Source organism: Oncorhynchus gorbuscha, linkage group LG11 (assembly GCF_021184085.1).
Source record: "Oncorhynchus gorbuscha isolate QuinsamMale2020 ecotype Even-year linkage group LG11, OgorEven_v1.0, whole genome shotgun sequence".
Lineage (NCBI taxonomy): Eukaryota > Metazoa > Chordata > Actinopteri > Salmoniformes > Salmonidae > Oncorhynchus > Oncorhynchus gorbuscha.
In genome coordinates, this window is record NC_060183.1 from 29,310,819 (window position 1) to 29,373,642 (window position 62,824).

A 62,824-nucleotide genomic window follows, 5' to 3' on the forward strand; every position below is an offset into this window, starting at 1 on the left:
AGCAAGAATCTTATTGACTAAAATTATTAAAATGATACAGTACTGCTGAAGTAGGCTAGCTGGCAGTGGCTGCGTTGTTGACTTTGTAGGCTAGCTGGCAGTGGCTGCGTTGTTGACACTACACTAATCAAGTCGTTCCGTTGAGTGTAATAGTTTCTACAGTGCTGCTATTCGGGGGCTAGCTGGCTAGCTAGCAGTGTTGATTACGTTACGTTGCGTTAAAAGAACGACAATAGCTGGCTAGCTAACCTAGAAAATCGCTCTAGACTACACAATTATCTTTGATACACAGACGGCTATGTAGCTAGCTATGTAGCTAGCTACGATCAAACAAATCAAACCGTTGTGCTGTAAAGAAATGAAATGAAAAATGTGATACTACCTGTGGAGCAGATCAGTGTTCAACACCATAGTTCCCTCCAAGCTCATCACTCAGCTAAAGAACCTGGGACTGAACACTTCCTCAGGTGGTGAGGGTAGGCAACAACACATGTGCCACGCTGAACCTCAACACGGGGATCCCTCAGGGGTGCGTGCTAAGTCCCCTCCTGTGCTCCTTGTTCACTCATGACTGCACGGCCAGGCAAGACTCCAGCACCATCATTAAGTTTGCCGATGACACAACAGTGGTAGGCCTGATCACTGACAACAATGAGACAGCCTGTAGGGAGGAGGTCAGAGACCTGACCATGTGGTGCAAGGACAACAACCTCTCAACAAGCTGCATTCCAGGTTACTACCTCGTGAAGCTGCTTGAGAGAATGCCAAGAGTTTGCAAATCTGTCATCAGGGCAAAGGGTTGCTACTTTGAAGAATCTAAAGTATTAAATATATTTACATATGTTTAACACTTTGTTGGTTACTACATGATTCCATATGTGTTATTTCATAGTTTTGATGTCTTCACTATTATTCTACAATGTAGATAATAGTACTAATAAAGAAAAACCCTTGAATGAGTAGGCGTGTCCAAACTTTTGACTGGTACTGTAAATACATGATATATTACTAGTGGTCGTGACTTTCCTTTCATTGATCTGATGACTGTTATTATCGAATCAACTAGCTATGTTTAATTGTTACCTGATTTAAATTAATCATGTAACAATTAACTCATTAGGACTTTGGGGCACCACGAGCAGTTGTTCAAAGAGTTAACATCTCCTGAATTAAACTCTGAAGGTCTTTATCTTTCACATCCATAAAAGTCAATGTATTAATCATAAATTCTTATATCATCATTCTAAACAGTCGTAACCACCCGCATCTGCAAAAACTCTAGCCTTATGATTCAGTACTACACAAATTGGTTTAGTTATTTACTAGCTAACTAAATGATAGAGGATAACATACAAACTTAATACATTAGGAAAAGGTCCCTAGTGGACTGACGTTGTGGCTTTTTACAAAAGAGATGGAATAGGAAGCAGAGAGAGAGAGAAATAGAGACACTTATCATTGATACTTATTAGAAACTATTCTCAAAGTAATCATATACTTCACACACAAACCGCCGCCTGTTTAGAGTAAGAAATCATGAATGCATTGTGGCAGACCAGGGGGTTTGGTCAAGACGTTTACATAGATCAGACACGGACAGAGTAGGATTAGCTCCGTTTCAAGGGTGTTTATTTAAATAATAAGTCAAAGAGAAAAGGATAGGTCCATGAGACCCTCTCCGGGATACCGTCTTCTGGGTCTTGCTGTATCCTGGCGGGATCAAAACTGCACTCACTCCTGTTACCTCTGTAACCGCCTCCAACTATACAGCAGTCCTTTCTCCTCTCTACCTGTGTGCTGCCCTTTTGGCAGCTTTATGGGCCTTGCACAGCTGGTGAGCAATCAGCCCTTGATTACTCATCAACTCCGAATTAACCCCAATTAGTCCTGGCCGGAGAACCGGTCGAGACCTGGCACGGCCAGCAGATGGAGTCATCGCCTCGCGATGTATACACCGTCTGTCACCTCGATATGTCTCCCCCTGGTGGCTAACCTGCTGAACGCCACAGTATTTATATGTCAATGACTTGGTCCACTGCTGGGCCTTTTCACGGCACGCTTGTAAGGCTCTGATTGTCCAAAAGGGGTCTCCCCTTTCCCGTCTTCTACTGTTGTTCACTCTGGACGATGCTCCTTTGAAGATAGGCTAGCCAGCAGTGTTGATGCTTCCCATTGGGCGATGAGAGTACCGTACTACAGTGATTTGAGAAGAGTAGTAGAGTGGTCCCACTTAAATTCACTTTTCTAGATACTTAGGACAGCTAATCAGCTGTACCAGTGATTGTCTGAATGGTGAGCTTCTCACCTCTTCCTCGTGTTGATTTTCAGAGTTCATGCACTTTGGTAGAACGGGACGGTTCCATTGGGCTGATACTCTCTCTGACCTCACTGGGCGTGGCTACTTACTGTGCAAAGTTTATAGGAGGCAAATTATCTCATGGCTCTTAAAATCACATCCCTATCTTAACAAGAAACATGTTCATATTTTTTCATATTTCAAATACAATGTTAAAGCTGGAGACTTCGTACATGTAGAGTATTTACTTTTCAAGTTACAGTATTTCCTTTAACACTTTTAAGGACATCACAAAATAAAAAACAATATGACATTAGTTTTCTATAGCTCACCACTGACCATTCCCCACGTTCTCTGTTTGGAATATTTTCCAGTATTCGATTTAGAACGTTTTAGAGTTTTGGCGGGAAACCTCTGTGTAGACAAAGCACATCCCTCTTTGAAATTTGGCGAGGGATGTTCTCTCTCCTTGAATTTACAACAGGCTGTGAACTGTCAACCCGCCAGCAGCTCTCTCCTCTCCTCTGTGGGTGAGAGAGGGTCTGGTTACTGTCATCCATTGCCAAGCTGATCTGACCCATTCGGATCCTCACAGGACAGCCATGCACCTACTATATATTTTTTTTTATTATGTAGAGCTCACAAGGCCTCTTAATGATGTGAAGCCTGAGGAATTTGCCTCTTCTGCCTAATGGTAAGTCCACCACAATGCAGTGAAGTTTTTCTGCAAGACTTGATACATTGTGACCTAGCCTACAGAGAACTGACCCACATGCAAATGAGATTCTGCACCATAGAACTTAAGTCTATTTACTCTCTCTCTTCCTAGAGCAAGCCTCAGGGCTAATTGCTGTCAACTCAAGTTCTCATAAACAAACTATTATGGTGGTCAATGGAGCGTTTATGAAATGGTCTGACATGCTCTCCAATAACCTGAGACTAAACTGAGAGTTCATTTTATTTTGGCTTTTCCAATTACACCAAACTAATTTGATTTGGAGGTAACATTCAGTTGTGCATCTCCAATAAAGTATGAATAAATACTTTTTCATTTCACAGTTTATAATATACCTTACTTTGGCTCCTCGATTCAAATGTATTTATAACAATGCTTGTCTAGATAGGGACATGTCTGTGTCAAAAGACCATAATGCAGAATCCAAATTAAAGAACAACTTTTTCTTTATATTTCTCTTCATTTCATTTGTCTTATGGGATTCCAATTTATTCATAACTATGCTTGTCTCTCTAGGCCTATGTTTGTGTCAAGAGGCCATATGCAGAGGGATTGTGGGTAGAACCGTGTATTTTTGTGCCCATCAATTATGGATGGGAAAATGGACAGTGTGGGTGTGTTATCAGATCATGGTGCTCTTCCGCAGGGTATTACAGTGTTTCCCTGCACACTTAAAAACATAACACACATAAACAAAACCTGTGGAACACCTTACACCCACATCTTTCCTGGTGAAGCACGTAGGATCAACTTTCAGTATGTGACAGGGCAGACATTTTCTTAAACTTAGCAAAAGTTTGACAAATATTTTTCTATTTCCCTCTGGAATGAAATCTATAATCCTTAGTTGCTACATACACTTTTGGACTCATAAATTAATGATATAACCCTGAAATATACGCTTTTTTGTTGTTGTGTAAATACACTGTATAGCCTGAAAACATGGTTCAAACTTAAATGTTGATTTCATGTATGGTCAGTTCTTGCATCCATTACTGTGTCTATTAACTTCAGAATGGTTACAGTTCTCCAGGCTCATCCCTCTGCTTCTTATAAAAAGCAGAGGTGGGGTGCTCGCTTTGTTATTACTTCAACTGTGAATTCCAGCTTTAAAGAAAACAAAAAAAATAAAACCCGTGGAACACCTCACACCCACAGCTTTCCTGTTGAGTTACTTACTTAGCATCAACTTTCAGTCTGACAACATAAAGGTTCGATGAACTTCCTGATAAATGTGCAAGACGTAGGTGTTTTTTGAATGCTCAATATGCCCACTGAATACATAGCTAACATAGCTGAATGTGAATTGATAAGACCTTTGTATTAAATCATCTGCCATGCTCGTGTCTTGTAGGCTACGAGCATAGCACACACGCACGCACGCACGCGCACACACACACCAGAGGTAGAAGATTATTCAGATGTCCAGGTGTTAGTCAAACAGAGCTCTGCAATCAACCTGTTGAAGAATGCTCAGTTTCAGTCCAGACCAAGGAGGAAGGGGGCATTCGGTGTAAAGTATTAGACCCAGCGCCTTCTCCTTCTTTAATAACACAGTACATTTGGATGGTCGAAACGTATTGAGATAACATTCAGATAACGTTTGCTCCAGGGATACGGCTCAAACTGTTTATTTTTAATAGCTCTATGCAGCTGTGTTAATTCATTTCGCAATGCTCAACATTTTTTTCATTGATGAAGGTGAACTCATAGTCATCAGGAAAAGAATAATCAACCTTTAACACAGTTATTAAGTAGAAACATGACAAATAGTCGTGCTTTATTCACATACACTGTTGAATAGTTGTTTATAGCCAAAGCCTCGGGGCTTTTCATACGGCCCGAGCCGAGCCAAACCAAGCTATACTCAACTGGGTTTACATATCCACCATAGTTGCTGGAACCGTGCTGAAAAGGACAATGTGAAAAGACTATCCAAGTCAACACAGTTTTGTTCAGGTTGGCATGATAGTGTGAAAGAAGTAATAGTTGATGCCATTGGCTGCATGTTTGAACTGCACTCTTGACATATACTACAGAATCTATTATTCAATTATGAGTAATGTTCTTTCTGGACATTGTCCTGTGTGTAATTGCTGGGGAAAAAAATAGCCCTCTTCCTGATATACTCAGGGAACGTCCTCCTCCACAGCCACAATCAAGACTAATGGACTACCCAGAAAACAAAGGATGACCTAAGGACATTAAATCAAATCAAAGTAGATTTTTTTCACATTACACCGGATACAACAGGTAGACAATAAGAGTAGACCTTAGAGTGAAATGCTTACTTACAGGCTTTAACCAACAGTGCATTTTTCAGTAAAAAAAAGGTATTAGGTGAACAATAGATAAGAAATAAAAACAACAGTAAAAAAGACAGTGAAAAATACCAGTAGGGAGGCTTTATACAGGCACCGGTTAGTCGGGCTGATTGAGGTAGTATGTACATGTAGGTATGGTTAAAGTGACTATGCATACAGTGGGGCAAAAAGTATTTAGTCAGCCACCAATTGTGCAAGTTCTCCCACTTAAAAAGTTGAGAGAGGCCTGTAATTTTCATCATAGGTACACTTCAACTATGACAGACAAAATGAGAGACAAAAATCCAGAAAATCACATTGTAGGATTTTTAATGAATTTATTTGCAAATTATGGTGAATGGGGCCATGTATCGTGAGATTTTGAGTGAAAACCTCCTTCCATCAGCAAGGGCATTGAAGATGAAACGTGGCTGGGTCTTTCAGAATGACAATGATCCCAAACACACCGCCCGGGCAACGAAGGAGTGGCTTTGTAAGAAGCATTTCAAGGTCCTGGAGTGGCCTAGCCAGTCTCCAGATCTCAACCCCATAGAACATCTTTGGAGGGAGTTGAAAGTCCGTGTTGCCCAGCAACAGCCCCAAAACATCACTGCTCTAGAGGAGATCTGCATGGAGGAATGGGCCAAAATACCAGCAACAGTGTGTGAAAACCTTGTGAAGACTTACAGAAAACGTTTGACCTCTGTCATTGCCAACAAAGGGTATATAACAAAGTATTGAGAAACTTTGTCTATTGACCAAATACTTATTTTCCACCATAATTTGCAAATAAATTCATTAAAAATCCTACAATGTGATTTTCTGGACTTTTTTTTCTAATTTTGTCTGTCATAGTTGAAGTGTACCTATGATGGAAATTAAAGGCCTCTCTCATCTTTTTAAGTGGGAGAACTTGCACAATTGGTGGCTGACTAAATACTTTTTTGCCCCACTGTATGCAAATTGCCATCATACAAACTGAGGCAGCAGACTTTGTGAAAATTAATATTTGTGTCATTCTCAAAACTTTTGGCCACGACTGTATATCTCACAAGGTAGAGTTTTTCCAACCTCCATATATCCACTAGTTGTAATGTATCCATGATCTTTGTGATCCCCTTAAGTGCTTGAGGGTGATAGTTTGTAGAATGATTTCCTTCACAATCCATTGAGGTACTTAAAATCACATTATAATCTCCTACCATAATAATAGATTATTTCGTTGCTTGTGAGGGAAATAGATTATTATATATATTTTCAAAAAGTGTGGATCATCATTATTTGGCCCATATAGATGAATTAACCAGATCTGTTTTTGGTCGAGTAGCATATTTAAAATGATCCATCTTCCTTGAGGATCTGTTTGCACAGTTTGCACAATCGGATCAAAATGTGTATTAATTAGTATTAATCACCCCTTTTGACTTTCTTTGCACGTGACAAAAATATATTTCTCCTTCCCAGTCCTTTTCCCACCCAACCTCATCTATATTTGTAGAATGAGTTTCCTGTAAACAATAGATTATTATATTCTTTGTCTTTTACCCATGTAAAAATGTAGGTTCTTTTTTTATGATCTGCTAAGCCATTACAATTATAACTTGCTACACTTATTTCCCCACTTACCATAATGATACCCAATTATGGTGCTTTTATACTTACCATTAAAAGCACCATAATCATTAAGTGTCCATATAGCTGTGTTTTCCTAATATTCCACCCACTAAAACCTCCCCCTTGTCTAGGTCTGTTGTCACTAAGACCATCAGACCATCTCCCTCACTCATGAGTCACCTTTGCATCCTAAGGCAAACCCTTGGCCACAACTGGCGTTGGCCAGAGAGAAATATGGGCAGTCCCATGATAACATAATTATCTATGAGGATGCCTAAGAAAACTAACCAAATAACATGGAAAACAGTCAGAAAATAAATACATAGTAACAATAATATATCATATTAATATAAATAACAACAGCACAATCTTATACATGCATGCTCATATTTTAAGGTCTTAGCAAGGCTATAAGCATATCAGCCCAGCCTGCTCAGTTCATTGGATTCAATTGTTCGTAAAAAGAAAAAAAAACAAAGAAGAGAAAACAACCTAAATATATCGCAAGACCAGTCCTTTTTTTAATGTCCATTACATGCAAGACATATTTCATGTAGTCCTCATTATATCCTGTTGTATTCCGACAAAAAAAAGGAAGAAGGAAAAAGGAACATAGATACTAACGGACGCTAATGAATGCAAGTAACAATTGTCTTCGGCATCACATTATATCCTGTTGTATCGTGCCATGGCTGTGCCCGAGCCGACCGCAAGCCAACCCTGGGCACTCCCTTATGGGAAGGCATACTCAAGTTCAACTCGCAATCGATTCTGACACAGCCACGGCACAACAGCCAAGAACACATGCAGTACAGACAATCCAGAGCGAGTAAACCGGTAAAACCAACCCTCTCTCCAACCTACACATTATGTTTTTTTTTATGACTGGGCCGTTGCTCTATCACCTCGGCTGTTTTACACCTAGGCCTCTATCATTAGGATCAGGAATACAAAAGGTAGCATAAATAGCTTATATAGAAATATATAATATACCTTTCTCTTAGAGAAAGAAGTGCTTCCATAAGCCAATGATTGTATTAGTTTTACCCTTAACTTTAATCACTTTATCCCAGTGTTAACCAGCCCGCACACACTGGAGACAACAACCCTGTTGACAATACCTAATCCATCCATTTGCCGGTGTGTATCGGAAGAATAATCATCCTTTACATTATTGTTCAATTGCGAAGCATTTAATAAAACAACCACATTTTCTCTGATGTTGAGGCTGAGCAAGACCTTCGATAAGTTAGTATACTATGCGGAAATACTCGGTTTATATAATCTGGCTAAGGCTAAGCAAACAAGGGGTAGCATATGCCATTTTTTGGGTACCAAAAAATGTATGCAGCATTGAAGGTCCCCAAAAAAACAGTGGCCCCCATCATTCTTAACCTCTCTTGGGTAGGGGGCAGTATTTTCACCTCCGGATGAAAAGCGTGCCCAAAGTAAACTGCCTGTTACTCAAGCTAGGATATGCATATTATTGGTAGATTTGGATAGCAAACACTGTAAGGTTTGTAAAACTGTTAAAATAATGTCTATGAGTATAACAGAGCTGATATGGCAGGCGAAACCCCGAGGACAAACCATCCAGGGGAAAAAGAATTGGGGTCATAGGATTTGACCCTTATTATTAGGATCCTTGTTGCAGTTCCTATGGCTTCCAGTAGATGTTAACAGTCTTTAGAAATTGTTCGATGTAGTTCGATGTAGAAGTAGTGCTATTCATTGTAAGTGTCACTCCAGGTGGACTCTACTGTTTTGATGCACATGAACTGGAGCGCACTTCACGTTGTTTTTATCTGGTATTGGAAACAGTTTATTCCATCTTAAATTTGATAAATTATTTACGTTTTAGGGTACCTGAGGTTGGATTAGGAAAGTTGTTTGAAATGTTTAGACCAAGTTTACAGGTAACTTATTAGATACTTTGTAAGCATGTTGGGCGAGTTGAAAGCGGTGTATTTCTGAATCAAACGCACCAAATAAATGGACATTTGTGGGACATAAAGAAGGACATTATCGAACAAAAGGACCATTTGTGATGTTTCTGGCACATTTTGGAGTGCCAACAGAAGAAGATCTTCAAAGGTAAGGCATATATTATATTGCTATTTCTGACTTTTGTGGCGAACCTGCTTTGTTGAAATATGATTTTCATGCGTTTGTATGCGGGGCGCTGTCCTCAGATAATTGCATGGTTTGCTTTTGCCGTAAAGCCTTTTTGAAATCTGACACAGCGGCTGGATTAACAAGAAGTTAAGCTTTATTTTGATGTATAACACATATATTTTCAAGAATGTTAAATATTTGAATTTGGTATTTAAGAATTTCGTGCTCTGCAATTTCACTGGATGTTGGCCAGGTGGGACGCTACCATCCCACAATAAGTTTTAAGAACAAATTCTTAATTACAATTACGGAATACCCCAGCCAAACCCTAACAACGCTGGGACAATTGTGCATCACACTATGGGACTCCCAATCGCAGCCAGTTGTGATACAGCCTGGAATCGAACCAGGGTCTGTAGTGATGCCCCTAGCACTGAGATGCAGTGCCTTAGACCGCTGCGCCACTCAGGACATCACTGATACTCAATGGGAGGTTCCAGCACTGACTGATCACAGCTACGTGTCCAGAGAACCAGTCAACAAGCCCACCTGCCACAAAAAAAACTATGTGGTGGTGAAGAGCCATTGACACACACCATCCTGAAGAATGACACTAGCTCAGTGTTGTATACTGGCCTTCCTCTTAGTGTTTTCTTTGACCATGTAGTGTTTCTGCAATAATTCTCACACACGGCTAACTTAAAAACGCATATCACTGATCAAATACTGATAACCTTGATGAAGCTCAAGCTGCATCTACTCCAGGGTGATCTTGCTGAATGCTTTGCTGTGTCCCAGGGGGTAGGAAGCAGAATCCTTTCCTACTGGATTGGAGAAAATCCAGAACACAATGCCTCAGTGCTTCAAAGAGAAGTTCCCCAATACCCCTTGCGTCATCGACTGCTCTGAAACCACTCTTCAGAAAGCACAAAATCTCGATTCCAGAAAGGAGTCATACAGCTACTATTATTCAGGCAATACACTCAAGTATTTTGTTGCCATTGCTCCATGTGGACTCATTATGTTAATTTCTCCTGCATATGAAGGCAGATGCACTAACAAGTTCATCACCCAAAGCTCTGGCTTCCTGGAATACCTTAGGCCTGGCGATGAAGTTACGGCAGACAGGGGCTTCTCCATCCGAGATCTGCCTTTAGAGAGAAAGGTAAAACCTTGCTATACCAGCCTTCACTCAGAAAGGAGACCAGCTGTCTGACGAGGATGTCACAAGCATGGGAGGAATAGCTCATGTACGTGTATACATGTTGAGAGAGTTATCAGACGAATCGAGGTGTTCAAAATCCTCATCCAGACTGTTCCCAGCAACCTGACGCACAAAATGGACAAAGTCCTTCAAATCTGTGCAGCACTTGTTAACATGCAGGGTGAGATCCTCCATGAGGATGCCGAGTGAGCAGTGAGAATGTCAATCCATTTGAAATGTAACTTTATACACTGTAATTTCAACCACATGAGATAAGTGTGTATATATAGTTTCCTATTTAATCTGAATCATTTTAATGTGATAGTGTGTAGATTGACGAGGGGGGAAAAATGTAATCCATTTTAGAATAAGACTAACGTTTAAGAAAAATGTGAAAAAGGTCTGTGGTCTGAATACTTTCTGAATGCACTGTACTTATCATCCAATTCAAGTTTGATTGGTCGCATACGTGTTCAGCAGATGTTATTGCGTGTGTAGCGAAATGCTTGTGTTTCTGACAGGGCAGTAATTGTCACATCTGCTCCTGCTACACCCCCTAGTGAACATCCAGTGTCTCCTTGACCTGCAGCCATTCCCCCAGTTCGCTCCCTCTCCCTCTTCTTCTCTCGCTGTGTGTGTGATTGTATGGTTGGAGACAGGTGTGCTGGAGTCAGAGCAGTTCCCCACCAGCTGCAACCCACTCCATAATCAAGACCTCTACAAATACTCTGTCCTGCCACTTCCACTGCCAGATCGTAATCTCCGATCAGTCAGTCATGCTTCGAGCTATTTGTTATTTAAGATCCTGTATCCTGCTGTGGGGAACACCATAATACCCTCAAAGCTCATCACTAAGCTAAGGAACCTGGGACTAAACACCTCCCTCTGCAACTGGATCCTGGACTTCCTGACGGGCTGCCCCCAGGTGGTGAGGGTAGGTAGCAACACATCTGTCACGCTGATCCTCAACACTGGAGCTCCCCAGGGGTGCTTGCTCAGTCCCCTCCTGTACTCCCTGTTCACCCATAACTGCATGGCCAGGCATGACTCCAACAACATCATTAAGTTTGCAGACGACACAACAGTCTGATCACCGACAACGACGAGACAGCCTATAGGGAGGAGGTCAGAGACCTGGCCGGGTGGTGCCAGAATATCAACCTATCCCTCAATGTAACCAAGACTAAGGAGATGATTGTGGACTACAGGAAAAGGAGCACCGAGCACGCCCAATTCTCATCGATGGGGCTGTAGTGTAGCAGGTTGAGAGCTTCAAGTTCCTTGGTGTCCACATCAACAACAAACTAGAATGGTCCAAACACACCAAGACAGTCGTGAAGAGGGCACAACAAAGCCTATTCCCCCTCAGGAAACTAAAAAGATTTGGCTTGGGTCCTGAGATCTTCAAAAGGTTCTACAGCAGCAACATCGAGAGCATCCTGACCGGTTGCATCACTGCCTGGTACGGAAATTGCTCGGCCTCTGACCTCAAGGCACTTCAGATGGTAGTGCGTATGGCCCAGTACATCACTAGGGCTAAACTGCCTGCCATCCAGGACCTCTACACCAGGCGGTATCAGAGGAAGGCCCTAAAAATTGTCAAAGACCCCAGCCACCCCAGTCACAGACTGTTCTCTATACTTCCACATGGCAAGCGGTACCGGAGTGCAGAGTCTCGGACAAAAAGGCTTCTCAACAGTTTTTACCCCCAAGCCATAAGACTCCTGAACAAGTAACCAAATGGTTACCCAGACTATTTGCATTTTACGCTGCTGCTACTCTCTGTTTATCACATATGCATAGTCACTTTAACTATACATTCATGTACATACTACCTCAATTGGCCCGACCAACCAGTGCTCCCGCACATTGGCTAACCGGGCTATCTGCATTGTGTCCCACCACCCGCCAACCCCTCTTTTTACACTACTACTATCGGTTAGAGCCTGACTCTGGTTCCTGTTCCACATCTCACCACCCTGCTACCCTGTTCTGAATTCAACTCATCATCACTCCCTTGGATTCCCCTCCTGACCTGTTTACCCTGTCCCAACCCAGCTCACTCCAACCTCAGCCTCCTCATCTGGTTTCCTACAACTCACCCAAGCTTTGCTGGATCTGCACTTCATCTCTTCCTGTGTTACAATAAATATATTGGTTCATTCATCCCTGTTTCCTGGTCTGAGTCTGCTCTTGGGTTCCCTGTGCTGCTCCGCTTAACAGTAATATCTAATGCCGAGGGAGCAGTGAAATGTAACTTTATACATTCATTTCAACCACATGAGATGCTGTGTATATAGTTTCCTATTTAATCTAAATCAGTTTAACGTTCCTACATTAGAAATGTACTGTAACGTTGCCTGTTCCTGATAATTACAGGCATCCAATAGATGCTGCTATGCCTTCTTCAATCTATTTAAAGTACATTTTCTTCAACACCAAACAGTCCAACAGACCAAGAGGGAAGACAACTGTTTTCAAGTGCCACTGTTTTCTTAATTTGTGCCCTTGAAAACCAAACCCAGAATCAAACTGAAAACACATTTGAGACCCATAGACATGCCTCCTCGTACTTCATTTCAAAATGTTAAGTATCAAAGATACTATGTCATAGTTTTTTTGTTCACACCATCATTTGCCAAGTGCAAGTGAAATACGGTATCCTTAGATAAATTTACAAAGTGCCATATGAAAAGAAAGCTATACAAGATACAACACAAATATTCATAAATTAGAAGGATTTATCCATAGGCATTAGATACATATGTATGAAGAGAGCTGTACAAGGCAAAAAAATTATACCAAAAAAAATATTATGCAAATAGAGTCCGGTAAATTTGCATATGAAGAGAACTGTGCATGAGTTATGCTTAGATAAGGTAGAGTGGACAGAGAGCTATTTAAAAACAGAGAAGTATTAGGCCCCTAAATTAACATATTTGGAGCACAGAGTTAGTCTGCCTGACTGGAACTCATCTACTATCCTTGGCAGCATATGTGTGAAATAGAATGCCTTCAGTTTAGGGATATCAGCACAGAACTTCACATCAAAAGGCACATCAATAACAACCTGCTTGGATGGAGCCCAGACAAACAGTTTGCATCTCTCCAGTCTTGTGCAGAACATGCCCATTTTGCACCAGCATTTAGTACAGACAGCTCTCCATCCATGTGTAGACCACCTGATCTTCTCCTTGCCATATGTGGTTGCAGAGTTCCCATGGAACCTGGGGAAGAGATGCTCCTGCACAAAGTTGTCTGGATTTGTTGAGGTGCTTCATTGCTGAGCTAGCAGTGATCCAAAGTTTACGTGTGCCCTACCACGCATGGGAGGCACTCTGTGCATTAGTGACCTTCTCCAAAATGACAAGCATTTCTGACACTTGCATGTTGATGTGAAATGGTGAGGATGGACCCAGGTGCAGAGAAGAGACCAGACACGAAATCCGTGGTTAAGGATAAACATAACCCTAACCCTGATTTTTGTCATTACTTAGAAATGAATAATGAATTCATCAATTAACAAATAAATGTGTGACACCTCCAACAAATGTTCCAGGAGAGATGTTATCTTTGAGAAACAGATGTATCGGAAAATACAGAGGAGTGCTTTCAAAATCGTTTATTGTTAGTTTACTGTAATTTGAAGTACATTTTGAAGCGTGAAAAGGCTTTCATAATCAATTCAGACGTCAATAGCCCCAACCCCCCGCAGTATTATAGGCAAATTTGAAGAAATCAGAGAGTGAACATTTTGTTTGCTCACACCTGTTCAGGTGCGACCATAACAAATTCCTGTAAAAACTGTACAACAAAGAAGTTCACAATTGAATCAATAAACAACTCAAATAAGTTAATCGTGGTAATTGTGGTCCTTCTGTAGCTCAGTTGGTAGAGCATGGCGCTTGTAACGCCAGGGTAGTGGGTTCGATTCCCGAGACCACCCATACGTAGAATGTATGCACACATGACTGTAAGTTGCTTTGGATAAAAGCGTCCTCTAAATGGCATATATTATATATTATTAATAAATACATATATTTATGAATTGATGATACATAAATAAGGTCAGACAAACCTAACAATAGCGTTGCACCGTTAAAAAAAGGAAATGCACCATTACGTTATTAAGAAAAGCATGTCATAATCACTGCAAAGAGGATCATTCGAAATGTGACCGGTGTAAGTGGCATTACAGAACTGTAACTGTAACAGATGAAGACAAGGACAGAGCTGTCAGAATCAATGGGGGGGGGGGGGGGGGCGGGCACAGATGGTGACCTGTTAAAAAATAAGTCACAGCTGATTGAATTGGATGAGTTGTCCAAGTTGTATTGTATGGCAATGGACGACTTGGTGCAAAACAGCCCACTGGGTGAGATATTGACCAGTGAGATAACAACCTATAACAACCTATATTCACCCACTCAAAAAGAGAGCGAAAAGTGAGTTGGATTTCCAATGTGTTATCACTATGCCTTCAATCATCTACTGTAAATGCACAACCAAATCCCAATGGAAGAACAATGTCTGATTTTTGGCTTAGTTGTCACCCAAATGTTTATCCCTGCACATTCAATCACTTAAAAGCATAGCGAAGTTCAAATGGGAACACAGCATCAGATATTTGTTTCATTTATACCATAGTTTGTGTCATCACTGTGCATCATCGAATAACATAACCAAATGACACTCGTTGCAGTTGAGATTAAATTAAAATATCAATGCCGTTCGAGATTCTATATTATTAAGAACAAATTCTTGTTTACAATGACGGCCTACCCCGGCCAAACCCTAACGACGCTCGGCCAATTGTGCGCCGCCCCACGCGACTCCCAATCACGGCCGGTTGTGATACAGCCTGGAATCAAACCAGGGTCCGTAGTGACATCTCTAGCACTGATATGCAGTGCCTTCAACCGCTGCACCACTCGGGAGCGTGCACACTTTATATTATTTCACAACAAAACATGTATAGTTACAGGAACCTCAAAATGTGGCCATGGATGTGTTACTCATTTTAAGATTGAATTATACATTAATTTGTAGGATAGCCTTAACTTTAGGCTATGTTGTATTACAAAAGTACTGTTAAATTGTGTTTGGTTGACAATGCAACAAAATATCAAGTTTGAGGTGATGTATTCTTGAAAGGTTCCATCTGAGCCACTGATTTAATCCAATTCATTAACTTGTATCTTTGGTTGATGTGAATGCAACATATAACTTGTTAACTGGTCAACAAGTTAAAAGGCTATTTATTGTATTTCAAAAGTGATATTGAAATGTGTTTGGTTGTCAACGCAACGAAATATCAACATTTGAAGGAGATGTATCTTCTGCTTGGATAGTTCCATCTGTGCAACTAACTTAGTCTGGCTTTAATTCTGGTTTGTCTACAAATTAATAATTGATATGTTGGATTCATGTCTCCATCTCAACCAAAAATCAAAGTTAAAGAATAGGAATAGGGCTGTTAGGGTGACCGTATTACCACCACACCGGCGGTCATTAGTCATGACGGCAGTCAAATTCCACATGACCGTTTAGGCAAGGTAATTAAGCTTCTACAAGCTCTGATGCTGCTGATAGTCATTAGTAGCCTACCAAACTTGCTAACTGCCTGCTACTCAGCACTGTCTGTATCATTCTGACATCAATGCAAATTTAATCCAAAATCTAATTAAACACTTCATGAGAGCCCATGATAATAATGATCTTGGAGATGGGGAAAGGGCCGATAAACCGGGGTGACAGTCTGCGAGACTCCACCTGGAGGGGCAGATCCCGGGTGGAAAGCCATACCTTCTGTCTGAGACGATAACGGGGAGCCGGGGTCCGATGGTGATTAGCCTGTCATCGGTCTTGGGAGGGCCGACCGGACTCAAACAAACATCTGGGCAGAAATGATGCTGACCTCCTCTTCCTGCTCAAGAAAGAGCAGGGGCTGATACCCCAGGGAACACTCAAAGGGAGATAGGGCCGTGGCAGAGCAGGGAAGGGTGTTGCCAGCGTATTTGACCCACATTTGACAATGCAGCGCAGGGTAGCTTCGTGGTCCTGGTTGGCTCACTCCGACTGGCCGTTGGACTGGAGGTGGAACCTGGAGGACAGGCTGGCCGACGACCCATTGAGGGTGCAGAACGCCTTCCAGAACTGGGACAAGAACTGAGGACCCCGGTCGGAGACCATGTCCTTGGGCAGTCTATTGATCCGGAAGATGTGCTGCACCATGAGCTGGGCCGTCTATTTGGCAGAGGGTAGTTTGGGGAGAGGGATGAAATGGGCGGGTTTGGATAACCGATCCACCATTGTCAGGATGGCAGTGTTGTCATGTTGACGGGGGAAGGTTGGAGGAGACCAGCCGGAGCTTGCCGAGGAGTCTTGTTCTGTGCACACACCATGCAAGCGGCGATGAATGAGGACACGTCAGGAACCATAGTAGGCCACCAAAAGCGCTACCGCACAAAGGCCAGGGTCCAACGGGCGCCCGGGTGGCAGGCAAGCCTGGAGGAGTGGTCGCACTCCAGGACCACAGAGTGGACGGCGTCAGGAATGAACATCTGGTTATCAGGGCCCCCCAGGGGTTCGATTGGGAATACTGCGCCTCACAGACCTGCTTCCCTATTCTCCAGCTGAGTGCCGTCGCCAGGCATAAAATGGGAAGGATGGTCTTGGGTTCCGGGGTAGTAGTTGTGAGGCTATAGCGGTGAGACAGTGCATCCGGCTTGACTTTCTTGGATCCCGGCCGGAATGAGAGAGAGAAGTTGAACCATGTGAACAGCAGGGCCCATCTGGCTTGCCTGGAGTTGAGGCGCTTGGCAGTACGGAGATACTCCAGGTTATTGTGGTCAGTCCACACAGTGAACAGATATTCTGCCCCCTACAGCCAGTGCCTCCATTCCTCCAATGGCATCTTCACCGCGAGAAGCTCATGATTCCCCACATCGTAGTTCCTTTCCGTGGCGTTGAGGCGATGGGAGAAGAAGGCGCAAGGATGTAGCTTGAGGTCAAGGGCAGAATGCTGGGATAGGACAGCCCCCACTCCGACAGCCAAAACATCTGCCTCCACCACGAACTGAAGTGTCAGGATGAACCAGGATTGGAGCTGTGGTGAAGTGATGTTTGAGGTCTGTTTGAGGTCATGAAACGCCGGTCAGCAGCTGCAGACCATGTGAACGGAAACTTGGACAAGGTGAGTGCTGACAGGGGGGAAAGCCAGGGTGCTGTAACCCCGGATAAAGCGATGATAGAAGTTGGCGAACCCCAGGAAACGTTGCAACTGAAACCTGGACGTAGGCTGAGGCCAATCCATCACGCTCTCCATCATGATCTCACCTTCCCGGGATCTATCTGGACACTCCCAGCAGAGATTATGTAACCCAGAAAGGGAATTGTGGAGCAATGAAACTTGCACTTCTCCTCCTTCACAAACAGCTGATTCTCCAGAAGGCGTTGAAGGGCCTGCCGAACGTGAAGTACGTATTCATGAGGGGAGTGGGAGATGACGAGGATGTCATCAATGTAGTCGAAGACGAACCAGTTCAACATGTCACGGATGACATCATTCACCAGAGCCTGGAACACAGAAGGGTGCTGGTGAGGCCAAAGGGCATGACCAGGTACTCGTAGAGGCCACAGTCTGTGTTGAAAGCGGTCTTCCACTCGTCCCCCTCTCGTATCCGGATGAGGTGGTAGGCGATCCGTAAATATAGCTTGGAAAACATAGTGGCCCCCTGGAGCGGCTCGAAGGCCGAGGAAATTAGTGGTAGCGGGTAACTGTTCTTAATCGTAATGTCATTGAGTCCCCAGAAGTTAATTCATGGCGCAGGGTCTTGTACTTTTTCTCCACGAAGAAGAACCCTGCGCCGGTAGGAGATGGCTCCGGTTCCGACAGAGAGTACAGACGTCCCCGGGGTGGCGTGGTGCTAGAGAGAAGGTCAATCCCGCAGTCATAGAGTGAACACCTGCTGAACACTTGCTGAACACCTCCCGGAGGTCCTGGTACTCCGGTATGGTGGAGAGGTCCAGGGCACCTTCCGAGCCCCCAGCAAGACATCCCGGAGCAGGTTGTGCTGACTTCAGGCAATCGGCGTGGCAGAACGGGCTCCAGCCCATCATGTTACCAGTAGACCAGTTAATGAGGGAATTATGTCGTTGGATCCAGTAGAATCCCATACCATGGGAATCAGAGGGGACTTGATGAGCAGGAACTGGATAGCATTGCTGTGGTTCCCTGACACCAGTAGGTTGATGGGAGTGGAGTGCCCTTCCAGCGCTCTAACATTCATGGAAATGGAGAGGGGCTGAGTAGCATCCAAAAAGCTCTCCTCGACCCCAGAGAGATTTGGACTGGTCTCCCCACAGCAGAATGGCATGAAAAGAGGTGCGAGCAGGGGAAGCAGGAACGTTCTCCATATGGCCCACCAGAGTACTTACCGGTGAGCCTGGTTTTTTTAATGGACAAGAGGACACGAAATTACCAAGAGTACCACAATCCAGACAACTCTTCGTGTCAATCCTGTATTGCCGTTCTGCTGGCGACAGCACAGTTCTGCCTAGTGACGTAGGCTGAGGAAGTGGTGAATCGGTCGTTTTCAGCAGCTCTCGGGGCAGTTCGGGAAGCCTCGGGTTCTCTCGGAAACTAGACCGTCGGGAGTTTCCGGGATGACTCGGAGGCAAGGTGGGATCCCTGGGCGTGCGAGCGAAATCCAAATTCTTCTCCCTCTGTCGTTCCCATAATCGCCAATCTATACGGATGGTCAAAGAGATGAGGGAATCGAGCTCCGTAGGTAACACCCATGCTGCAAGCTCGTCCTTGACCTCCTCCGAGATGCTGTGCAGGAACATATTGAACAGTGCCTCTTGATTCCAAGCACGACGAAGACGAGGGCACACTGAGCTAGGAACACCCAACAGTCGATCAGCTCTCCATTGAAGTGTTCCGGAGGTACGCGAGGCTCCCAGGAAGGTTTGGACAAAGCCACGAAGCAATTCCTCGTGCATACCGATGGTGGCTCCCTGGGTGGAGATGGCGTTGAGCACCTGGCCCGGGTCTGCTGGGTCAGTCATGGCCAGTTCGTACTTTCAAGTATCAAGGTAAGACCCAGATGCAGACCGTGTCGAAGTAACAATAAAAATTACAGCAACGGGGCAAAGGTACAGCAGGCAGGGTTAGGGTCAGGGTCAGGCAGAGTGGTTAAACGGGTGGGTACAGGGTCAAGACAGGCAAGCGTCAAAAACCAGGAGGACAAGAAAAGAGAGATTGGGGAAAAGCAGGATCTGACACAAAAACGCTGGTTGGCTTGACAAACAAGACGAACTGTCAACAGACAAACAGAGCACACGGGTATAAATACACAGGGGATAATGGGGAAGATGGGTGACACCTGGAGGGGGGTGGAGACAATCACAAAGACAGGTGAAGCAGATCAGTGTGTGACACTATCAAGTGCTTGTCAGATTGTGAATGAGTGACTGATGAAGTGTGTACAGCCTTCCATGCAACTTTTTTCCAATCATCATTAGAGTCGCATCATGCAGCCCGAGAATGTATTACAATCAAAACATGTAGCCCATTGTTTGTATTACAACTAAAGATGCATAAATAACTCTAAATTAAGTATATAGGAGTACCTGTTTCTTTGTTAACCGCTCAAAACAGAATAGCCGCATGTGCGCACTCCCTCAAATCATTTGGAGAAAATATCCTTTCTATTTTCTTCAGCTATGTTCAATTGTATTCTTCATACTATAAAATAATATAAAATAATGCCACGGAATTCTAAGAAAATCTTGTCTGCTGAATGAACTAGTGTAGCCCCCAGCCATAAGGCGTAGCCAGATCAGGGCCTAACATAAGGACAACTATTCTGTTCTTCTGAAAGGTCTTTCTACATATCATGTTTCTTTAGACCTATCTAATATAAATAACGGATTTATTGTGATGGTGTAAGCAATTTTACATGGATTTATTAGACTTTTTAAAATGTATTTTTTACATGTCAACTCCCCCTCCCGTCCCGTTTTCAGGACCCTGTCTTTCAAAGATAATTCCTAAAAATCCAAATAACTTCACAGATCTTCATTGTAAAGGGTTTAAACACTGTTTTCCATGCTTGTTCAATGAACCATAAACAATTAATGAACATGCACCTGTTGAAAGGTCGTTAAGACACAAACAGCTTTCAGACAGTAGGCAATTAAGGTCACAGTTAAAGAAGCCTTTCTCCTGACTCTGAAAAACAACAGAGTCAAAAGAAAGAAAGATGCCCAGGATGGCAACAACAACTGCCGAATTACACTAGGAATGCACAATCCCTCCATCAGTGCTCAGACTGTCCGCAATAGGCTGAGAGAGGCTGGACTGAAGGCTTGTATGCCTGTTGTAAGGAAGGTCCTCACCAGACGTCACCGGCAACAACGTTGCCTATGGGCACAAACCCACCGTCGCTGGACCAGACTGGACTGGCAAAGAGTGCTCTTCACTGACGAGTCGCGGTTTTGTCTCAACAGGGGTGATGGTCGGATTCGCGTTTATCGTCAAAGGAATGAGCGTTACACCGAGGCCTGTACTCTGGAGCGTGATCGATTTGGCCGTGGAGGATCTGTCATGGTCTGGGGCGGTGTGTCACAGCATCATCGGACTGAGCTTATTGTCATTGTAGGCAATCTCAATGCTGTGCGTTACAGGGAAGACATCCTCTCCCTCATGTGGTACCCTTCCTGCAGGCTCATCCTGACTTGACCCTCCTGCATGACATTGCCACTAGCCATACTGCTCATTCTGTGCGTGAATTCCTGCAAGACAGGAATGTCAGTGTTCTGCCATGGCCAGCGAAGAGCCCGGATCTCAATCCCATTGAGCACGTCTGGAACCTGTTGGATCGGAGGGTGAGGGCTAGGGCCATTCCCCCAAGACATGTCCGGGAACTTGCAGGTGCCTTGGTGGAAGAGTGGGTTAACATCTCTCTCTCCATGAGGAGGAGATGCACTGCAGTACTTAATGCAGCTGGTGGCCACACCAGATATTGACTGTTACTTTTACCTTTGTTCAGGGACACATTATTCCATTTCTGTTAGTCACAAGTCTGTGGAACTTGTTCAGTTTATGTCTCAGTTGTTGATAATTTTCAAGTTTGGAATTGTACACATAAATGTTGGTAATAATAATAATAATGTTGTTACAGTTGATAACAAGACAAAGAAAGTGGCCAAAAGGGTCACAGGCTGAGTGCAAAATACTTTCATTTAAATGGAAGTTGTTGAATCTTGTTATGTTCGTACAAATATTTACACATGTTAAAATAAATGCATTTGACAGTGAGAGGACATTTCTTTTCTTGCTGAGTTTAGATGTTCCAAAGGTCTGCATCATAGATGCTAAATGTGTTTATGTTAATTAACGGTCAATTACCGTGAGACCAGCAGTTATTTGCATGACAGTCACTAGCTGACAACATTTCATGACCACCACAGCCCTAAATAGGACTAAACCAAATCAAACTTGATTTAAAGTTCATTTGAAGTTTGATTTGATTCAGTCCTATTCTTTAAAAGTTACATCTCCTTCAAATGTGGATATTTGGATGCTTTGACAACCAAACTCAATTCAACGTTACTAAATAGCATTACATTTGAAATCAACCAGAGCTTGAAAACCTAGGGCTATTGCAAATTAGAATGTCTAATTTTAGTTGAATTCTTGGTTGAATTGAAACAATAGCTGTTGCAAATGCTATATAGCCTAAATAAATACCATAATTGATGATATATGAGTGATATATTATGGTCACATTTAATGTGTTCTGTTAAACCTACCCTTTGGATTGACTTTGATAGCAACAGTGCATCTATTTAGTTTTCAAGTGGAGATCTCTCAACAATCATTCTCAATCACAATAGCACATTGGTAATAGTCAGTGTCAAATATCTTAGCTAGGTAGAGCTGCGCATAGTTAAAACTCTAGATGGGAGACCAAAAGGTAGCTGTAGATTGATCAATTCTCCAGTAGGAAGTGCTACCTAGCATATAATTATTTATTTTTTGATAGTGGATATAACGTTAAAGATCTGACGTTGTTTTAAAGGTACAAATTCAACATATTTTATACAAGGTTTGTCTATGTGGAAATGTGGTTAGCATGATGACATAATCCTGTGGTAGAAATTTCCCGTTGATAACTTTTTCAAATCCACTGTATTTTCCACGAATCAACATTTATTCAACCAGTTAAAATAGCCATAAACGGGCAAAAGTCATCACAGTAGTCTAATTTCCTGTTGAAAACCGCGTTACCCATTAAGCATTGCTTTCTATAACTATTTAGAGTTTTTGGGAATCTGTTTGTTTCCGGTGATTAATCGTCATTTCACAGTCAATGGTCCACGGTCAATATCAGCGATCAGCGTTCATTCGGCGCAGTTTGTCAGGCAGGTTATCCTCCGGCCACCCCCCACCCACAGGCAAAGGGATTTGGACAGGGGTCGGATTTGGGGCCGGGATGAGGCTCAGGGCAGGGGGAAGCCTCCACTTCTCCTGCTCCCCAACTGAATGAGTCAGAGTGTCTCCAATACCTGGACCCCCATCTAGTGCCTTAAGCTGGAGCTTCTCCTCCACCTTCCCTTGGCCAAAGCCCCCGGGGATGGAGCTGGAGACCAGATGCTGGACCCCCAGGGGCAGACTCCCCTGGTCACCCCTGCTAGAGGCCTTGTCCCCAGGCTGGGCTCCTCCAGTCTTCACCCTCGTTCGGAGGTCCTCCTTGTAAGAGCTCATATGCTGTAACTTGCTGGGCAGCCTCCCCATCGCTTGTTCCTGGGTAGCCTCTCCATGGTCGGCAAAGTCCACTGACAGCATCCTCTCCCTGCGGCTCCGGCTCTGGCCCCCATTCCCCAGGGGAGGGGAGGTGGGGACGCCTGGTGGAGGGTTGGGGGAAGTCAGGGAGATCTTCTCCTCGTGCTCCTTGATGCTGTAACGGGGAGTGTTGACCTCGAAGGTGTTGTGGAACTGGGAGTAGTCAACCCGGAAGAAGCCCTCCTCCAGGGACATGACGGGCAGGAAGCGGTGGCCCCACAACACCTCGTCCTCTGTGTAGGAGGTCCGTGCCTGACACGTCATACCTGGGACAAAGGGAAGGGGAGGGAGGGAGAACGAGTAGATGGGGAAAACAGAGAACAGAGAACAGAGGGGAAGATAAGGAGAAAAACAGAGGTTAAAGAGAATGAGAGGTGCATGGAAGACAAGGAAAAAAGAAGTACACGGAGACACGGGGAGGGAAAGACGAGGAGAGAAATAGAGCGAGAGGGAGAAGTATCGTGGAACGACGACAGAGATAAAAAAATAATTTATGTAATAATTTTTCATCTAATATCATCTAATATTTAAAGATAAATGTGATATTCTCTTAAATATTTGATTTGATTATACTGGGAATGGTAGTCCTCGTATTTCGCCTCAAAGGAATGGAGAAATATTGATTTCTTGTTTTTAAAACAAAATACAAACAAGACTACAAAATATACATTATACAGATGAATTAAAGAGACAATTTGAAAAACAATGAAACCACTCTCAAAATCATAGATAGAGCTACAGTATGAATACAAGGACTGACCATCCAGTCATTAGATCAAAATGATCGTTTTAACCGTGTTTTGAGCATAGATTTTAAATAGAGGTTTGAAGCTATAAAGTGTTTGTTTACAAACAATGGAGAAAACAAGCTTATATTTTGGGGTTCAGATGGGGTAAGGTAGTTGAACTAAACCCATGAGGCATTTACTGTATATTCTTCCATCAATGGCTATATATTCTTAATTTAAAAGTCCAGAAATGGATGTAACAATCCCAGAATGCCCCTTCAAAGAACAGATTGAATGAAAGAGTCTGCTTTTACCAGTGGTTTCCACAATGCCCTCCAGGATGACCACGATCTCAAACTCCTCGTTCATGAGCGAGCGCTGGGACAGGTCAAAGAAGGGACTCTTGGGATTGATCTCGTGGCAGATCGTCAGAGGGGACACCAGGAAGAGCTGGTCGGCCCCCGTCCCAAATCCTACGTCTAGCTCACACTGGTCCAGGGGTAGAAACTCCCCCTCCGGAGTCTGTCGAGACTGGGGAAACAAAAGTGTGTGGCACATGGTATGCCTCTGAGAGGAGGGATGTTGTGTAAGAAACTGCATACTGCAATACTGTGATATGGTGGAAACTCAGTACTACTGTACAGGGATTCAATCATTTTCAGGAGAAGATACTATAGCATTTTCCCTCATGCCTCTGAACTGTTGACAGACTTCATATCAGTGACAGTGACGCATAGTGAATTGTGCATAGACCTATCAAATGTGTAATTGTCTGAAGAGTCACAATAACAACCCATGGGATCCCGGTTACCCATTTGAATCCCTACTACTGTATATGCCTTACAGATCCTTTCAGATCTATGAGTAGCTATCATATAAAGAAGGGTCTAGAAGAGGGGGTAGGGGAAAGTGGTTCATTTTGGACTGAGTGTCTTATAAACCAAATTTTCAAAGACTGAATCAGATAAAGGCGGATCCCCTACTCCATTTCCTCTTCAGTGTAGCAATTACTAAGGACTTAAAACCAGCTCTGTAAACTGCATGAAGGAAGATAACTATTTTGGAAACCCGAAAAATAACCACTGTGGAAATGAAGACAATTGATTTCCTAAAATAACTTTACACGACCCATTGTGCTGCTTACAACTGACACATTTACTTTCGGCTGATAGCGTTGGGTTCCTATCGTACTCCCAAACTCTCCGGTAGCGTGCTCTAGCACGGAGAGCCTGGCCTCTTTGACGAGACTGCCGGGAGGACCACAGATGGCGAAACAGACTGCGATTCTTATTCACAGCATTGTTGGGGACAGAAGGGTGCGATATTTCACAGGAAGGAGTCTGTACCCACGGTTCCCTCATCGCCTTGGCTTGGAGAAGCTGTTTTCCCCCCCTAGTATCTTCACATTTTAGTGCCAGGCACCTGTGGTGCATCATTAAAATGTCCTACAGCAACTGGAGGAGGCAGTGTGCAAGTTACATGTTTACAGGCAATGTTCCTGTTATGGTCCTGGGGTGAACACTTAACCTGAACTACATGCAAGGGTCCTACCCACTTTAAACACATAAACCCTTTATAAGGCATATGCTTCACAAATAAGTACTAGGCAAATGTCATGTCAATAACTGGCCTGCTAATGTTTGCAGCTCCTACTCTCTTCAACGACACCACGCATTCACTCTCACCGGCTTTGTGAGAGTGAAAAGTTACACTTCCAGGGTAGCAAGTTAAAAAAATGTTTTCTAGAAAAAAAAATGTAAATATGCGCTTATAATGTGAAGAAATAGCCTAATAGTTTATCAACATTTTAAGCTAAACTTTCTGATCTGTTTTGTCAGCCTCATTGCTTAAAATGTTTGTTTTACTTTGGGATTTATCCCATTCCACAACTGTCCCAGACTATGTTCGGGATATTTATTTCTAACACAAAATAGAATAGGTCAACTTTTGCACTATGGGGGACAGTAGGTTGACATAGTGATAGTGATTTTGCTGTTTGTTAGGCCTAATCATGTTGTTGGCTGGCGAAAAGTAAACGTGGACAGTTCTTCCAGTTCTTGGGAATTGGATAAGGAAGCGCAGTTGTGTCACAGATGTGTCGGTCTTCACTTGTAGCCTGTGAAGACAGACCTGATCATGTGACGGAGAGCCATTTGAGTGAGAGGTGCTTTGGAGCTTGCAGCTGGGAGAAGGGAATATAGTTATTATATTCAGCCCAAGGGCACAACGGCCACTGTCCGCAGATGGGGTGGATTTTGTTTAGGGGGCATTACAAAGGGGGCACACAAAGGGGATGAAGCCAGGAAATTCTAGGCATTATCAAGTGCTTGTCACATTGTGAATGAGAGACTGTATAAATACACAAGGGATGATGGTGAAGATGGTTGACACCTGGAAGGGGGGGGGTGGAGACAATCACAAAGACAGGTGAAACAGATCAGGGTGTGACACGATCACGTGCATGTCAGATTGTGCATGAGTGACTGATGAAGTGTGTACAGCCTGCGCGAAAAAAACTAAGCAGAGCTCATGCCTTCCAATGCAACTCCACCAGTGGCTTGTGGGTTATGTGTAGAAGACAGGAGATGCTAAACGTGTTTATGTTAATCAACGGCCAATTACCATGAGACCGGCAGTTATTTGCTCGGCTGATGGAATCTCATGACCACCACAGCCCTAATTGAGAGTGGGCAAAAAGTGAGAGACAAAAAAGGGAAAGACAGAAAGGGGACGTGTGCAAAGCCACACTCTTTATAAGTCGTCCCTCTTCAAAGTAAATCCATCCTATAAAGCAGTGGTTCCCAACCTTTTTCGCTTACTCTACCACCAACTGAATTTTGCTCGGCCAGGAGTACCCCAGATGTGCATTTTACCAGTAGGCCTACGGTCTCACGAGTCTTTTCAAGTACCCCCAGAGGTCCCGGTACCCCTGGTTGGGAACCACAGCTATAAAACCAACACACACGACACATCTCCCTCCAAGGATTCCCGGATGTAACTACTAAAAAGATGAGGGGAAACCAGACAGCTGTGGCCCTCAGATCCCTATTATACCTGTGCCATTATCATAGCAGGGATATCCAATTCAATATTTAGTTATTTTGACATTCCCAGTCATGCTTCCCATGGCTTTTCATTCCCCTACACCAGAGGGGCATTCTTTAATGGCTGTCAGTTGATCAGCTCACACACAGTGAACAAAATGATTGCTATTTCTCTGTAATGTGACCATTTATGGTGCATTTATGGTCTTAACAGGGTTTGAATGCACCTCACAGAGATGATACGTAGTGATCTGTGACCACCTCAACACTGTATATTTGAGCCCCTCTGTCACGTTTACTCCCTCTCCGGCCTCCAGGCCATCAGGCTGCTGATTATTTTGCACACCAGCGCCTCACGACACTCACCTGGACTCCATCACCTCCTTGATTATCTTCCCTATATCTGTCACTCCCCTTGGTTCTTTCCACAGGTGTAATTGACTCTGTTTTCAGGTCGGTGCGTTGTTTGTGTTACGTGTTTACCGTTTCATTTATTTATTAAAAACACAAATTCCCTGAACTTGCTTCCCGACTCTCAGTGTACACGTTACACCCTGTAGATGATGTGCCTATTGAGAGATGATGATATTAATATCATATTGTGATATTGAGTATAAGCATCTTACAGGTTATGGCAAGCTGACATTGTATGAGATCTCCACTCCAGATATATTGTCTTGAGTGCCATGGTGGAAATTATTGTGGCCTTGGACAAGAACTTGAAACAGAGTCCATGCTTCAGACAAATCTAAAAAAAAGTGAACATATCCTAAAGTTTAATCCAACTGAGTTTGAGTCAACTTGAAAGCATAAAAACAGTAAGCAGGTGATTCTGATATGTACAAAATTTAGCAAATTTATTGAAACTAAAAAACTGAAATATCACATTTACATAGGTATTCAGACCCTTTACTCAGTACTTTGTTGAAGCACCTATGGCAGCGTTTACAGCCTTGAGTCTTATTGAGTCTTCTTCTTGAGTCTCATGCTACAAGCGTGGCACACCTGTATTTAGGGAGTTTCTCCCATTCTTCTCTGCAGATCCTCTCAAGCTCAGTCAGATTGGATGGGGAGCGTCGCTGCACAGCTATTTTCAGATCTCGCCAGAGATGTTTGATTGGGTTCAGGTCCGGGCTCTGGCTGGGCCACTCAAGGACATTCAGAGACTTGTCCCGAAGCTCCTCCTGCATTGGATGTGTGCTTAGGGTTGCTGTCCTGTTGGTAGGTGAATCTTCACCCCAGTCTGAGGTCCTGAGGGCTCTGGAGCAGGATTTCATCGAGGATCTCTCTGTATTTGGCTCCGTTCATCTTTTCCTCGATCCTGACTAGTCTCCCGGTCCCTGCCTCTGAAAAACATCCCCACAGCATGATGCTGCCACCCCCATGCTTCATCGTAGGGATGGTGCCAGGCTTCCTCCAGACGTTATGCTTGGCATTCAGGCCAAAGAGTTCAATCTTGGTTTCATCAGACCAGAGAATCTTTTTTCTCATGGTCTGAGAGTCCTTTAGGTGCCTTTTAATAAACTCCAAGCAGGCTGTCATGTGTCTTTTACTGAGGAGTGGCTTCCGTCTGGCCACTCTACCATAAAGGCCTGATTAGTGGAGTGCTACAGAGATGGTTGTCCTTCTGGAAGTTTCTCCCATTTCCACAGAGGAACTTTGGAGCTCAGTCAGAATGACCATTGGGTTTTTGGTTCACCTCCCAAGGCCCTTTTTTAATATATATTTTTTAAATTGAACCTTTATTTATTTTCTTCCCCAATTGCTCAGTTTGGGAGGGCAGACAGCTCAAGGAATAGTCTTGATGGTTTCAAACTTCTTCAATTTTAGAATGATGGAGGCCCCTGTGTTCTTGGGGACCAGACATTTTTTGGTACCCTTCCCAGATCTGTGCCTCGACACAATCCTATCTCGGACCTCTACGGACTATTCCTTCGACCTCATGGCTTGGTTTTTTCTCTGACATGCACTGTCAACTGTGGGACCTTATATAGACTGGTGTAGACAGGTGTGTGCCTTTCCAATCAATTGAATCAATTGTCCAATCAATTGAATTTACCCCAAGTGGACTCCAATCAAGTTGTAGAAATATCTCAAGGATGATCAATGGAAACAGGATCAACCATTAGCTCAATTTTGAGTATCATAGCAAAGGGTCTGAATATCTAAGTAAATAAGGTATTTCTGTTTTTTATTTTCAACAAATTAGCAAACATTTATATAAACCTGTTTTTATATTGTCCTTGTGGGGTATTGTGTGTAGATTGATGAGGAAAAAAACAATATTTAATACATTTTAGAATAAGGCTGTAACATAACAAAATGTAGAACAATTCAAGGGGTCTGAATACTTTCAGAATACACTGTATATTATTGATCGACTGACCATGGCTTCTCAAGTTTTTCCCAACTGTCAATCTTTCTTTCTCTTATATTTCATTGTCTCACACTCTTCTTGAATACTGTTTGAATACATTCAGTAATCACTGATCTGTATGTGACAGGACAAGAGAAAGCAAACGTTCCAGCCTACTGCTTTCATCAATCCTAAAAAATCAGGAAGCTTCAGGGAAGGGAGGATAGATTGTTTTTCATGATGATTTTCTAAATGATTCAAAGAGACATTTCCATCATGAGAGGTGCGTGTACTGTCGTACTACTCCCTGTTTGTACGAAAGGGATCAAGCTGTCTCGTAAGTGCTACTATATACTGTACTAACCAAATGTAATGTTTTTGTGCTAGAGAGAGTTAAGTCACTCGCCTCTGCACCACAGAATCATAGGATTCATTCTATCCTAAAGTACAGTATATGAAGATATTTCAAAGATTTGGATTGATTCAAAATGTAATTAAAGCTCCAGGACCATTCATTAAAAGTCAATGACTAGTATCCATTTCAATATGTACTGGGGTGTCTGAGACTTTATGCACCAATTATATAATTGTATCTTTCCTGTCAGGCTATCCAATTTGTTTCATAGCCTAAAAGTGCCGGGCAAATCATGCATGTCAAATACAAGAGAGGTGAAAGTACATGGTGATGTGCGTGTGTGTGTGTCAGAGCGAAAATATCCAAGTCCTCTTATGACTTACGATCCACACAGTCTTCGTGATTTTCTCACACTTTATGGTTGCCATGTTGCCATATATATTATATGGCTGCGTCAATAGGATTCATGGTAAGTTTGTTTTATTCATTCAGTACATACTTTCCTATCCCAAACAATCTACAAGAGCAGAGTATTTATTTATCTACCAGTTGGTGCTGAAATGGAGACAAAAAAGCATCGATGACTTTTTTAAATTGATATCTATATTCTAAACCTGATCTCTTGATGTATTCGATTGAGTCTGTCGGGAAAAAAAAATCATAATTAAAAGGTACACCATATTTAAAGGGCGGCTTTAAGATAAATGTACTGAAAACGCATTGAATGAAAACTCTGTTGGCCAGCAAGTGGGAGGGTTTTCAGCAGTTGAATGAAATGTATTCAGAGCACGCAAGGTAGCCACACCTGCAAAGCCCGTTACGCACCTTCATAAGGTAAGTCTGAATACCAACAACTGAAAAGTGTGTAGGAAAGTCGAAATTTCCTCAATTGGAATCAGGCCCAGAATGAACAGCAGGTGAATAGCACGCTATTCTCATGCTTAATATCAAGGTTAGAATACGCATAGAGAGAAAAGTGCATAAAACGGGAATTCCATTCCATTTACAAGCACTTAACTCAGGTTGGAATCGGGGCACATGTGAATAGGAACTATAAACATAGTGTTTTTGCATTAGTGTTTATCCACCTATTTACCCACAATGCTGAGGGTTTACAGTGCCTTGCAAAAGTATTCATACCTTTTGGATTTCTTGGACTTAATGGACTTAATTTAATATACTCTGTAATGTCAAAGTGGAAGAATTATATTTTATATATATATATTTAAAGATTAATATAAATTAAATAACTAAACTATCTAGATATTCAGCTACCTGAGTCAATACATGTAAGTCTCTGAAAGCTTTATACACCTGGATTGCGCAATATTAGCTCATTATTCTTTTCATAGTTCTTCAAACTCCGTCAAGATGTCGGGGATCATGGCTAGACAGCAATTTTGAAGTCTTGCCATAGATATTCAAGCAGATTTAATTAAGTCAAAACAGAAACATTCACTGTCTTTGTAAGCAACTCCAGTGTATATTTGGCCTTGTGTTGTTGTCCTGTTGAAAGGTGAATTTCTCTCCCAGTGTCTGTTGGAAAGCAGACTGAAGCAGGTTTTTCTCTAGGATTTTGCCTGTGCTTAGCTCCAGTCCATTTCTTTATTTATTTTTATCCTGAAAAACTTCCCAGTGTTTGCCCATGTCAAGCATACCCATCCTGTGAAGCTTGGGAGTGGGCCGATTTCCTTGTCCTTCTCGCAAGCAGTGATTTTGGGCAGCTCCGTGGTAGGAAATGTGACTGTTTCTGGTGCAAAAACAATGTCGTATCCTGGAGCTTGAGTAAATTACATTACTAAGCTGCCCCTGAATGTTCTAAGCCAGGTCATGGAAACCGATTCTATCATCGTCCTTGTGGGTTTTAATGACATTATGAAGAGCTGATTGATTCAATGCTAGACACTAATAAAATACCCATCATATCTGGCCCTGTGCACTCTCTGAATTGTGGCATTGAACACTTTAGTAGGATTCTGGCTACGTGATTATTTCAGCTCAATTCGATACCTTTTAGAAACAGAATGTGTTTTTTAAGGAGGTTGAGATTCACCTGAATAATTTGGGTTCCTGGATCCTTTCACCACATTGTGAGGCTGCATTGAGACAATGACTTATCAATGACCCAAGCCCAATTAACCCCTACCATTGTGTCGCTAAGTTGTCATAAGGCTTCAGCAATTGTACATTATTACCAGGGGCATTGGTAGACACAATTTAAGTAACCTGTGTGCAGCTCACCCTGTAATGACATAAATAACATGAGAATGTCTACTTCTGATAATCTTCCCAGTAAAGCAACGTAAACAATCAAGCATCCCAGAAAAAAATCTAAAAATAGCACTCGTTAACATATGTAGCTTAAGAAACAAGGTTAATGAAATTAATAACTTGCTAGCATCAGATGACATTCGTATTCTGACTATCTCTGAAACCTACTTTGATAATACCTTTGATGATACAGTGTTAGCAATACATGGTTATAACATCTACAGAAAAGACAGAAATCCCATTGGTGGAGGTGTTATTGTTTACATTCAGGAGCACATTCCTGTAAAGCTTAGAGAGGAGTTCATGTTAAATACTGTTGAGGTAATATGGCTCACCTAAAGCCAATTCTTGTGGGTAGCTGCTATAGACCACCAAGCGCTAACAGTCAGTATCTGGATAATATGTGGGAAATGTTTGATAATGTATGTGATATCAACAGAGAGGTATATTTTCTGAAGTGGTGTAATGTACTTAAGTAAAAATACTTGAAAGTACTACTTAAGTCATTTTTGGGGTATCTTTACTTTAATATTTTTATTTTTACTTCACTACATTCCTAATGAAAATTGTGCACTTTTTACTCCATGCATTTTCCCTGACACCCAAAAGTACTGAACAGGACAATTGTCTAATTCACACACACCAAGAGAAAATCCATGGTCTTCCCTACAGCCTCTGATCTGACGGACTCACTAAACACATGCTTTTGTTGGTAAATTATGTCTGAGTGTTGGAGTGTGCCCCTGGCTATACGAGAATTTAAAAAACAAGAAAATGGTGCCGTATGGTTTGCTTAATATAAGGAATTGGAAATGATTATACTTTTACTTTTGATACTTAAGTATATTTTAAACCAAATACTTTTAGACTTTTACTCAAGTAGTATTGTAATGGGCAACTTTTACTTGAGACATTTTCTATTAAGTTGTCACGGCTGGCTGAAGGACTGGACCAAGGTGCAGCATGGTAAGCGTACATTTGAACTTTATTTAAAAATGACGCTGACAAAACGAAGAACAAAAAAACAACCGTGAAGCTTTGATCTATGTGCCCTGAACAACCACAAAGTTAACTTCCCACAAAACAGGTGGGGGAAAAGGGTAGATCAAAGTATGGTTCTCAATCAGAGACAACGATAGACAGCTGTCCCTGATTGAGAACCATACTAGGCCAAGACATAGAAATACAAAACATAGAAAAAAGGACATAGAATGCCCATCCTAGTCACAATTGCCATACTTGAGTAAAAGTAAAGATAACTTATGTCACGCCCTGGCCATAGAGAGACTTTTTATTCTCTATTTTGGTTAGGCCAGGACGTGACATAAGTTATCTTTACTTTTACTCAAGTATGGCAATTGGGTACTTTTTCCACCACTGATTTTCTGGGTGATTTAAATATTGACTGGCTTTCATCAAGCTGCCCACTCAAGAAAAAGTTTAAAACTGTAACCAGTGTCTGCAACCTGGTTCAGGTTATTTACCAGGGTAGTTACAAACAGCACAGAAATTAAATCATCAACATGTATTGATCACACCTTTACTAATGCTGCAGACATTTGCTTGAAAGCAGTCTTCAAATCCATTGGATGTAGTGATCACAATATAGTAACCATATCTAGGAAAACCAAAGTTCTAAGGGCTGGGCCTAATATAGTGTATAAGAGGTCATAAAATACGTTTTGTGGTGATTCCTGTGTTGTTGATGTAAAGCATATTTGTTGGTCTATGGTGTGTAATTAGAAGCAACCAGAAGCTGCACTTGACACATTTATGAAATTGCTTATTCCAGTTACGAAGACTGTAAAAACTGTTAAATCCCTGTGGATTGATGATGAATTGAATTTTTTAATTTTTTATCTGTCTGTACAACCGATTGGCAAACATACTGCAAATTGAGAAATCATGTGACTAAACTGAATAAAGAGAAGAAGAAATTATACAATGAAACAAAGATAAATGATATAAAGAATGATCTTAAAAAGCTCTGGAGCACCTTAAATGAAATTTTGAACAAAAAGGCAAACTCAGCTCTATCATTCATTGAATCAGATGTCTCATTAATCACAAAACCCAATTATATTGCCAATTACTTTAGCAAACGTAGGCATGACATGCCAGCAACAAATGCTGACACTACACATCCAAGTATAACTGATCGAATTATGAAAGACAAGTATTGTAATTTTGAATTCCTTAAAAGTGAGTGTGGAAAAGGTGAAACAATGATCGTTGTCTATCAACAATGACAAGCCACCGGGGTCTAACAACATGAATGGAAAATTACTGAGGATAATTGAAGACCATATTGCCACTCCTATTTGCCATATCTTCAATTTAAGCATATTAGAAATGTTGTGCCTTAAGGCGGGAGGGAAGCAAAAGTCATTCCGCCTCCTAAGAATAGTAAAGCCCCCTTTACTGGCTCAAAAAGACAGCCAACTCTTAGTAAACTTTTGGGGAAAATTGTGTTTGACCAGATACAATGCAATTTTACACTAAACAAATTGACAACAGACTTTGTGAGCATGCTTATAAGGGAAGGACATTCAACAAGCACAGCACTTACACAAATGACTGATGATTAGCAGAGAGAAATTGATGATAAAACAATTGTGGGGGCTTTTTGTTTTTGTTAGACTTCAGTGCAGCTTTTGGCATATATATATATTTTAGTTATCTAATTTGTATGAATCTTTTAAAAATGTTAGAATTTTTCTTCCAGTATGATACAGTATTACAGACTATATTGAGTAGATTGTTGACAAAAATTGCAATTCAATCCATTTGAATCCCACTTTGTAACACAATAAAATGTGAAGAAATCCAAGGGGTCTGAATACTTTTGCAAGCCACTGTATACCTTTTTTCTACCACTACATCTTTGACGGTGATACTATTCCCAAGCAAGGGCTACTATCGCTCTCCTTATACAATATAGAACTACTATTCCCCTTTTGACCTTAAACATTAATCACTACCAACATTGTCCAGTCCAGTAACAAGACAGAATCTGTGAGAGAATCTGTGTTGAGTGCACAAGTTCCAAAAACTTCATCAAGGCTGAGTTGCCACAGCAGTTGTTGCAGGTATTGTGTCCTCTCCAATAACATACTATAGGATTAACTTTAATGTGCCCAAGGGGAAAATTGTCTTAAACATATAGTACTGCAGTATACAAAATAGACACTGTACACATTCAACATAATACATACATTGCACGTTAACCTTACACATTGTACACTTCTCATACAGCCACATACATAATACATTGCCCATTCCCTTATTCTGTCAGTGGCGTACAAACACAGTTCAGCTATACTTATTGCTGATTATGTATTTGATGGAAATGGGAATGAACTAGTGCTTATACCTGTCTGGCTTACACATAGGGACCATATAGCGCCTGCCTGAGGGGAAGGGCTAAATATTGGAGTGAAGTACATGAAGTACATGAGAGGGAACACCTGTTTGAAACCAGTCATTAGTCATGACACTTACATGTATGTTGCAGTATAATTCGTAACAAGCTTCATAACACAATTGTGTCGTGACTATTTACACCAATAGTAGAGTGTTACCAAATTTCCTTGTATACTGTATACTTCTATCCCAGATTCTCTTCTAAATGCCTAAGTAGGCTACTAGACGTAGCCTTTTGATCCATTATTAGGTAATGACATTTTAGGAGTCATGTTTTACTTTCAACAGTCAGCAATCCAGAGCAATGGCAGTTATGCCTTTTCCAAAGAAAGGTTCAGGAAAAACTGTTCCTACTCCATTATGGCATCAATACAATAGAGTACAATGTGTTTGTTTTAACCGTTGATCGATATGACTGATTTCTCAATGACCATCCATCTCCAGTAGCCACAGTCCTCCAGTCAGTTACTAGGGGGGTTGGCGTGGGATATATGGCCCATTGAGCTCCATACTGCTGACTGGAAAACAGTGGGGTTATTTGATGACCCCATATGGTGTGTTTTGAGTCAGACACAGCAGATCGTTGACAGAAATGACCGTTCTCGGTTCACGATTGTTTACACTACAGACCAGGGTTCAATCCCAGGCTGTGTCACAGCCGGCCGTAACCGGGAGACCCATCAGGCGGCGCACAATTGGCCCAGCGTCGTCTCAGTCAGTGGAGGGTTTGGCTGGCCGGGATTTCCTTGTCCCATCGCGCTCTAGCGACCCCTTGTGGGGCGGGCCGGGCGCCTGCAAGCTGCCTCTGTCAACAGCTGGACAGTGTTTCCTCCGACACATTGGTGCGGCTGGCTTCTGGGTTAAGTGAGCAGTGTGTCAAGAAGCAGTGTGGCTTGGCTGGATTGTGTTTCGGAGGACACATGGCTCGCGACCTTCACCTCCCCTGAGTCCTTAGGGGAGTTGTAGCGATGGGACAAGACCGTAACTTCCAATTGGATATCATGAAATTGGGGAGAAAAAGGGGTAAAAGTAAAAAATGTGTTATAATAATATATGAAATGGCCGTTCACACATCGAGAAGTGATTCCATCAGCATAGCAGATCAGTGACATGTATGATAGTTCACCAGTGGTGTGTATTCATGGATGCCATGGAAAGCCAGGCGTCCCCCAAGAATTGGCCAAGAAAAAAACCATGAAATAATGTATCTTTCGTCTCTCTGTGTTTCATAATTTTCATTAAATTCGCAAGAGGCTGAATGTATCTCAGAGCGAGTGAAACAGTGCCCCTCTGTCTCTGTATGTGTTGGCCATCTATCTGACACTGTCTGGTCCAAAAGAGTATGACATTGTTGCCGCCCGTAGTATTGAACGCCAGGAAAGCCTGCAAGCATTTAGACTCCCTTGATAAAAAAAAACAATAATAATAGCCAATCAGCCTTGAGCTAAACTCAGTGAGCTCAAATGTGAATGGTCCTGGCGCACAAAAACAGTGTCAAGGGAAGCCAGTTTACATTTGGCTTCATTCCAATCACATCGCATGGAATGCATACGAGCATATGATTTAAGATGGCGCCGGAGAAGAAGGCTGATGTTTTATGCGTCTCCAACCAATTGTGTTTTTGTTCGTTTCTTTGCGTTGTTTTTAACTTATTTTGTAACTTATTTTCTACGTAATGTTGCCGCTCCGTCTCTTATAACCGAAAATAACTTCTGGACATCAGGACTGCAAGTACTCACCACGGACTGGCAGAATCCTTTTTTTCCTTTCACGAATCTGACAAGCCCGACGTGAATGATATACTTCTCTCCTGGGAACAGGCCCAGATCCCTGTGATTTGTGTGAAGAGAAGACGTAGAAAAAGGGACCAGCGGGCGGGCTGCCTTCTAAAAATTTGTAGGTGATCGAATAAACCCCCACTTCCTTCCATTTTACTAGCAAACGTGCAATCTTTGGAAAATAAAATAGATTACCTATGAGGAAGATTAAACTACCAATGGGACATTCAAAACTGTAATATCTTATGCTTCACAGAGTCGTGGCTGAACAATGCTACACCTGCATTGCTTGCTGTTTTGGGATTTTAGGCTGGGTTTCTGTACAGCACTTTCAGACATCAGCTGATGTACGAAGGGCTGTATAAATACATTTGATTTGATTTAGTAACTTGTAAGACTAGGGGCGGCGGACAATGTATTGTTGTAAACAACAGCTGGCGCACAAAATCTAAGGACGTCTCGAGCTATTGCTCGCCTGAGGTAGAGTATCTCATGATAAGCTGTAGACCACACTATCTACCTAGAGAGTTTTCATCCACATTTTTCATAGCTGTTTTACATACCACCACAGACTGAGGCTGGCACTAAGACCGCACTCAATGAGCTATATTCTATCATAGGCAAACAAGAAAACGCTCACCTAGAGGCGGCACTCCTAGCAGCCAGGGACTTTAATACATTTTATAAAATGTATATCAGCATGTTAAATGTGCAACCAGAAGGAGAAAAACTCTGGACCACATGCATACAAAGCTCTCCCTCACACTCCATTTGGCAAATCTGACAACAATTATATCCTCCTGATTCCTGCTTACAAGCAAAAAAAGCAGGAAAGCAGGAAGCACCAGTGACTCGATCAATAAAAAGTGGTCAGATGAAGCAGATGCTAAGCTACAGGACTGTTTTTCTAGCACAGACTGGAATAGGTTCCGGGATTCGTCCGATGGCATTGAGGAGTACACCACATCAGTCATTGGCTTCATCAATAAGTGCACCGATGACGTACATACCCCAACCAGAAGCCATGGATTACAGGCAAAATCCGCACTGAGCTAAGCGGCAGCTAGAGCTGTAACCTGGAAGCTTATAAGAAATCCCGCTATTCCCTCCGACGAACCATCAAACATGCAAAGCGTCAATACAGGACTAAGATTGAATTGTACTACACAGGCTCTGACGCTCGTTGGATGTGGCAGGGCCTGCAAACCATTACAGACTACAAATGGAAGCACACCCGAGAGCTGCCTAGTGACATGAGTCTACCAGACAAGCTAAACTACATCTGTGCTCGCTTCAAGGCAAATAACACTGAAACATGCATGAGAGCACCAGCTGTTCTAGAAGACTGTGTGATCACGCTCTCCGAACTGATGTGAGTAAGACCTATAAACAGGTCAACAATCACAAGGCCGCAGGGCCAGACAGATTACCAGGACGTGTACTGCGAGCATGCGTTGACCAACTGGCAAGTGTCTTCACTGACATTTTCAAACCTCTCCCTGTACGAGTCTGTAATAACAACCTATTTTAGACAACCATAGCCCCTGTGCCCAAGAACACTAAGGTAACCTGACTAAATGACTACCAACCCGTAGCACTCACGTCTGTAGCCATGAAGTGCTTTGAAAGGCTGGTCATGGCTCACATCAACACCATTATCCCAGAAACCCTAGACCCACTCCAATTTGCATACCGCCCCAACAGATCCATAAATGATGCAATCTCTATTGCACTCCACACTTCCCTTTCCTACCTGGACAAAAGGAACACCTACGTGAGAATGCTATTCATCGACTACAGCTCAGCATTCAACACCATAGTGCCCTCAAATCTCATCAATAAGCTAAGGACCCTGGGACTAAACAAATTCCACTGCAACTGGATCCTGGACTGCCTAATGGACCGTCCCCAGGTGGTAAGGGTAGGTAACAACACATCCACCATGCTGATCAAATCAAATCAAATGTTATTTGTCACATACACATGGTTAGCAGATGTTAATGCGAGTGTAGCGAAATGCTTGTGCTTCTAGTTCCGACAATGCATTAATAATCAATGAGTAATCTAGCTAACAATTCCAAAACTACTACCTTATACACACAAGTGTAAAGGGATAAAGAATATGTACATAAAGATATATGAATGAGTGATGGTACAGAGCGGCATAGGCAAGATGCAGTAGATGGTATCGAGTACAGTATATACATATGAGATGGGCATCCTGACTAGTTGCATCACTGCCTGGTACATTTTCGGACCAGCAAAAGGTGGCGCTACAAAGTATTAACTTAAGGGGGCTGAATAATTTTGCACGCCCAATTTCTCAGTTTTTGATTTGTTAAAAAAGTTTGAAATATCCAATAAATGTCGTTCCACTTCATGATTGTGTCCCACTTGTTGTTGATTCTTCACAAAAAAATACAGTTTTATATCTTTATGTTTGAAGCCTGAAATGTGGCAAAAGGTCGCAAAGTTCAAGGGGGCCGAATACTTTCGCAAGGCACTGTACTTTGTAGCATAGGCGTAAATCCCAGGGGGGACACGACCCCCCCATCCAGGGAAAAATAGGATTTATCCCCCCAATATATCACTGTCAACATAACTATGTAATTTCAATAATATTAATAATATGCAATGAAAGCGCTTGTGCTGATTATAGACATTTAATAGCGCGTATTTAAGTTTCAAAAGATTGCGACCCCCCACCCTTTGCCTCGCAGTGGTTTGATCCACTGCCTCCCACACCTCAGTCCTCTGCAATGGCACATGATGCAGGTACTGTGCATGTGAGGGAATTTGACAGAGTCTGTCGTTGGTGGCTGACCTCCAGTAAGTAGTTCAAACAAAGGATATGTTAGACAGTTCTTTACTTCTACCACTCAATACAAGAAAACACATCTATAACCATCACCTGTCTTCATTTTCACTGTATTAAATTACAGGCCACTCTTTATGTTAGCTAGCGGTTAGCTGATGTTTGCTAGCTAGCTATCTACAGTAACATCAACCAGTGTTTGCAGCTATTTGAATTTGAGTCAATGAGAGAAGTTAGCAATGCAATGTAGTGTTCCTTAGCTGGCAAGGTGACAGAGGGTTCGTGTCTACCGTCTGAAAGGCACTCAATGTACGCAACTAATGTGAGGTTAATCCAGTCAATCGCACCGTAGCGATTTTGTTTTATGTTGGCAGGGTTCACACAATACAATAGCTGAATTTACAGAGCTAGCAAGCAAACTAAAGCAAACATTAGCAAGCTAGCTAGTTCCTATTTCATTTATGTGGTGTCGTCAAAGATGTAATCTTTGCAATCGTCAGTTTATTCCAAGATCAGCATGCAGCTGTAGTGCTTCGAAGTCCCTGTGATAAGGTTAGCTATAAACAGAACTCCAAACTGAACAGAACTACACTCTCTTCTACCATTGTCTTAAATATCTTTACTGGTCTCGTTGCAAAAGCTAAATTGTCGCTAGGGGACTTTTTAAATTTTATTTCACCTTTATTTAACCAGGTAGGCTAGTTGAGAACAAGTTCTCATTTGCAACTGCGACCTGGCCAAGATAAAGCATAGCAGTGTGAACAGACAACACAGAGTTACACATGGAGTAAACAATTAACAAGTCAATAACACAGTAGAAAAAAAATGGGCAGTCTATATACAATGTGTGCAAAAGGCATGAGGAGGTAGGCGAATAATACAGTTTTGCAGATTAACACTGGAGTGATAAATGATCAGGTCATGTACAGGTAGAGATATTGGTGTGCAAAAGAGCAGAAAAATAAATAAATAAAAACAGTATAAAAAAAGTATGGGAATGAGGTAGGTGAAAATGGGTGGGCTATTTTCCTATAGACTATGTACAGCTGCAGCGATCGGTTAGCTGCTCGGATAGCTGATGTTTGAAGTTGGTGAGGGAGATAAAAGTCTCCAACTTCAGCGATTTTTGCAATTCGTTCCAGTCACAGGCAGCAGAGTACTGGAACGAAAGGCGGCCAAATGATGTGTTGGCTTTAGGGATGATCAGTGAGATACACCTGCTAGAGCGCGTGCTACGGATGGGTGTTGCCATCGTGACCAGTGAACTGAGATAAGGCGGAGCTTTACCTAGCATGGACTTGTAGATGACCTGGAGCCAGTGGGTCTGGCGACGAATATGTAGTGAGGGCCAGCCGACTAGAGCATACAAGTCGCAGTGGTGGGTGGTATAAGGTGCTTTAGTGACAAAACGGATGGCACTGTGATAGACTGCATCCAGTTTGCTGAGTAGAGTGTTGGAAGCCATTTTGTAGATGACATCGCCGAAGTCGAGGATCGGTAGGATAGTCAGTTTAACTAGGGTAAGCTTGGCAGCGTGAGTGAAGGAGGCTTTGTTGCGGAATAGAAAGCCGACTCTTGATTTGATTTTCGATTGGAGATGTTTGATGTGGGTCTGGAAGGAGAGTTTGCAGTCTAGCCAGACACCTAGGTACTAGGTACTTATAGATGTCCACATATTCAAGCACCAGTGTGCCGATCTTGAAGAAAACTGACGATAGCAAAGATTATAGCAAACACCACAGAAACAAGACTGGTGCTCGCTAGCTCTGCAAATTCAGCTATTGTGGGAAGCCAGCCAATAGAAGACAAAAACATGAACTATATTAAAATGACAAAAGGTTGCAGCATACGTTGTGTAAATGGTGATCTCATACAGCTGTCAACCCCTGTCACTGCAATCTGTTTCACATTTGCTAGCTGACTAGCGAGCTACCTTATAGACCGAAGCCCATTATAGTAATATATGCCATTTAGCAGACGCTTTTATCCAAAGCGACTTACAGTCATGTGTGCATACATTCTACGTATGGGTGGTCCCGGGGATCGAACCCACTACCCTGGCGTTACAAGCGCCATGCTCTACCAACTGAGCTACAGAAGGACCATTATAGAATGATAGAAGATAATAGATGATAGAAGGCCATCTCCTACTGTAAATAACCTGCACACTGTGTGTGTGTGTGTGTGTGTGTGTGTGTGTGTGTGTGTGTGTGTGTGTGTGTGTGTGTGTGTGTGTGTGTGTGTGTGTGTGTGTGTGTGTGTGTGTGTGTGTGTGTGTGTGTGTGTGTGTGTGTGTGTGTGTGTGTGTGTGTGTGTGTGTGTGTAGCCAGCCAGTTAGAAAAATGGTTGAATTTTTTTTTTAAAGACGGACATCAGAGCATTATTCAGTACATCAAAACGCAAAGTTGGAACCCTAGTAGCCTAATATCTCAAAGACTAGTTGATAAAATGTTCATAAGAAAGAAGTCAAATGCTAATGTAAATGTTTCATAATGATGTCATTAGGCAGAGCAGGCAACAGATGGCCCACAGGCAGCAGAGCTGGAGACAGATAGGCAGGGACAGACTGGCAGAGACAGGGAGTCTTTGTTTGGCAACATTTTGAAAGGTTCTCTCTTTTTTAGACTTGTAAAATAATTGGAAAATGCCATGGATACCCCCACTCTCAACTTAAACTGGTGACTGGCAATGGTATTGCTGTTGTGATTAATTGTGTAGTTTTGGGCACTGGTAGTTAGGAGTACGGCAAAGACCTTGTTTATTTTCTAGGGAACAGACTGTGAGTCAGTGAGGGTGGTGAAAGGGAAAGAGCAAGGGACAGAGACTTCAGAGGACAGTGTCACAGCCACGGCAGGATCAGGTGTCAACCTTGTTTCCAGCAGGACCAGTATAGGGGACCGTGGCAAAGCATTCTCCAGTTACCTCAGGGATGGCACAAAACCATATCAGCCACACCCACAATTTATAGAACCGCAAACTCTTGCTAACAGAGTGTTGATGTTTCAAGAGAAATTGGTTTCACGATTTCCCCTGGCTACCTTATAATCCATCAATAAGAGGAGTGTTGTGTTTTCACTGTAGCCAAGGGTTTTCCAGCAGGCCATCTGTTGGCCAAAGAGTGGATGCTGCCTTCATTAGTGCAAGATTTAGGAACTGGAGAAAAAACATTGAAAAATTCACAGCACACCAAAACTGCCAAACCCACCGCCACTTTTGTAACTGTAACAGCACACCAGCTAAATCCAATCAACGCCCAGTTATCTAGCGCGTGGGGTAAACAGCAGGAGGACGAAAGGCATTGCTTGACGAATATTTGTTGTTCGGTGCGGCATGTAGTTAGACAGGGACAAGCCTTTTAGAGGCCACACGGATGACAGTGGCAATTTATACCAGCTTTTGGAAGAAGATGATCCCATTGTACTGAAGTGGTTAACAGAGCGTACTACAATGTACACAGGCCCCAAAGCGCAGAATGAAATTCTGAACATCATGGCCAATACAGTCATTCGAGGCATTGTAGCTGAGATTAGGTCTCTTCCGGTTGTACAATTTTCAGTCATTGATGATGGTACTCAAGATGTCTCTGGTGCTGAACAGGGGAGTGTCTGCCTGCGTTAGGTTGACCCATGACCTTATCCTTCACGAGGAGTTTATTGGGCTAAACATTGTGTCAGAGACAACAGACAAGGGCATTGCGAAAGTGGCAAATGATGTGTTGTTGAGGCTCAATTTGCCCATGTTTGGCTTAGGTGAGCAGAGTTACGATGGTGCCTCAAACATGGCAGGAAAATACACAGGTGCACAGGAAATTGTGAGGAGGCTGCAGCCATTAGCCCTCTATGTGCACTGCTCAGCCTCCCCACTAATCCAGGATTCCTTTTCTTGGGTCCATCAGTTCGGTGTCCTCTATGGCCAGTCAGGAAAGTTTAAGAGGATGTTTGAATCAATTTCCACATCCAAAGATACACATCTGACCACCCTGAAACCCCTATGTCCAACAAGGTGGACTGTGCGGAATACTGCTATTAGATCTGCGCTAGGGCAGTATGAACGGGTGCTAAGCAGCCTAGAGGAGATGGCAAAAACTGCATCCAAGACAGCTTCAACTGCCAGTGGCTTATTTGAGCACTTCAGTAAAGGCAAGACTATGTGTGGCCTCACACTTGCCTCTGCTGGTCTTGGAGAGCTTGAGTGCCTAAACATTTCACTTGCAGACGAAAACTCAGACTGTCTCTGGTATGCAGGCTGCAGTCGAGTGTGTGCGGTCATCTCTTAGGGACAAGACAAAACAATGAAAGCTACCTTGCACAGTATGAGAAAGCAACAACATTGATTGACTCCATGGAATCCATTGAGACACACTCAAGACGATTTGCTGGCAAAGCAGTGGATCACTACTAATTTCTTGACGTCTTGGATGGCGTGGAGGTTCAGTTTGGCGGACGTTTTGAACAGGACAGTCTAAACATCCCGCAAAAGTTGGAATGAGTGCTTCTCATGGGGGAGTTGGATGAGTCTCTAGATCAGTACCCTGAGCTGAACATAGATTCTCTTTCATTGAAGTTGCCTCTCTTTTGCAACAAATACCCATGTAGCAGCAGTGGAGAGGCAGCAGAGGTCCTCAGGAGGGTTCCAGTGGAGGTGTGTGGGTTGTTTGACCAAGTTGAGGTGCTGATCATAATTTTGTTTGTGGTGCCAGTGTCATCGTGTGAGGATGAGAGGAGTTTCAGTGCACTCCGCAGGTTAAAGACTTGGCTTCAGTTTAGCATGGGCCAAGAGAGACTGAACGGCGTAGTTGTCTGTAATGTACATAAACACAGGCTGGACAGTCTTGAGGGAAATATCTGCCAGGAATTTGTTGGATCCATTGAAACCCGCAAACATATGTACGGTTCTTTTGTTCAGAAGTATGTATAGCAGTGGTTCTCATCCTTTTTTGGGTACTGGAACCCCTGCATATTTTGAGGCAAGGCGGGCAAGGTTTTGAGTGGTCCTCAGGGACCTCCACCCCTCTATATTATATGTAGAATCCTTGTGGAATCCTTGTGCTGCTGAATACGTTCATTACACTTTTTTATTTCACAGACCCCTTGCAATTACACCAGGGACCCCTTGAGAACCCCTGGTGTATAGTATGATATCTGATATTTTGTTTAGTAGTTTTTAGTACATGACAGTACACTTACTAATTATTTATTTTATGTTATTTTATTTAAAATTGCACACTTTGTGTGACATACTTGTCCATAGCTGTTGTTTGAAGACTTGAGACACTGACTGAACAATAAAGAAGTATTTTTGAAGGATATTTTGGTTGATTTATTTGGGTTATTCATTGAAGTAGTTATTTCGCTTTTAAACTGTACTGATTTTGAGCTTTTTGTTCTTGTAAAGCTATTGTCATACACTCAGGCCAGTGGCACATATTTAATGACTATATAAATGTATCAGGAAAAAGTCTAATAAAAAGGTCAAATTAATACTGAGACCAACTTTGCGATGGTTCTCAATGGAGATTATTTGAGATGAGATCGCACTATGTCCATTGTAATTACGAAAACTGCACCCATACACAGTGTACAGTACCATTGCCACCTACTGGACGTTCTTGGTATAGCTGGTTGTAAAATACAAATACCTGCGTACATACTGGACTGGTAAGGAACACTGCTATAACTATTAGTATTAGTAGTACTATAACGATTTAAACATTTGAACAAGTTGGGACAACCCTTCCAGTTAACTACCTATCAATTATCCAGTAGTAGTAATTATGGTTCCTCAACATACATTTAACATATTACAACGTAGGCTGTGTTACAGCACTACTTTTGGTGTCCCCCTGACGAATTTCTCTTGAGAAAATGTAATGTAATTCTCCCCTCCAAAGTTGATATCTGATTTTCGCCCCTGCTTTGTAGACTTTCGCCGGACAAAGGTTGCTCTCCGGTTTTGTGATGAAACCAGGTGTGGTTGAATTTATTCTGCCACTGTGTCTTTTTTGAAATTGTATCTGCCTTAGGCCTATATATCACGGTCGCAAGGCATTTGAACTATCAGGTTTCAGAGCAAATAACGCCATTATCACAACGAATAGGTTGTAATTTGTTTTTATTTTTCTGGCTTGGCTTCCCCAGTGATTTTCCCCACTCACTGCTACTGCAGTTCACATATGCACAATCACACACTCAGACCACTACACACAGAGAGAGAGAGAGATATCGATTTTATTAGTTAAATTTCGAACTAATTCCACTTTGATTCCAAAACACACATTGCAGCCTAAGGCAGTAATTGTAACCTGCCAGGACATATAATTTAGTGGCCCACAGGGAATTTAGTCGATACTGGAGGATAAATTAATTTAAATGACTGAAAAGCCCTCATAGAAAACAATGGCCAAAACACAATTCATCCCTTGAATTGACTAAATAGGACCTTATTAACTGACCTAAAATCTGTTATACGTTTTGAGTTGCGCAACACACATTATGTCACTTTACAATAGTATTGGCATAACATCCCAAATGGATGAGAGAAAAATGGCAGAGACGATTGGAACATTTGAAAACATTTACCTTGATAAGTTTGCACCTGATCTGGGCCGATACCATATGGCTGTTCCGCAGGTTCCCCACTCGGAACATGAGACACAACTTCCCGTCCCGCTGCGAGATAACGGCATCCTGGCTAAACATGAGAGTCTCCGCGCGCTTCTTTGGCTGGGACATCTTGATAAACATGCAGCCGATAAGAAATGCGTCCACTATAGAACCCAGGAGAGACTGGAAGAGAAAAAGAATAATGCCTTCCGGACACTTTTCTGTGATGTAGCGGTAACCATAGCCGATAGTAGCCTCTGTTTCAATGAAGAACAAGAAAGCGGACGGAAAGTTGTAGACGTTCGCGACGCACGGGGTGTATGACGAGTCGTGGCCTTGTGGTTTGATGTCACCACGGATGTAGGCTATTATCCACCACATAGATGCCATAACCAGCCAGGCTACCGTGTAGGTTAATATAAATATGAGTAGGTTCCACCGCCATTTCAGGTCGACTAGCGTGGTGAAAAGATCGGAGATATATCGACTTGTCTCCCCGCCAAGGTTACCATGCTGGACGTTACAGCGGCCGTTCTTCTCCACAAACCGCTGGCGCTTTCTCTTCACGGGTGCAGAGACAGCCATGTCCCGTTTGGTGTTCACTACCTCGTAGTCCTCGCCAAATTTCCTGCGTATCGCAGACATAATGAGCGATTTGCGCTGAACCAAATAGGCTTTACGCAGGCTTGGCACCACTATCCAAGAGATGCAATAATATTCACTTGCTCGCCATGAGATGATCCTGCACGTAGGTGAATTAATAGTGATAATAAAAAAAGATACATCACAGTCCATAGATCAGTCGAATAAATACGCATTCCAGCATTTATTGACACCTCAGTCCTCGTTGGCCAACTTTTATGTAGTCCCGGGCTTCACATCGTTGTTGTGATGTGACACTATGACAGAAGCTCACTGAAACATGCAAATGATGTGTCCTTGAAAAACCAAAACGGATCCAAGCCGACTGTCCTCCTCCCGCGCGGGACACCACTCCATGCATAGCATGTTCTTCGGGCTCGCGCCACAAGCTGCTGCTGTCTGCTTGGGCACGCGTTCAGTCAGATGATAGACTGAAGAACTGCGGCACTTGCTGACAGATGTAGCCGATAGTGTGTTTGTCGCTGTAGGGGGGGAGGGGGGGGGGATTTGCCTCATTGTCCAACCCAATCAGGTATAAGCAGAGAAAGTTACAGTATAGCGCAAATGACTTATGTTTCGATTTCTCCTATTTTCCCACTGTGCTATCAATATAATATTATTTACCTCGACCTAGAGGGTTCCGTGTGTGACATTTGCACGTAACTAATTCGGACATACAACAAAACAGCTTTACTGTGATACAGTCATGTTTGTTCCCCCTAGTGATACGTGGTTGGAATTGTAACTCTCGACCTGATAGGATATAGTGAAGCCTATACTTATGGAAGTAAATTAGAGACATAAGTGTACAGGCATGTAAAGGACGATTTGCACATGTCAAATATGAGTTGCACCTGTATAGCCCTAATCAGTTTTGTATTTGCAAAAGATATTTGCAAACATGTAACTTATTTTGAGAATAAATACAACAACACTTGCAAGCATGTCACTTGATAGGTGAATAAATGCTATACGATTTGCAAGCATGCAACTCAATCTGTGAATCAAAACTACATTTGCCAATCTGCACACTCAAGAGTTTTGTCTCTACTTTGAAGAGCTGCTCTGCAAGCAAACTGCAGCAGAGAAAAACAGAGCTCTTGTGGGCAGGGCTTTTTCTTCCAACCAATCAGATGAGCTGTCATCATTCAGGAACGCGCTTTCAAACAGGGGTCCAGGGATCCAGTATGGGAGGACACTTTCCACTGTGTTAAACATAGATCAAATTATTTAAAACGACTGAATGATATTCACAGAATTTGAAAGCTACATGAAGGCGTTGGCGAGGGAAATGAAGGGAGCAATTAAAACAAGTGTTTCCACATAGCATAACCGCTCCAAAGCTGATGCTGTTTTGAGGAGAACAGGCTAGCTCCCTGTAAGTCGCTCTGGATAAGAGCGTCTGCTAAATGACTTAAATGTAATGTAAATGTAAAATTAAGACAAGAGGGGATAGGGAAGAAGATTAGATGTTCAGTTGCTTCATCTGGCTGATGCCGTGCCTAGACGAGATGAGAGCCAACTGTTATTGAAATAGAATCTGAGAGATCTCCCCCTTTTATCTCGATAAGCTTGCTAAATGTCAACGTTGAACCAATGCAATGATATACATTTTATTGGCTTGCTATATGAGCTGCTTTTCCTGAAAATGTATATCTGATACATCTAGTCATGCATCTGCAGACACAGCGAGGAGGAGAAAAGCCTGCTTCGGGTGAGCTACCTAGAACAACATCAACTAGCTAGCTATAATATCAGATAGACATTTTCAGGAAAAGCATGGCTAGACAGCTTTCTGTAGTAACATTATTACTTGAAACCACCACATGGACATCATCTGTATCTTTGTTACATTCCATATGATGTTTTAATATATTTGTACCGTGTTGCTATCTGTCTCAAGATGTACAAATCATCAGCATGAAGAATACTGAATTCTGTTGAATTGTCAAGTGGACTTGAATTCTCATGAAAATATTGTTGTGCCTCTCTTTCAGATCTGCTAAGCACACCTCTGCCTCTGCTAGCCACACAACCACTGCCTCCTGCTTGGCTCTCTCCAGGGGATGACAGTAAACAGGCCCACAGTGTTTCCCAAACCCCCTTTCTCACCCCCAGTAATTATTTTGCAATAGCTTATGTTCCGTGGGGTTAGGGTCAACTTGTCTTATCTGGACCCGTATTCACAAAGCGTCTTAGAGTAGGAGTGCTGATCTAGGATCAGTTTTTCCTTTAAGATCATCATTAATCAAATTATATTGACTAGTGGGACCTGACACTAGGTCAGCTCTCCTACTCTTGTGGCGTATTTCCATATTGGATTTACCCCAGTGCTTTACCCAAAAGGCTCAGACTTTTAGGGTTTCCATCTACGTGGGCCAGAACCTGTGTCTCACTGGGCCATGGCTCCAGCAGACCTGCTCTCATTTGGGGCCAAAGCCAGGCCACTGGTACTTTTCAGCCAGCATTTACATAACTATGGGTAACTGTGAATTTTCTAGAAGAAAAAGAAACGCACACCTATTAAGAGGTGCTGGCTATCGGAGTAGAAACTTGAAAATAAAAGAGAGCCGCACATTCTAGGAGCTCAGATGCAAAAATGTAATTACCAACGTTTCGACAGCCAAGCTGTCTTCATCAGGGTATAATCACAAACACTGCGAGATGACTCGTTTATATAGTGTCAAAAGACACAGGTGTCTGTAATCATGGCCAAGAGTGGCCTAATATCATTGGTTAATAATCACATTTTAAAATGTCATACAAAGAACAGCATTCAAACAACAAATGGATAGCATACGATCATAGATTAATTTGACTACACAAGTTTACAAACAATTACAATGGCAAAGTCACAATAATTACAAGAATGGCTTCAGATCAAAGTCTACGTTGAGACCGAAGGGCGACAAGGGTCTTTAAATTAAAGATCCAGGCAGCCTCTCGTTTTAACAATAAATTATCAAGGCCACCCCCTCTCCTAGGGAGGGTGACATGTTCGATGCCAATATAACGCAGAGACAAAATCGAGTGGCCTGCCTCTAAGAAGTGGGCCGCAACTGGATAAGTAATGGTGCTCAGCCCAGTCAAAACTGTTCGCTGCTCTGGCCCCCCAATGGTGGAACAAACTCCCTCACGACGCCAGGACAGCGGAGTCAATCACCACCTTCCGGAGACACCTGAAACCCCACCTCTTTAAGGAATACCTAGGATAGGATAAGTATTCCCTCTCACCCCCCTTTAAGATTTAAATGCACTATTGTAAAGTGACTGTTCCACTGGATGTCATAAGGTGAATGCACCAATTTGTAAGTCGCTCTGGATAAGAGCATCTGCTAAATGACTTAAATGTAATGTAAATGTAAATGTGCTATGATGCTCTGAGATATGTACTTTTAATTCGTGCTTTGTTTTACCTACATAATTTTACCACAAGGACAAGTTATAAGATAAATAACTTTGGAGCACGTAATAACACCTTTTATTGGGATCAATTTCCCTGTTTGTGGGTGTTTGAAGGATCTACATTTCTAAGTGCCATTGCATTGAGCACATCCATTACATTTGTAATTTCCATCCAGTAGGGGCGCAAATAGACGTTGTTCAGGAATATCTTGGGGTGGTAAATCAGAGTTTACCAATTGGTCTCTGAGATTTCTGCCCCGCGAGAATACGACCAAGGGAAGGTCCGAAAACACATTACCGAGACTATCATCGGATTTTAGGATGTGCCAATGTTTGTGAACAATTCCCTTAATTTGTTCAGAGCACTTTGAATAGCGGGTAGTTAGAAGGCAAGAATGCGTCTTTTTGCGAGACTGACCTTGAAAAAGGTCATTCAACAAACTGAATTTTAACACCTCACAATGCAACTGTTTTCCTCTTTAAGGAATACCTAGGATAGGATAAGTAATCCCTCTCACCCCCCTTAAAGATTTAGATGCACTATTGTAAAGTGACTGTTCCACTGGATGTCATAAGGTGAATGCACCAATTTGTAAGTCGCTCTGGATAAGAGCGTCTGCTAAATGACTTAAATGTAAATGTAAATGTTGTTGATTCTGCTCCTCACAAGTCCTCGCTGTCAGTCCTAGCTATGGAAACACAGTATCCCTAGTATAACATAAGGGTGCATACACTAGTGTAACAATGGTGCTACAGTCGAAAAACAACATTGGATGCTTGGTGAATATGGGCCCTGGTGAAGTGTGTGATCTTAGGCATGCTCCCATGGCTCCAGTAGACCTGTTCTCACTTGGGGCCAAAGCCAGGTCACTGGAACTTTTCAGCTGCCATTTACATAACAATGGCTAACTGAACTTTAACACCTTCTCACAAAGCAACTGTTTTGATGTAATTAGTTATTTTAGGCATGCTCCCACTAATCCCCCCACCCCCTTTCTCTCTGTGTCTCCCTTCCCAGAGGACCTGAGCCCCTGCTCGGGCTGGCGTTCCGACTGCAGCTATGGTCTTCTGGCCTGATATCACCAGGCGTGCTACCTTATCCTGGACCCCTGCTTAGAGTCATCACTGTCAGCCCTAGCTCAGCCAGGTAGACACTGTGCTTCTGCCTCTGCATTGCTTGGTCTTTGACATTTTAGGCTGGGTGTCTGTAAAGCACTTTGTGAGTTGTTCAGGGCTGTCTTGATTAATGTGAGATTAATGTGGTTTTTGTGTTGGGTTTGTATATCCTTATTCTGCCAATGTGAATGTTTAGCTGATCTGGAGTGGACTACATCTGAATTTAAATGATTCCCTAGGATGACTAACATCCATCATTATCCATGAGTACCATACACATGCAATCCACCACCACTTTCTTTAATGAACACTCCTCCTCAATCTATTGTACATGGAACCATAAAGTTCATATTCACTTTTGTCAATAATAACATCTACACATATTGGCAACATGCTTGAATGAAAACATTTCTTTAGACTTTATGGATGTTATGGGGGTGATGCTGTTGCTCATCAGATTTCATATTATCAAATCAAATTGTATTGGTCATATACACATATTTAGAAGATTTTATTGCGGGTGTAGCGAAATGCTTGTACGTAGCAATTTTGCCAATATGTCAACGTTATCAATTAGGAAAGATGGTGTTGTTCATAATAACAAGTTCATGACTGATGTTCACAGGACCCTACTCATGCTATGTTGAACGAGCACCATGGAAGGAGGGGGAGGAAAACAGACAGCTGCTCTCTACCACACATTCACCAAGTCATCCAATGTTTGCATCATGAACAATTTTAGCATTTTCTAAAATAAATATATAATACATTTTGTTCATTCTGTTTCTAATGGTTTGTTATGCTAGATGTGAATAACTTAGCAGGTCTATGCTATAATGTATTGTTTTTAAATGTTTATTAAATATATATACAGTGGGGAGAACAAGTATTTGATACACTGCCGATTTTGCAGGTTTTCCTACTTACAAAGCATATAGAGGTCTGTAATTTTTATCATAGGTACACTTCAACTGTGAGAGACGGAATCTAAAACAAAAATCCAGAAAATCACATTGTATGATTTTTAAGTAATTAATTTGCATTTTATTGCATGACATAAGCATTTGAAAGGGCAGTGTTGAGAAAAGGGCAGTGTTGAGATTGCATCATCTGTGGATCTGTCTGGGCGATATGCAAATTGGAGTGGGCCTAGGGTCTCCGGGATGATAGTGTTGATGTGAGCCATGGCCAGCCTTTCAAAGCACTTCATGGCTACAGACGGTGAGTGCTACGGGTCGGTAGTCATTTTGGCAGGTTAACTTGGCGTTCTTGGGTACAGGGACTATGGTGGTCTGCTTTAAACATGTAGGTATTCCAGACTCGGTCAGGGAGAGGTTGATATGTCAGTGACACTTGCCAGCTGCTCCGCGCATGCTCTGAGTACAGGTCCTGGTAATCCGTCTGGCCCCGCCGCCTTGTTTATGTTGACCTGTTTAAAGGTCTTACTCACATCGGCTACACGGAGAGCGTGATCACACAGTCATCCGAAACAGCTGGTGCTCTCATGCATGCATCAATGTTGCTTGAACAAAAGGCACTGCTCGTGGCTGGGTTTCCCTAGTTTGCAAGACCTGTTGCCTGTAATCCATGGCTTCTGGTTGGGATATGTTTGTACGATCACTGTGGGGACGTCGTCATTGATGCACTTATTGATGAAGCCGGTGACTGATGCGGTATACTCCACAATGCCATTGGATGAACCCTGGAACATATTCCAGTTTGTGCTAGCAAAATAGTGCCGTAGCTTAGCATCCATGCCATCTGACAACTTTCGTATTAAGCGAGTCACAGGGACTCCCTGCTTTAGTCTTTGCTTGTAAGCAGGAATCAGGAGGATATAATTATGGTCAGATTTGCCAAATGGAGGGCGAGGGAGAGCTTTGTACGAGTCTCTGTGTGGGGAGTAAAGGTGGTCTAGAGGTATTGTTCATCTGGTTGCACATGTGACATGCTGGTAGAAATGAGGTAAAATGGATTTAAGTTTGCCTGCATTAAAGTCCCTGGCCACATCGCTTCTGGATGAGTATTTTCTTGAATGAAATCAGAAAGAAACATTTGCATCATTTAGGTTGTTTTCTAAAAGAAGAGTAGATTTACTGTTGACGCAAAGACTTGACACCTTTGGTTTTTAAACTGTAACAGGTTTTGGTTTTTCCAATTATGTTTTAAGGTTGGACTTTAGCACACATAGCACATAGGGCTTACCAATTGGTGTCACCTTGTTAGTCAGTATGTGATTCCACCTGTGCTGGGTTGTCCATCTCTTTAGTCTGAGGGAGGTTTCACCTGTGTTGGCACAGGTGATATTTAAGAGTAATCAAATCAAATGTATTTGTCACATACACATGGTTAGCAGGTGTCAACGCAAGTGTAGCGAAATGCTTGTGCTTCTAACAAGTAATATAACCTAACAATTTCACAACAACTACCTTATACACACAAGTGTAAAGGAATTCATATGAATATGTACATAAAAATATATAAATGAGTGATGGCCGAACAGCATAGGCAAGATGCAGTAGATGGTATAGAGTACAGCATATACATATGAGATGAGTAATGTAGGGTATAAAAACATATAAAGTGGCATTGTTTAAAGTGGCTAGTGATAAATTACATCAAGATGGCAAGATGCAGTAGATGGTATAGCGTACAGTATATACATATGAGATGAGTAATGTAGGGTAAGTAAACATTATATAATATAAAGGGGCTAGTGATAAATAGATTACATACATTTTCCCATTATTAAAGTGGCTGGAGTTGAGTCAGTATGTTGGCAGCAGCCACTCAATGTTAGTGATGGCTGTTTAACGGTCTGATGGCCTTGAGATGGCCTTGAGAATCTGTTTTTAAGTCTCTCGGTTCCCGCTTTCATGCACCTGTACTGACCTCGCCTTCTGGATGATAGCGGGGTGAACAGGCAGTGGCTCGGTGGTTGTTGTCCTTGATGATCTTTTTGGCCTTCCTGTGACATCGGGTGGTTTAGGTGTCCTGGAGGGCAGGTAGTTTGCACCCGGTGATGCGTTGTGCAGACCTCACTACCCTCTGGAGAGCCTTCCGGTTATGGGCGGAGCAGCTGCCATATCAGGCTGTGATACAGCCCAACAGGATGCTCTCGATTGTGCATCTGTAAAAGTTTGTGAGTGTTTTTGGTGACAAGCCGAATTTCTTCAGCCTCCTGAGGTTGAAGAGGCACTGCTGCGCCTTCTTTACCACGCTGTCTGTGTGGGTGGACCATTTCAGTTTGTCCGTGATGTGTACGCCGAGGAACTTAAAACTCTCCACCCTCTCCACTACTGTCCCGTCAATGTAGATAGGGGGCTGCTCCCTCTGCTGTTTCCTGAAGTCCATGATTATCTCCTTTGTTTTGTTGACATTGAGTGTGAGGTTATTTTCCTGACACCACACTCTGAGGCCCTCACCTCCTCCCTGTAGGCCGTCTCGTCGTTGTTGGTAATCAAGCCTACCACTGTAGTGTCGTCTGCAAACTTGATGATTGAGTTGGAGGCGTGCATGGCCACACAGTCGTGGGTGAACAGGGAGTACAGGAGAGGGCTGAGAACGCACCCTTGTGGGGACCCAGTGTTGAGGATCAACGGGGTGGAGATGTTGTTTCCTACCCTCACCACCTAGGGGCGGCCCGTCAGGAAGTCCAGGACCCAGTTCCACAGGGCGGGGTCGAGACCCAGGGTCTCGAGCTTAATGATGAGTTTGGAGAGTACAATGGTGTTAAATGCTGAGCTGTAATCGATGAACTGCATTCTTACATAGGTATTCCTCTTGTCCAGATGGGTTAGGGCAGTGTGCAGTGTGATGGTGATTGTGTCGTCTGTGGACGCATTGGGGCGGTAAGAAAATTGGTGTGGGTCTAGGGTGTCAGGTAGGGTGGAGGTGATATGGTCCTTGACTAGTCTCTCAAAGCACTTCATGATGACGGAAGTGAGTGCTACAGGGCGGTAGTCATTTAGCTCAGTTACCTTAGCTTTCTTGGGAACAGGAACAATGGTGGCCCTCTTGAAGCATGTGGGGACAGCAGACTGGGATAAGGATTGATTGAATATTTCTGTAAACACACCAGCCAGCTGGTCATGTCTGTAAACACACCAGCCAGCTGGTCTGAGCATGCTCTGAGGACACGACCGGTGATGCCGTCTGGGACTGCAGCCTTGCGAGGGTTAACACGTTTAAATGTTTTACTTCACGTTGGCTCCAGTGAAGGAGAGCCCACAGGTTTTGGTGGCGGGCCATGTCAGTTGCACTGTATTGTCCTCAAAGCGAGCAAAAAAAGTTGTTTAGTCTGTCTGGGAGCAAGGCATCGTGATCCGCGACGTGGCTGGTTTTTCATTTGTAGTCTGTGATTGACTGTAGACCCTGCCACATACCTCTCGTGTCTGAGCCGTTGAATTGCGACTCCACTTTGTCTCTGTACTGACGCTTAGCTTGTTTGATTGCCTTGCGGAGGGAATAGCTACACTGTTTGTATTCGGTCATGTTTCCGGTCACCTTGCCCTGATTAAAAGCAGTGGTTCGCGCGTTCAGTTTTGCCATCAATCCACGGTTTCTGGTTGGGGAATGTTTTAATAGACGCTTTGGGTACAACATCCCCAATGAACTTGTTAATAAACTCGAACAACGAATCAGCGTATTCGTCAATGTTGTTGTTCGCCGCAATGTGGAACATATCCCAGTCCACGTGATCGAAACAATCTTGAAGCGTGGAATCAGATTGGTCGGACCAGCGTTGAACAGACCTGAGCGCGGGTGCTTCCTGTTTTAGTTTCTGTCTATAGGCAGGGTGCAACAAAATGGAGTCGTGGTCAGCTTTTCCAAAGGGAGGGCGGGGGAGGGCCTTATATACGTCGTGGAAGTTAGAATAACAGTGGTCTAGGATTTTGCCAGCCCTGGTAGCACAATCGATATGCTGATAGAATTTGGGGAGCCTTGTTTTCAGATTAGCCTTGTTAAAATCCCCGGCTACAATAAATGCAGCCTCAGGATATGTGGTTTCCAGTTTACATAGAGTCCAAAGAAGTTCTTTCAGGGCCGTCGATGTGTCTGCTTTGGGGGAATATACACGACTGTGATTATGATCGAAGAGAATTCTCTTGGTATATAATGCGTTTGGCATTTGATTGTGAGGAATTCTAAGTCAGGTGAACAAAAGGACTTGAGTTCCTTTATGTTGTTATGAACACACCACATCTCGTTAATCATAAGGCATTCACTCCCGCCCATCTTCTTACCAGAGAGATGCTTGTTTCTGTCGGCGCGATGCGTGAAGAAACCAGGTGGCTGTACCGACTCAGATTGCGTGTCTCGAGTGAGCCATGTTTCCGTGAAACAAAGAACGTTACAGTCTCGGATGTCTCTCTGGAATGCTACCCATGCTCGGATTTCATCTACCTTGTTGTCAATACACTGGACATTGGCGAGTAGTGTGCTCGGGAGCGGTGCGCAATGTGCCCGTCTACGGAGCCTGACCAGAAGACTGCTCTGTCTGCCCCTTCTACGGCATCGTTGTTTTGGGTCGCCGGCTGGGATCCGATCCATTGTCCTGGGTTGTAGGCCAAACAGAGGATCCGCTTCGGGAAAGTCCTGGTCGTAATGTTGGTGAGTTGACGTTGCTATTATATCCAATAGTTCCTCCCGACTGTATGTAATAAAACCTAAGATAACCTGGGGTAACAATGAAAGAAATAACATTAAAAAACGAAATACTACATAGTTTCCTAGGAACGTGAAGCGAGGCGGCCATCTCTGTTTACGCCGGAAGTGATGCTTTAGTGATATGGACAGTTAACACCTTCAGTTGATTCTCTTTTGATCCTTTATCTGATGTCCCTGTTTTTGTTTTGCTCCACTATTTGGTTTTCTAGGTGGTTTATTTTTTGTTGCCTCCTCCTGGGCAAATTTAGTGGGCGCTCATAGAGGGTGTCTTTTAGGTTCCAGTTGTTGTTGCTAGTCAACTTTCAATTCACACCCCCACGAGTGTCTTTCAGAACCGCTCCTAAAACCCCACCTGTTTTGCCTTTGTTTGAGCGACATTATTTGGTTTTCTTGCTGGGGAATGTAACATAAACATACCGGCACAAATAATCTGGCAAACTGGAAACGTTGGAAATACGTTTTAAAATATTACACAATGCATTTACATTGAAAGAGAGAGAGAGCACAGTATGCAATTATTGTGATAACCAGACCCATGTACAGTTGAAGTCGAAAGTTTACATACACTTTGGTTGGAGTCATTAAAACTCATTTTTCAACCACTCCACAAATTTCTTGTTAACAAACTATAGTTTTGGCAAGTCGGTTAGGACATCTACTTTGTGCAGGACACAAGTAACAATTCCAACAATTGTTTACAGACAGATTATTTCCCCTTATCACAATTCCAGTGGGTCAAAAGTTTATATACACTAAGTTGACTGTACCTTTAAACAGCTTGGATTCCAGAAAATTATGTCATGGCTTTAGAAGCTTCTGATAGGCTAATTGACATCATTTGAGTCAATTGGAGGTGTACCTGTGGGTGTATTTCAAGGCCTCCCTTCAAACTCAGTGCCTTTTTGATTGACATCATGGGACAATCAGGAGAAATCAACCAAGACCTCAGGAAAAAATGGTAGACCTCCACAAGTCTTGTTCATCCTTGGGAGCAATTTCCAAACGCCTGAAGGTACCACTTTCATCTGTACAAACAATAGTACGCAAGTATTAACACCATGGGCCCACGCAGCCATCATACCGCTCAGGAAGAAGATGAATTCTGTCTCCTAGAAGTGAACGTTCTTTGGTGTTAAAAATGAAACTGGTACAAAAGTATCTATAACCACAGTTAAACAAGTCCTACATCGACATAACCTGAAAGGCTTGGTCACAAATGGGACTTCCAAATGGACAATGACCCCAAGCATACACTCAAAGTTGTGGCAAAATGGCTTAAGGACAACAAAGTCAAGGTATTGGAATGGCCATCACAAAGCCTGACCTCAATCCCATAGAAAAGCAGTGGGCAGAAATGAAAAAGTGTGTGCGAGCAAGGAGGCCAACAAACCTGACTCAGTTACACCAGCTCTGTCAGGAGGAATGGGCCATAATTCACCCAACTTATTGTGGGAAGCTTGTGGAAGGCTACTTGAAATGTTTGACCCAAGTTAAACAATGTAAAGGCAATGCTACCAAATTCGAATTGACTGTATGTAAACTTCTGACCCACTGAGAATGTGATGAAAGAAATGAAAGCTGAAATAAATAATTCTCTCTACTATTATTATTTCACATTCTTAAAACAAAGTGGTGATCCTAGCTGACCTAAGACACAGAATGTTTTCCTCAGATTAAATGTCAGGAAATGTGAAAAACTGAGTTTAAATGTAGTTGTCTAAGGTGTATGTAAACTCGTCTTCAACTGTATGTATGGCTCCACCCACCTCTGCACACAAGTAGAAGTAGCAAAATAGGATGGTGGACTCGGAGTGGGTGATGAGGGAAATTATTAACACCAGGAACAGGAACCCAAACATGTAGTACACAGGGTGAACATTTAGTTGTTGTTGAAAATACTCAACAATCAATCAAATTCAGTCTCCTTGCTCAGTGGCTGAGTGGCCTTAGTTCAAATACATGATTAAGTATTTACTTATTAGTTAGATTGTAAATGTTAATTACACATTAATAATCTATTAATGACTTGTTATTTTCTTTAGGAATCATTATACAACCACCACTAGGCAAATTCATGCTCCTGGTTGAGAACCTTGTTCTTACCAGATGTTGTTGAGGATCAAAAATGAGCTGGAGGAAGTTGCAGCCAAAGGGCATGATGCCCCCCTTTGACAATACCGGGCATGGGCTGGATGAAGAAGGAATGTTCATGGATCTGCCTGGAATACAGAGAGTAGCATAGAAACTCATCAAGACATTGTTAGACCTTTGTAAGTGTGCTATGTTTCCTATGATGCTTATACCAGTGTGAAATAGATTGCAAACACAGAAGGGAAATGTACACAATGTAAGATAACCTGAAATAGCTATTCATACAGACATTGTGATTGATAGCTGAAACTCACAGGCCTCTGCCCACGGAGATGCCAAACCACAAAGCGAAGATGGCCACTAGTGTGCCGAAAGGGATGACTGCCACTGTAACGGCGTTCGTCTGTTGAAGGAAGAGAGTCGGACCGAAATGCAGCGTGTTGGTTACTCATGACTTTAATGAATGAAATGCGGTACATGAAATAACTGAAAGACGAAAACAACAAACGGAACGTGAAACTATTACAGCCTATCTGGTGAACACTACACAAAGACAGGAACAATCACCCACGAAATACAAAGTGAAACTCAGGCTCCCTAAATACGGTTCCCAATCAGAGACAACGAGAATCACCTGACTCTGATTGAGAATCGCCTCAGGCAGCCAAGCCTATACAACACCCCTAATCAGCTGCGATCCCAAATACTACAAACCCCAATACGAAAAACAACATATAAACCCATGTCACACCCTAGCCTACCAAACAATAAATAAAAACACAAAATACAATGACCAAGGCGTGACAGCCACGAAGCCTTCCAACCACAGGATCAGTTTAATCAGGAGAGAGAGGGAGAGAAAATGTGTGGGGGAGGGGCGGGACAGTGAATATCTCACTGGGGACAATGCCTAATATCACATATTAGACCAGGGCCCATATTCACAAAGCATCCAATGCTGCTTTTTGACTATACACCCTTATGTTATGCTTGGGAAAATGTGTTTCCATAGCTAGGACAGTGAAGACTTGTGAAGAGCAGAATCAACAACCTCTGCATAATCAAAACAGTTTCTTTGTGAGAAGGTGTTAAAGTTCACAGTTAGCTATAGTTATGTAAATGCTGACTGAAAAGTACCAGTGGCCTGGCTTTGGCCCCAAGTGAGAGCAGGTCTGCTGGAGCCATGGGAGCATGCCTAAGGCCACACATTACACAGGGCCCATATTCACAACACATCCAATGCTGCTTATCGACTTTAGCACCATTGTTACACTAGTGTATACACCCATATGTTATACTAGGGAAATTGTATTTCCATAGCTAGGACTGATTGTGAGGACTTGTGAAGAGCAGAATCAACAATCTCTGCATAATCAAAACAGTTGCTTTGTGAGAAGGTGTTAAAGTTCACAGTTAGCTATAGTTATGTAAATGCCGGGTGAAAAGTACCAGTGGCCTGGCTTTGGCCCCAAGTTACTGGGGGACTGAGACTAGGGGGGTTGGGAGACACTGTGGCCCCATTCAATGTCACCCCCAGACAGACCAAGCAGGAGGGAGCTTACCCAACCACTCTAAGGTAGTGTTCGTGTGGCTAGCAGAGGCAGAGCTGTGATATGAAAGAGACACACAACAATATTTTAATGAGAATTCAGTCCACTTGACAATTCAACTGAATTCAGTATTCTTCATGCTATTGATTTGTGCAACTTGAGACAGAGAGCAATAGAGTACGAATATATTAAAACATATTGACTGATGGCTCCGACAGAGAAACTATTCAGTATTTCGTTTTGTTATGTATTATTTCTAACATTGTTACCCCAGGAAATCTTAAGTCTTATTACATACATCCAGGAAGAACTATTGGACATCAACCTTTTAAATTTTTATTTTATTTATTTCACCTTTATTTAAACAGGTAGGCTAGTTGAGAACAAGTTCTCATTTGCAACTGCGACCTGGCCAAGATAAAGCATAGCAGTGTGAGCAGACAACACAGTGTTACACATGGAGTAAACAATTAACAAGTCAATAACACAATAGGAAAAAAAAAGTGGAGTCTATATACATTGTGTGCAAAAGGCATGAGGTAGGTGAATAATTACAATTTTGCAGATTAACACTGGAGTGATAAATGATCAGATGGTCATGTACAGGTAGAGATATTGGTGTGAAAAAGAGCAGAAAAGTAAATAAATAAAAACAGTATGGGGATGAGGTAGGTAAAAATGGCTGGGCTATTTGCCGATGGACTATGTACAGCTGCAACGATCGGTTAGCTGCTCAGATAGCAGATGTTTGAAGTTGGTGAGGGAGATAAAAGTCTCCAACTTCAGCGATTTTTGCAATTCGTTCCAGTCACAGGCAGCAGAGAACTGGAACGAAAGGCGGCCAAATGAGGTGTTGGCTTTAGGGATGATCAGTGAGATACACCTGCTGGAGCGTGTGCTACGGATGGGTGTTGCCATCGTGACCAGTGAACTGAGATAAGGCGGAGCTTTACCTAGCATGGACTTGTAGATGACCTGGAGCCAGTGGGTCTGGCGACGAATATGTAGCGAGGGCCAGCCGACTAGAGCGTACAAGTCGCAGTGGTGGGTGGTATATTGTGCTTTAGTGACAAAATGGATGGCACAGTGATAAACTGCATCCAGTTTGCTGAGTAGAGTGTTGGAGGCAATTTTGTAGATGACATCGCCGAAGTCGAGGATTGGTAGGATGGTCAGTTTTACTAGAGTAAGTTTGGCGGCGTGAGTGAAGGAGGCTTTGTTGCGGAATAGAAAGCCGACTCTTGATTTGATTTTCGATTGGAGATGTTTGATGTGAGTCTGGAAGGAGAGTTTACAGTCTAGCCAGACACCTAGGTACTTATAGATGTCCACATATTCAAGGTTGGAACCATCCAGGGTGGTGATGCTGATCAGGCGTGCGGGTGCAGGCAGCGGAACGGTTGAAAAGCATGCATTTGGTTTTACTAGCGTTTAAGAGCAGTTGGAGGCCACGGAAGGAGTGTTGTATGGCATTGAGCTCGTTTGGAGGTTAGATAGCACAGTGTCCAAGGACGGGCCGGAAATATATAGAATGGTGTCGTCTGCGTAGAGGTGGATCAGGGAATCGCCCGCAGCAAGAGCAAAATCATTGATATATACAGAAAAAAGAGTCGGCCCGAGGATTGAACCCTGTGGCACCCCCATAGAGACTTCCAGAGGACCGGACAGCATGCCCTCCGATTTGACACACTGAACTCTGTCTGCAAAGTAATTGGTGAACCAGTTAAGGCAGTCATCCGAACAACCGAGGCTACTGAGTCTGCCGATAAGAATATGGTGATTGACTGAGTCGAAAGCCTTGCAAAGGTCGATGAAGACGGCTACACAGTACTGTCTTTAACCTCTTAAGTCGACCCT

General features: G+C 42.8%; 1 protein-coding gene and 1 long non-coding RNA gene across 2 annotated transcripts; one reads left to right on the forward strand and one right to left on the reverse strand.

Annotated features, from left to right (window-relative positions):
- Positions 1-21,285: 21,285 nt before the first annotated feature.
- Positions 21,286-47,511, reverse strand: kcnj19b (potassium inwardly rectifying channel subfamily J member 19b). The gene is made up of 3 exons (XM_046369290.1): positions 46,470-47,511; positions 24,164-24,380; positions 21,286-23,387 (listed from the first exon to the last, which is right to left on the reverse strand). Exons 1-3 carry the CDS (start codon positions 47,286-47,288, stop codon positions 22,666-22,668), a joined length of 1,758 nt encoding a protein of 585 aa, XP_046225246.1. The 5' UTR covers positions 47,289-47,511; the 3' UTR covers positions 21,286-22,665.
- Positions 47,512-48,316: 805 nt separating this feature from the next.
- LOC124047754 lies at positions 48,317-52,434 on the forward strand. The gene is made up of 4 exons (XR_006841119.1): positions 48,317-48,513; positions 49,133-49,252; positions 51,559-51,687; positions 52,282-52,434. It is a non-coding gene; the product is annotated as an uncharacterized LOC124047754 (long non-coding RNA).
- The last annotated feature ends 10,390 nt before the right edge of the window (positions 52,435-62,824 follow it).

Bases quoted from the DNA above. Each gene is read 5' to 3' on its own strand.
- kcnj19b (XM_046369290.1), bottom strand. From the start codon at position 47,288: ATGGACTGTGATGTATCTTTTTTTATTATCACTATTAATTCACCTACG. The intron at 24,381-46,469 runs GTAAATGTTTTC...TTGTTTCCCCAG, and splicing joins TCAGGTGCAAACTTATCAAG to TCTCGACAGACTCCGGAGGG. The intron at 23,388-24,163 runs GTAAAAGCAGAC...CCTTTGTCCCAG, and splicing joins GGGCATTGTGGAAACCACTG to GTATGACGTGTCAGGCACGG.